Raw genomic sequence first — 63329 nt, forward strand, 5'->3', positions numbered from 1 at the left:
TCCTTCCTCCATCTTCCCTATATGGAACCTCAGAACACCTGTTCCCAGCCAATCCAGACACAGTGAGACATGTAGCTCCTCCCACTGCAGCTGATGGCGTTACCATGGGTTACAGGGTGGTGGCCAGCTCTGTCTCCATCCCTCTGGTGAAGAGACGTTCCTCCTCACCTCCTCAGGATTTAGCAGCACTAAGCTACACTGCAGTAGCTCTCACTGCCAGATAAAGACACACTGTGAAGTGAAGTGACAGGAAGAAATCTGAAGATTGACAGTCTGTCCATCAGTAATAATTCACTGTAGTCAGAGTGGACATGTGCCAGATTTTCTTCTTTAGATGCTGTGTCTGCAAATCAAGACAGCTACTGTGTGTAGTCAGTGTGAAATATTGGCTGTGCTCATTCCTTATTTATGAAGTCAAATAACAGCTGATCAATCAGCTTTAATATCTAAAGTGGTATAAAGAAAAAGAAAGCAGGCTCAGTCAACCTACCCACTGGTAGTTGTAGTTTTCAAGTCAAGAACAGACAGTGTTTTCTTAGCAGTGGAACTGAATTGTAAAGATCATAAGTTTTAGTATCTAAACTTATCAGTGTTCATATTTGCAGGCACATTTTTAAGCTCTTCAGTTATCGGTCTGGTTAGTAATATAGCCTGCAAACGGATGTGAGCAGTGGACTTGAAGAATTAGACTGGACTCTACAGCCACGCTAGCAGCTCTGTTACGCATAGTGGTACTCTTAACTAAATACTAACATCAGCATGCTAACATGCGCACAGTAGCAATGCTAACAAGCCAACTTTTGCATGTTTAGCAGGCTTAGCGTCTTAGCATGGGGACATATCTTTGTTCCCACAGTCCTGTGTTCCCCAGTTCAATATTATGTTAACTCAAATTAGCCCTCCTATTGTGTCTGTGTCAAATTTGACTTGTTTCAAGTTATAACATTTAATAAATCTGTTAGTAGATCAAGGTTTCAAAACAGCTATATACTGTAAACCCAACAACCATAACCCATTTGATAGGTTCTGTTAAGTGTAGGCCTATTACAGTGTGAACCATGTAGCAATGCTAGGGATCAGAAAACCTCTTTGTGTGCCATAGAAATCTGGGGAACAAAGGACCCTGGGAGCATAGGAATGACTCTGTTAGCATGCAAAAATTTGCTAATCACTACTGAACACAAGCACAGCTGAGTCTGATGGGAACATCATTAATTCTGCAGGTATTTAGTCACAAAGCAAAGGCGAGAAGTGAAAGAAACATTTCAGTCTGGATCAAACTGGTCGAGCGACTGATCACCTGAACAACATTAATACACTGGACTTAAAGGGACAAGTCTGGATACTGTGCAAAGTGGGCCACTGCACCAGGGCCCTCAGAGTCTCAACCTTTCTGTGTCAGTTATTGTTTTTTTTTATTTAACTTTTGTTTAACCCGGTAAATAGTCCCATTGAGTTTGGAAACCCCCTTGCCTGCAAGGCATACCTGGCTGACATAACAGCATTCAAAGTTGCAGACAGTTCAGTGGGGTCCACAGCTCATGTTTGTCCCAGGGTCTCTAAGCAGGTTAATCTGTCTGTGTTCAGGGAGAAACACTGAAGCAATAGCACCACCTTCATGATGCATGCTGATTTATTGCAGATTCTTTCATATTTGGGTCTGTTTTCCTGCAGTATCCACCAAATGTTAATCAATTAGTGATATAATATTAATTGATTTTAAATTTACTTCCCTCAGAAAAACAACTGTGTAAACTGAACTGCACAGAGCTAATAATCTAATAAAACGTTCCAGTACGTTTTCAAGAGGGGCAGCAGATTAGAGAATGCACTCATAATGCTGATCTCACTACTTGTCCTACATCTGTTCCTGGATGCCAGGACCGTGCCCTTCCTGTCCAGAGACCAGACTCCCCCTCTCCGCCTCCTCCAACTGTTTATCGGGAAAGCTGCCAACTTTCCCCTCTAATTATCTAACACTCCCCCCTATCTCTGCTCTCAGCGGGGGATGTTTGTTTTGTTGTGTGGAATGACAGTTCAGCAAGAAGCAGGGGTGGGAGGGGTCTTTCAGTCGCTCTTTGGGCGTGGCTGCCCCTCCGACATTTTCACTTCTCAGAATCCACCTTTGACATTCAGACAACAGACTTTGTCGGCCTCTCCTGCAGACATGACCACCCACCCACATGCACACACACACACACACACACACATGCAGCGGCCCTCACAGCCCTCTGGGAGAGGAAATAGTAGCAGCAAAGCCATTTGCTGCCCACCATGTTGTTATGGAAACTGGGCTGACATGGACTCAGTGCTAAAATGTTTTCCATGGCCACTTGTGCAGCAGAGCTTTTGTCTGTTATAATGTGAGTCAGGAATTAACGGTGTGTGTTAGAGTAAGCTGTTGCTGTCTGTTGTTATTGATCACCATGCAGCACTAATTTATTTATACCTCACAACAATCTATTCTTTGTAAAGCTCAACTTAAAATGGAAACATGTCCATTACAAATGTGCATTTAAGTAGATGCCTATTGCTTAAGATTACAGTAACTTTACTCTGAACCACATGGTGAGCTCATGAAGGTCAATTTGAAGAGGAAAGAGGATTTTACTCGTTGTCATATCTCTTTTAAATCAATCTGTCCATGTGACTTTACATTGTGAGTGTATTTATTACTTGAATTACGGCAGATTTTCCACAACTTATAATTCAGAAAATTCCTAATGTGATAATATCAGTGGTTGAAAGACTTAAAACATCTCAATGACCTCATTACATGCTGTATGCAGGATGATATTCGTGGCCTGTTTCTATGTTTATTGTGCTATTTTTATGTTGCCTTCTTGCCCAGGAGACTTTTTTGGTTTGTTTTTGTTGAATAAAAGTTAACTTAAAACAAAAGATACATTACATTATATTATTAGATTTTCTGATCTTCTTTCTTAGGATATTTAAAAGCAAATAAATACAGTACTCCAGTAACAGTCACACAACATTTTCATACCAGATTAATGATGCATGTTAATATGTTATTCACACATTTTTTGATGTGGCTATAATGCATTAATAATGTGCTTATGAAGTGTACTTGATGATTTGAAAGGCATTAGAAAACAATAATTCAGTACGAACGACAAGCTTTAAGAATGCTTTAAGGATGGATTTGTAGTTGAAAACACAGAGATGTGTGCAGAAAAAAGCCATAAAGAAAACACTGCATACTGAATATACAGCACATTCAGCATTTACTATCCTGTAACTGTGAATAGGACTGTGGCTGCTGATGTTATATAGGTGCATTCTCTGCTACACAACAGCATGGAGTAAAATGCATTAAATGAATTATAACCTTGTGGGAGGAGACATTCCAAGGCTGGAAAGTGTCAAGTTTGCAAACTGTAAAAATACTAGTCTAAACAGAAGTTTGCAGTGCAGGATTTTGCAGGGGTAGAAATCAATATCAGGACAAAACTACAGGGATGGTTGATTCATATTATACATCCGTCCTCTGTGTGCTATATGGCCGCTGAGACATTTGAGTTTCCAAGTGAGAATCAATATAAAATCATCTTGTACAGTAAACTGCTCTGATACTGACATATCAACTTACTGTGTGTATTTTGAGTATTAATACAGCAGATATCTTTCAAAATAAAACAATTCTACTGTTACAGTTTACAGTGGGTTTATAAGCTGTAACTAATGGTTTTGTTAACATTTAATAAACCATATCTGTTGCCTTATAACCATGCCATTACGTTATGGTTTGCTTTACATTCTTCTGCAGGATAACTTGCTTTGTCTTCTGTCAAAGGACAGGTCAGCCACTTACCTTCCAGGGAGGGGCTGTAGAGCATCTACAACAAAATCAGTTCCACAGCTTATATGCATTTGTATATTAACAGAGGGAATGTCTAGTTAGAAAGTAATAAATACATCATTACTTTTTACTAAACAGCCTGAAAACATACTTTCTCAATCATAGTTTTTCTATGCAAAAGTTAGAACAATTTTGTATAGTGGAAAATGGAAATGGGCGTGGCTCTGTTGGAAAAATGTGTTGTCACACTTTATCAAACCACACCCACCCAGTCTTGATCAAGATTATCTGAGTTTCTGAGTGTTAAAGGAGGTATTTGTAAGTTTTTCTATCACTACTTTGCAATGTTAGCATTAACAGCTGTTTACTTACCAGTCAAGAAGACAGGTTGCAAGTTTGGCATTAAACTTCATTCCTTTACTTGCCGAGAGCTGTCTCAAGCAGCGGAAAGCAATATCATTGTTTTACCTGTAGTTGTACCACTTCTTCTCTTCTACTGAGGCTAGCATGCTAACCAGCTAGCCCCAGCACAGTTGGCTTGTCTCATCACTTTTCGATAGCAACTCAGTGGAGCATCTAGCCTGTCCTGAAGAAGTAGCACTGCCCAGAGGTCGTCTTCTAACCTCTTGTATTATGAACACAATGATGGCTGAAGTTCATCACCATCACCTGCTCCAAGCAAGAAAGCACATTCTGCTGAGAGAAAACCTACATATAGCCCCTTTAATGACTAATCACACTTTTTGACTGCAGCCATGTTGGCTTAGCCTATTAAAAAGTGATGGAAATAAACAAAAAATCTATAAGATAAATACATAAATAAATGATAAACACAAAAATGATTTTGTATATAAATAATTAACCATTCAAATTAGAGAACAGAAACAGGTCCCCATGTCTTTTCTCACTATGTAACTGACTAGACCTTGTGATTTCACCTTCTGGTAGATATTTGAGATAGCTGTTAGTAAGCCAAACTAAACTAAATGTAAAGCATTAACAGGTATGTGAGTGTGGGAGCATTGGGTGTGGTGCTGAAGGGACAGCGCCCTTCATTGTTGGACTGGGTGTGACTTTGGGGAACTCTCCATGGTGCTGATCGCCTCTTGACCTCAAACCTCTGCCAGAAACGCCCTGCAGAGACACACACACTCACAACATGTTTAAGTTATTAGATGACACAGCTTTTAAACTCATTGGCAGGCATATCACTGTACCCTGATGCATTAGAGCTCTAGAGAACAAGTCTCTACTTTGGACAAGAAAGGACCGATCATTTCCGGACAGTCAGATCTGATACGCTCCTGGCACCGCCAGTCTCTGAACGGGTTCACACAGGCTACAGGTAATCCCCTCATTGGGAAACAGCCTATTGGATCTTTATTTTGACAGAGCTAGGCTGTAGGTCTCTTCCTCCTATGCTCACTTATAACTCGCACCAGGATATTGGCTGTAGGCTAGAAGCTAATTTAGACTCATGAGTAAGCAATTCAAAACTGTTTGCTCATCATAGACTACAGGGAAACAGGATTTTCTCATATCTTAGACCTGATATCAGACAATATCACGTAGATTTATTGTGCATTCTCTCTCTCTACGGTGGGAGTGTTTTCATGCAGCATTAGCCTCACAGATTTTTGTTGCGCTTTTGTCACAGTGCGACCACCTGCGCTTGAAAACCGGCAAAGGCGGTGGCTGTCCAGGCGTGCGGAGCTGAAAAAAAGAAAAAAACAAAACAAGGAGCTGAGACTCTGAGCATCTGTGCAGCTACACCCCGAGAAACCTCACAGCTCCCCCGCCTGCTATAGGCATGTCGACCACCGGGGAAGTGCCAGCCTTCTTCAAGAGCATGGGCTCTGACAGCCCCGCCAGGCCGAGGCAGAAATTCTGTGGCATGTTCTGCCCGGTGGAAGGCTCCTCGGACAGCAAGACGCTGGACTTTGATGCGCTCTCGGCGTGCAGGGGCAGGAGCGACCGGCGAGTCATTGACCGGCAGACCGACATCTCCCAGCCGAGGAAGGTGGAGATAAGGGAGAGCACGGGGAAGGAAGCTCTACAGAACCTGGATGATAAAAGGGTAATTTTCGTGTATTTTTGCATGCTTATTGCGTATGTTTTCTACATCTCTTCCTCGTTCTCTCTGTGTGTGTCTTTCTGTCAGTCTCTCCATCTCTAATTTCTGTCATCTAACATTCAGATCTTTGCACAAACCTGCGCCATTTTCATCTAAAAATGTTTCAATTGCAGCCTCGGCCACTCATTTGAGTTTGTTTAAGCTTACAGCCTGTGTATGCCAGCCAACTTGCTCTGACTACATTTCCCAGAAAGCTCTGTGATGTAACAGAGTGGATGGAGGGCCCACCATGCAGAGCTGCCAGAGGGAGTGGCTCCTGTTAGTTAGAGCTTATAGTGTTGATTTTTCCCTCTTTCTGCTGCACTGTACAGTTGGCTATGTGCTGCATATGTGACCATGAACTGCTGAATTGTCCTTGAGCAAAGCAGTAAACACCTGCTAACTCTGCTTTAATGAGAAAAATCTGCAAAATGGTGAATGTGTGATCCACCCCTGCCTGGTTATTAATGACAAACATGTGAACACACAGGGTTGGAAGCTTACATGATGTGATTCATGGCTGCAGCATTGTCGTGCTTTTGCATTTATGAACTGAGGGTGTGGAGCTGATGCACAGGAGATGGCAGCTCTGACTTGCATGACTTGCAGGAAAATCTTTCAACTTTTCTCCTGCTGGTTCACGTTATTATCCAGGTTTTACGATTGGGTGGTGAACCGTGGCACTAAACAGTATTAGCACTTCCTTTACTTAATATTGAAGCACTCAGGATGCTGTTAAAAGCTTTGGGTAGTGGTGTTGGGCCCTGCTATCATGTTACATATTGATTGGAAGCATTAGCCACACAATCCACTCCTTACTCTCTTATCTCCTTTGTCTATTTAAGTTTTACATGTATACGAGTTCACTCTCCTATTCTCTGATACATAAGGAATTAACCGATCTGTTCCTGCATATCAATAATAAAAGAGATAGAATTAAATGATGGGATGTTTAAATGCTAGCTGACATCTCAGGACCATGCTTGATAAATTAGCTTGATTAGCAGACTGCAGTGGTGGAAAGTAACTAAGTACATTTACTCAAGTACTGTACAATTTTCAACTATTTGTAATTAAACATCTGCTCCACTACAATAAAAAACATTGCAGATTCATGTTAATAAAACAAAATACAGTCAGCAATAAATTAGGATGTTTTAAGATAAGACTTATTGCATTATTAGTTACACTTCAACTCATTAATGAATCAGTTATTAGAATACAGTAACACAGCATACTTAACTCTGCACAATTAATACTTTTATTTTTGGTACTTTAAGTATATTTTCATGCTAAAACTTTTGTACTCTTATGCAAGTAAAATATTCAGTGCATGACATTTTAGTTTTTTTACTCCAATCTCTTGCCCTATACAAACCTGTACAGCATTTCTAAAGGTCCCTTAAAGCCAGACTTTGTCTTTTCCAAAAAAGGAGAGAAAATTCAGGTATTTTAAAAGAAGACATAAGAAATAAAATGCAGCCTTTGTCAAGCCAGGGTTTAATTTTCAGGGTTTTGCAGTTGCAGCTATGACCAAGTAACCAGGCCACTGTTATGCAATGTTTTAGCATATCACAGATAAACATTTCAATGTTTTTTAATCACAGAAGTAAAAGAAAAGTAAGTAAAAGAGACTAGACTCACAATTGCAGTTGCATAATCTGCTATTGGAGCAAAGATCGAGCCCATTAAGCATTAGGATATTGAACTTCATTCACTCTGCAGTTAACTCCTCTCAGTCTGATTTCATTCTGTCTCTTGTGAGCAGAACTGGGGCATCCATCTTGTTATTTAACAAAAACTAAATATCAAAAAGGCTTCTTATATCTGGCCTCTGCAGCATTTATAGAACCGTTTCCATCATAGCAACTCAGTTTGATTTAATATTCATTTAAAAAATCTTGAAACTGTGGTCTTCTCCATATACTGTCTTCCCTGATCCCAGCAAGTGTCACTTATTGTTTCTTTGGGACACTTTAACTCACCAGTATCCGAAGTGAATCAAGGAAATGGATGAAACAAGTTAAGAGAGTTGGACACAGATGAGATGATCTCAGCCTGTGCTCTGATTAGCTCTGGTAAAATTCAGATTTTGAGAGACAGCAGATATTAAAGTGACTACAGAGTTAAGATGGCTGCTGGGTGTTTCTCGGTTTGTTCAGCCGGTGCGCTCCTGCCTTCACTAATCCAAGGAGAGCAATTGATGGCATTAGTGGCTCTCTCCTGTCAATGGAGCAGGGCGAGGCTCTGCGCATGCTCCGTGAGGTTCTTTTATGGGGAAGAGGCTCACGAGTGGTCCCTCCCTCCCCTCTTGTCTGACTCCGTCTGGGAAGGAAAGGTTTGGTGCATCGGCGGAGACCGGGAGGCTGCCAGGACGCGATCCGGAGTTGAGAGATAGTTTGATTCTTTACGTTTGTGGCCTCCCAAAGATCAGCTGCGACCTTCATCATCATCATCACCACCCTCGTCGTTTCAACCAGCAGTAATCCGCACATCCCGTTGCATTGATAGCGGTCCACGGCGCAGCGCGAGACGAACCACCGGTGAAGATGTCTGGCTATCAGGGCAAGAAGAACATCCCCCGCATCACAGTGAGTGTTGGGATGTTTTAATGTTGAAGTAACTGAGAGTTAAACCCGGTCTGGTGTCCGGTGTCGGCTCGTGTGGGCCTGTGGGTGTGGGTGCAGGATGTCACCGGGGCGGCATGGTTCCCTGCGCCGCTGCCGCTCCTCGAACAAATCTGAGCCGGAGGATATGACCGCACGAGTTGCTTTCTTAAATGCATTTTGCAGATGCACAGCGGTTTTATTGTGAAATCCGCTTCACGGGGACTGAATGCACGTTAGGATCGATAAATCACTGAGGCCCCTCGATGGTGTGGTGGGGCTGAAAAATGTGATTTTTTTGCAGCATCTTTGCGACAAGTGCTCATCTCCAAATAAACCGAGCTACTAGTTCAGCTTTTTGTTTGCTGTTGCAGATTCCCATTCAGTCCACCATTCCTTTGTCCGTAGTATGCATGACTGTAGAGATTTCACGCCGGTGGTCTTTGTTAGGCGGTGTGTCTAGTGGCCGGGTATCACTGCACACCAACTGGTGGGGGCAAATACCTCCCCGCATCCGCTCTAACGCTCAGTACCCGGCTGGATTTCCTTTTTCCAAGCTCTCCTTTTACTTTGAAAAAAAAACAAGCTTCGATTTATTGGATTTTATTTTTAGAGGTGCAGAAGCATTTCAGGTCACTTAAACTGTGTCAGTGTGGGGCAGATTGTTTCCCTGAATTCATAGCGGAGCTGCAGGGATGGTGGTGGTGGTGGTGGTGGTTCAATGGAAAGTAGAGAATAGGGAGGGGAAGGGAGGGGAAGGGAGCCAGGGAAAGGGAGGGGACAGTGGGTCCCATTTCCTTCCATGTCTCTCTCTCAGCTGTGTAATGAAGGGAAGATGCATGTAGGCAGAGCTGATGAGGAAGGAGGTCACTGTCTTGTCAGTAAAGTGAAATAATTGGGTTGAGATGTCCAGAGTGGCTCTGACTGCAGATAGATACATGAGGTGGAGCTGTGTGGTGCTTTCTGCAGATCTCAAACATTTGTTTTATGTCTTACTTTAGGCTTTCAATGTGACATGATAAATGCTCGGTCCAGATAAAAATATACATTGTTAAATTAATCATTGGCTTATACTCATCATATAAAGGGGTCTGCTGAAGACTGGCCCAGGGACCCAAAGGGTCAGGTCACTCTTAGGCCAGAACCTCATGTGTGAAGTGACTGATGTTAACATTTGAGTCAGCTCAGTCAAACTGGCTTCTGAGAAACATCTTCACTGTGATGAGGTCATGACAAAGAAGCTGTCACCAGGACATTAGTGTGGTGTGGGTGGGGTTGGCTGGTAGGTGTACAGGATGGAGGGCCTTTTAGGCATCTGTGCCCCGGGCCCATCAGGGAGGACCTAAACCTCCATCCATCCTGCACTGAGGTGACCCACACACACGTCTTTACTGTGCATTAGTGCTGAAAGAATTGGTCGATTAATTGATTAGTAGATTGATAAAAAATTAACTGACAACAATTTTGATAACTGGTTAATTGTTTAAGATGCTTGCTTACGTGAAAATTCCAAACATTTTAGTTGCAGCTTTTCAAATGTGCTGCTTTTCTCAGTTTTATATCTCAGTAATCTGAATATTTTTAGATTTAAGGTGTGTTGGTTAAACACAACAAGTAATGTGCAGTTGTTACTCTGGGCTCAGAGAACCTGTCCACTTTTTTGGCACATCAAAGACCGAACAACTAATTAGCTGGTCAGAACATAATCAACAGATGAATCAATAGTGGAAATAGTCATTAGCTGCAGCCTTATTATGTATGTTGCTATAGGAGAGGAAATGCTGAAATACAGCACTGAGATTTGTGTCTTGTTTCTGGCAGAAGGAAACTAAACAGAAACAGTGCAGTTTCATGTTATGTTAAATTAAGGTTTTAATACAACACACTCTGTTGCATATTTCACATGTTTATAAGGACAAAGGATGATAAAGTCATATGATAATTGCATACTCATTTGAAACATATTTTGGACTGTGCTGATATCATGGTGTCACTGGTGACAACAGGCAGCGTCTCAGGTGAATTATTTCCCTCTGAACTCTCGAGAGAGCTCGAGATGCAGCAGCCAGTTGGTGGAGAGATCAGAGGATTAGTAGGAGTTGTAGTCCCAACAGTGATTAAGACCTAAATGGATAGACTGCCTATTCTTGAACAAGTGCATGGAAGAAAAAGCAGGTCAGAGACACAATTTAGCTCTCTTGAAAACTGATTTTCTTCCTTAAGAGTTCTATATACTGTCTATATACTGTTTTCTCACAGAATCTCAGTCGTGCAGTCGTGCACAATCATACCAGAGAGGAGCGTGATCAATGTGTTGCATGAGACTGTAGCTGCTGAGTGTTTTTTTGGTCAGAATTTCATTTCAGCTGGTCCAGGGTCTTGACCCTGTGAGCTTCAGGTTGCAAATCTACTTCAGTCCCTGCTGGGCTGCTTCACAGAGCAGGAGTCAGTGTGAGGAGTGAATGTGTTTGTTAAACCAAACAGAAGGTGGAGAGGAAATGAATGAGGTCAAATTGAATAAAAACTAATTAGCACTGACAAAGGAACTCTTTGTGTTCCGTGCCTTCCTACTGTATATGGACCAAATTGCGAGTTTAGATTTAATGTAATGCAGAAACAACCCATCCTAATCTCTCCCCATTTGACAAGGGTGGACTGTGATGTCCAATACAACATTAGGGCCAACTTGGTTTGTCTTGGCCAGATGGAGTCGGGTCAGCTGCACAGGCAGGGACGTACTTAAGGCAGCTCTCATCAAATATGAATGAACCTCCCTGAGTTCACCACCTGGGATCAGAGCTTCACTGTGACTCATAGAATTTCTCAAAATTTCTGATTCATACAACTAAATCAGAGCAGAGATCAAAGAAGTGGGCAAGTAGGCCTGCAACTAATTTAACTTACAGTTTAATTAATTATTTTACATGAAACTGATTCATGGTTTAATGTCAAAAACAGTCCATCTCAATCTTTTAGACTTGTCATCTTCAAGTTGCTTATTTTGTCTGACAAACAGTCCAAAACCCCAAAATATTCAATTTGCAGTTTAAGAGCTAAAATAATTACTCAAATAATCATTTAACTGATCAACAATTTCGATCACTGATTAGTCATTTCAGCCTTTCATCAAGTAAAAAGCCAAATGTTCTCTGGCTCTAGCTTTTCAAATGCAAATGTGCTGTTTCAATTTGTTTTCTATCATTGTAAATTGAATCTCTTTGTTTTTTGGCCTTATGAGTGAACAAAATAAGCAATTTGAAGGCTTCATGTTAGACTCCAGAAACATGTGATTGGGATTTGGAACCAGCGAATGTTTGGGTTTTTTGCTGGATGAAAATGCCAAATATTTAATGGATTGTCAAAATTGTTGTCAAATAAGTTTCTCTCCATCAGTGAATTAGGGAGCCATGTTATTTATCCTCCTACCAAAAGCAGTTTGTCTTCACTTTGTTTGCAACAAGAACAAAACTGATTTTTTAGTAAAACAAAGGCAGAGTGTTCAAAGTTAAAGGAAGGTAAAAATAGACAGAGGCTATAATAAGACTGTCCTGGATTAAAGTCTATGTGACTACAATCCTCAGAGGATGAGAGATCATTAGGTAGTCTGCTAGTATACCTGTAGTACAGTAGTTGTCCCCAGTGGCAGCTCAGTGTGTGTACTTACTGTTAAGGTCACTTCTGCCTGTTCATGCTGTTATCTCACAGTGCACAGCGGCCCGGCGTGCTGTCTGTTCACACATCACACACAGCGTGCTAGTGTCCAAATCACCCACCCACCGACTCAGCCTTGTGTTTTTTTCACGCTTCGGTATCATCCCGAATTCCCAGACTCATAAAGCCAGAAGACAGAGGAAATATGCAGTGTGTGTGTGTTTGTAGAGAAAGTGAACTTTACTCATTAATCAGCACCTAAACAAAAGGGAATACTGTTGAGTAAAGTCTGTAACAGGAGCGTAGTGCCTCCAGCTGCACTGTGTCCTCCACAGTCTGCAGGGGGAGGTCAGTGAGTCTCAGACAGTATTAAAATTAATATTCAAAAGTCAGACAGAGAAGTTAAGTGATTTTTTTTATAGTCAGAGAGAGAGAGAGAGTTTAATGGATTTTTCCCAGTAAATGACAGAGTTAAAGGGAATGTTTCAGTTGTAGAGAACAGAGAATTACAGAAGTTTAAATTAAAGTAGTCAGGTAAGGAATGTAAGAGCAGTTTTAATAATCAAAAAGAATTGGGTAGGGAAAAAACATTTAGAAAAAGAACATTTTAGACAATTACTCAGTCAAAGAGAGAATTGATATCAAATGGTCTGATACAGAAACTTAATCTCTCAGCTTATACTATGCAGACAAACAAAGGTTTGTGTTCACACACACCACAAACTTTTATCTAATGCTGTGGAAGAGATGCCAAAATTTCCAAAGACCCCAAAAATATCAGGCTGACCTTTGGGGGAAATGATGCTCATTTAGAAAATTTGCAGCCATAAAAATGCGTGATCTTGAGGTTGAATATTTCACTCTGTAAACCTTGTTAAGTTTGATGAAGAGCTGGAACAAGCTGACATAGTATATATATGTACCAAACAGCCAAATAGTGTGAATTAAGATACTCTGTTCAGATCATTAAGGGGAAGTATGTGGGAAAAAAACAGTGTTTTAAGGGGTTGAGGGAATTTTTAACTGTCAACAAGATCATTTAAGGGACTTTTAAAGAGGAAATTTGGGTGAAATTTAAATGATTATTTAAGTCAGTATTTCAGTCAAAGAGAGTAAGTCTTTCATTGCTAAAGAGAGAATATTTTTGTTTCCAGTTTGTTCTGTATTTTTCCAACCAGGGTGTTAAGTTAGATATTATCTCTGTGGGAATCTGCTTAATTCCTGTTTGGCTAGTTATTTTGTTTTGAAAGTGCAAGTGTACCGTTTTATATCTTAAAAAAAGAAAAAAAAGGGAACATGTGTTTTTACAGCAGCTGTCTGAACATGTACGGAGATGATTTTGGTAGCAGGCTGGTTTTTGAATAATCCAGGACCCACATAAATCATAGTGCTGAATGTCTGACCTGGCAGCATTCTCCACCTGACTTCACAAATGTTCCCAGGATATTTTCCATTTGGACAACAACACACTGCGTTGCTGAGTTACGTCTAACACTGGCAGACGTTTTCATAGCACCCGAGCTGATTTTGTTCTGATTTCATGAAACTGTCTGAGTCACCAGGCGTCTCTTTTCTTCTGAGTGTTTTAGTTTTCACCTGTAGCTCTGTGGCTTTGTTTATACATGTTTTTAACAATGATAGTTTACAGGAGTCATTTGATACAACAGATTGATCTGACTGACTGTAACAGAGGAATAATCAGTATCCCCAGGCTCCATTATCAGCAGTATCTTTCTTTCATGCTAAGCAACCTTCAGCATTAGCACTAATGCTATAAAGAGATTTATTTAAAATTGCTATAATCAATATTCTTATACTAACAATGGGTCAAATGACTGTGTATAATGTGAAAGGCATTGCTCGTTATGATGTTCCCACAGAAAATTAGTCTGAAGTTCTATGTAGTATTTTAGTGTTTTTTAGCTCGTTGTTTTGACTTGTTGTTTTGGTTTAGTTTTAGAGCCCAGGAGGAGACCTACCCAGCACCAAACAACAGAAAATTAGCAACTAGGTAGTGAACATGGTGGTGCACTTAGCAACTTTGTCACACCAAACCAGGGCTTAAAGGAGAATAGACTACGGTTGCTTCATATTTGCTGGATGTGTAAATGTGTGTGGATGTGTGTTTACAGTTTATTGTGCTGCCCCCAGGTGGCCAAAAAAATCTGTTCATTCATTTTAAGGACTAAACTGAAACTGACATTATTTCATTAAAAAACAGATCTGAGATGCAAGTTAAGCCAGTTAGCTTGCTAACCCGGCTAGCATTGGAGCACACTTTATTCTATTGCTCTGATATGAAACCAATTCATTCAACATTTTTCCTCGAGGTCATGCAGACTTCCCCACAGTTTTAGAAGAACCAGAATGATGAGGGAGGTTGAGATTGAGCATTGAGCAGAGTTATTCTTCCAACAGAATAATTAATGAAGGAACCACTGAGCAAGTTGTTTGAAAACATTACGCTCACCAAACTGCACTCTACTGCCACAACATATACGGTACATTAGCACAGTCAAGCTTAGTACTCTGGAATGAAAACACTGCTCTATAGCAACGGTGATCCCATTGAGCTTTGTCCACGTCCTGTTTGTGAGGCTGTAAGAGGTTCCCATGATGAAAAGGTCACTGTCATGTTTGGCAGTGATCCAGTACAATCAGACACACTCTCCAACCCCTGTGAGCTCCAAAACAATTAGATGATTATACTGTACAAGTCTGGATCTGAGGCAAGTAATTGTTCTAATTTTCCAAATTTTTTAAAGTGCTCTGCAGCTGAAACGAAGAAACTGAACCTTTTAAGACAAAAAGCACCTTTTCAGTGGGATTTTTCAAAATAATCTGCCTCTCCCTCACTGATTAACTCCCAGATCCAGCCTTACTTTAGGGATAAAAAATGAGTAATTGTTTCTGAAAAGATAATTTTGCCTCTCAGTCTTGGCCCACACGACTTTGAGTCTGTGTGAAAATATGAGTGTCGACTTGAGAACCATAGTCTGTTGGCGAACTCCAGCAAGTAATGTGATAATGACAGTCATGATGAGGCACATGATGTAACGGCATATTTCAAAGCAGTTGTTGGGATGAAAGCAGGCCAGCAGTGGGCTGGAGCGAGGCCAGTCGCTCCACCAGAGCAGTCTGCGCCGCATAGATCGAAGATTACCACATGATCTATTTGCATTAGTTCCATCAGCGCTGTCAGAGCATCGCCACACCTTGCAGATGACAACTGCAAAGCATTTTCCAGACCGGCTGCAGTCAGCTGAAGTCCTCAAGTGTGTGTGTGTGTGTGCGTGTGTGTGTACTGCAAGATTGTCTACAGCATGCATATATAAAGAGCAGTTTCTCTCCAAACACAAGAAGGACAAGGCTTTATGAGATACATATGTCCTGAATGTATTCTCTGCAGCTGTTGTAAGTTAAGATTGAAAATATAAAAAAATCTCGGGATCTGTAAAGTTAGAAAGAAGTGAACTTACCAGTTCTCTGTAGCCCCCTCCTCATCTGGTTGAGGCTAGCAGGCTAAGGCTCCGTTAGCCGCTACTAGCATAACACACCTGAATCTCTGACTGGACTATTGGCAGTTGAATTGGGTTGTGGGTAATGTAGGCACTAGATTTTGACAAGGAAGAAGAAAAGAAAAAGACAATTACTCCTGACAGAAAAAGCAGGGCATCCTTACATATGAAAAGGTGGCACCAGCAGACCACAAGGAGCATGTTTTAGAAAAATCTGATAAATGAAACAGATGTCATATGTTGGCCTTCTTATATACATCATGTACCAAAAAATAAATTCCACCTGCTCCTGGTTGTCCAGCAATAAAAATGTATTTTGTTCTACATCAGCGCCCAAATTATTGAAACAGGAGTCTTGAAATCTAAAGAAGTAATATTTTAAAGAGCTGAGTCCTGCAATGCAGAGTTGTATATGAGCTGGTTCAGATGCAGGGCGGGGCTCTGACTGGGAGACTTTGCAGAGCGGCAGTTGTGCTCTGGGCCAGAGCTGCTGGCCGGGCAGCGGCTCAAACAGAGCAGCCTTTGTTAGCCGGGGATGCTGGAGTCCTTGTGACCAGAGCTGCCACTCCCTTTTTGGACAGAGGTCCCAAGCTGCTGGGGTGACTCGAGGGAGGGACAGGGGGTTGAGGGGCTCAGGGTGGGAGGCTGTTGAGGTGGTAGACCCCCCACCCGCTTCCCCTCTTTCTCCCCTGCTCAGAGACAAGTGGCACAGCAGCAGCAGGCATTGATGATTGATTACACAGTCTGCGCTCTGGTTGGTCGTCTCTTATGTCCGTTACTGCTACGGCTCAGACACATGAAGAGGACAGAGGGGTGTGTGTGGAGGCGGGCTGCTGTCTTTATTGTTGTACCACTGAATTCCTCCCCTAATTTTGTTAAAGCTCATGGTTATTTACATTTTAATAGCAACTGCTGAACTGCACTGCTAAACCGAACTGCTATGGTTACTAACAAAAACACTCCACAACCATTTTCTCAGTATTTAATTATAGGTAACTCATTTTTTGTAACTTTGTTTTTAGAGGGTCATCCTCTTTAGACGAGTAAAAGATTTAAAATGAAAAGACATTTCCTTTATAAATCACTCAAAGATGTTGCTCCCCAAACACAGACCCAATATCAGAAACAAGTGTGGGAAAAATATCTAAAAACACAGTGTGGGAAAAATATCTACAGACAGAAAATTACTGAGTCAGTTTGTCTTTATAGTGTTGCCAAGGGTATGTGAAAAAGTTCAATATGAGATATATTCAGTCTGATAAAGTCAGTGCTGTTAACTTCACATGAATTGTGTGTAAAGTGTTATATAAAGTTGAGTTGAATTGAATTAGTAAATGTAATTTCAAATAGGTCAAAATACAAAAGATGCTTTATTAGTGACATTTTTATTCATGTATAAAATGTATTATCATAGGAAGAAGAGAAAATAAATCCCTTTTCAGTTGTGGTAACCTAAGTCAAAGTCAAGTACATGCTTTTTGTGTTTGCTTCCTTGACCCACTACTACCACCTCCTCTTATTTCACATACAGTATTGTTTGTCACAGAGAATTTAAGCAGGCAACAAAGGGTATGAATGCAGTGAAAAATGGGGGAGAGATGCTTTAATTTGTTCTAACCATAGTCAGTTGTTATTGAAATGCTTCACAGTTTGCATTTTTCTAAGTTTTTGTAAACTTGTTAAGTGTATCCTAGTGTACATTTGTAACTGGTTTGCTTCATCCTTGCCTTGTATGTTTTGGCACTGCCCTAAATTAACCAGTTTTCTGACATTTTCCATGAAGCTACCTCCATCAGCACGCTAACTTAGCTTAGCACAAAGACTGGAAACAGTGAGAAACACATGTGTAAAAAATCTCCTCTTGTCTGTAGGCAGATTTTGTAATCATAAGAAAGAGCCAGGCTCGCTGTTTCACCCTGTTTCCAGTCTTTATGCTAAGCTACATTAGCCAGCTTCTGGCATTAGCTTCATACTTTGTGAACAAATACGAGAGTGCGATCAATCATTTATGCTTCAACTAAGACTTAAACTCTGATGCCTGTTCAGTGAATTTAAAAAGGAGATGATTTTTAAGAAGGCCACGGGTGGATGGCGGGGTCAATCAGACACTGTGGCTGTATAAGAATGTGTGTGATTACACTGTCCACCTCTATCTTAATGCACTCAGACTGTTTTCATTCCAGACTCCTCCTCAGATCAACCCGTGTTTCTACTGTATCTCCTCTTACTCCTTTCCTCTCCTCTCGCTGCATTTCTAAATCCCTCTCTCTAATTCCCTCATGACATTATAAACAGAGTCATTGTTAAAACATCCACACACAAATCTGGTACTCATCCAAATATCACAGCTCTCTGTGTCATTGCCTGACCCCCACCCCCCACCCCACCCCACAAGTATCATTGAGTAGTCTGTCTTAAGTGTGTGTACAGTGTGTTTATGGATATCTGTATGTGTGCAGAAGAAGAAAGCCAGTATCAGTTGAAAGACATTGCACAGCCATGTGTTCCTTATCAGAATGCATCCTAAAAAGGCCAAGCAGAGACTGCTGTGTAAATTGGACAAGTTTTGGATATTTATGTTTCATTGGGAGCAACAATCCACTCCTTTATGTGACATTTCCCAAAATGTCTCTCATCAAATGCACTTAATCCCACATCCAATCGAGCCAAATCGGATACTCACCCTCATAAGCGTATTTTTACAGGCGTCTATAAAATCCCAGGGCAGTCTGTATGTGTTCAGATGTGCTGCGTCTGGTTCCCACAGCTTTTCCTGATGAAATATTTGCTATGTTAAAATGTGGTCAAATGTGCAGCGACTCATCATCTTTATTGTCTTCCAGAGTGACCGTCTCCTGATCAAAGGAGCGAAGATCGTCAATGATGACCAGTCCTTCTGTGCTGACATCTATATGGAGGATGGAGTCATCAAGTGAGTTTACTAGTTTTTCTTTAAGCTGCTAACAACTGAATAAAAACCCTTCTTTTATTGTGTTTATAAAGTTATAATTTGTCCATGTGTCTCAGTACAGTACAAAGTACTGTAAATAATTACACAAGCAATCAGGCGAAGAAGACCACAAAATATGGAGGTGGACAATCTCACTTCAGGCTCTGTTTAGTAGCTCTTGTGGCACTTTTAGTCTTATGAGATAGTCTCTCTGAGTGGAATAAGTTTGTCCAGAGATGTAAATGTCTGAATTTCCATTTTCTGGCCACTTTAATGCCACATTTGCTCACTAAATGGGCCTTGAGATTCGTTTTGGAGAGGTGGTTCTTCATACATCTTTCAGCAGAGTGCAGCTGAATAAGGAGCTGCACAGAACAAGGACAGTGAATGTCCAAGGGGAAAAAAAGGGGCTGGAGCACATTTGATTTGCAGCCTTTAATGGGGCAAGCAGAGCAACGTTTTTGACACTACTGTGTCTTCATCAGAGTCAAAATGGACGCAAGGCAAGCACATATATTGTCAGCCTAGAGTAGTACACATTTGTCATTGGTTAAACAGGATTTAAAATCTGTTGTATAATGGATCCAAGATTGGGAGTTGCCTTAATCGGTGTCCAAGTGCCCCACCCCAGTGTCTCAACAGAAACAAAAGAACACACATATATCTTAAACTGCATCGATCAAGTCCAGTCAGTTAGAGGAAACATAATAAATTCTGTTCCTCGTTCAAGCCAAAAGGCTCAGTGAAGACACAGTAGTGTCAGAGCATTGGCCTGTTTGAACTATCAAAGGCTGCAAATCAGTCAACAAAATGTGAAAAAACTCTCAACAAAACACTGCTGTAGCAATCAGTACAACCCAATTATACATTACGCCTACCCTTCTTAAAATACACAACCAGTAATCTTTGGCATCCAAAGTATCATCGGCCAGAAAATTACAAGTTCCCTCCCATACTAATGCACTAATAAACACACCTCTCTGAACACACATTTTAATATTTGTTCATTAACAAACAAACAAACAAACAAAAACATACCCATTCCTCTCTGGTTTTGGATACATTCATTTTATTATATTTTTAACTGCCTGAAATGGGGAGCTTTTTCTAGTTGTTTTAATGGATCATAATACAAATGTACAGCTCAGGGCAGTGAAATATAAAAGCTAATTTCTTTGCCATTTTGGCATTTAATTAAGCACTGCACAGCCTCTGGTTTTCTATTCAATTCAATTTACTTTATATTAGTATATTATTTTATTTTCATTATTGCTTGTGTTGTCATGTCTGGATGATAATGATTTGTTAACTTAAATTCGATTTTGAGTTGTATTTTGTGTGACTTACAGTGTGTCGATTTTGTTTGTTTCATTTATTTTGTGACTGTAGATTTAACTTGGCAAATTCATACATTCTTTTTCTCAGACAAATTGGGGAAAACCTCATCGTGCCCGGCGGGGTGAAAACCATTGACGCCCATGGCCGCATGTTGATGCCGGGCGGCATCGATGTGCACACACGTTTCCAGATGCCCGATCGAGGCATGACGTCTGCAGATGACTTCTACCAGGGGACCAAGGCCGCACTGGCTGGAGGCACCACCATGATCAGTAAGTCTCGCTTGTCTGTGATTATAAGTTTGTGTCCTCTTCTGTCAGAGAATCAGAGCTGAGCGCGACGTCTGCAGAGCATCCTTCCCCACAGTGATGCTTCATTCACTGATTGGTTTTAATTGAAAATATCTTAATGAGAACAGGAGGGGTGCCAGGCCTCTTCGTGACCGAGCCAAAATATAAAACCACCCATCTGCTCTGAGGACTCAGAGCCACGAGGTGCTGACTGCTGTTCAGACTGAGCCAGGAAGTGAATTACTTTCCCTTTGGACGCACACATACTGCAGACTGGTCGCTGTTGCTTTACAAACCTTACATGGCTGCTGCTGTTCATGTATTTTTAGGCATCTTAATCTTATAGTTCTTAAGTTTGTTCAGGTTTCCTCTTATGTCCTGACACAGGCGTCACTGCTGAGTATTAGTTCTGCTATAAAAAGATAACAAAGTTAGATGAAAAGTCACAGAGGCCCTCCCTCTGACTCAGCAGCTACATCCTCGCATCCATCCTCTCCCCTCTGCAGAACAAACACTCCCAGTCTGTCATGTCACCTCAGGCTGAATGCTGACTGCTGCAGACTCAGACAGGTCTGGAATTGGGACCTCATGGCAGCCTGGTGACCAGAATGTCAGTGGTGGACAAAGAGACAGTTTGAAAATGTGATTTAAGAGCTCAGGAATTTGATTTAAATCAGATTTCAAATCACAGATAAAAACCATAGAAACCAACCATGTTCCATGTGGTCCAGACTCAATAAAATGCATCTGATGAGACACTTGTGACCACATGAATTAGTGCTGAAATTACTAACTGATCTGTCAGCCGATAGAAGACTACACAATAAAAGCTCCGAGAAACATTTTCTCAACTATTTTCTGTCAGTTTACATACTAAAAGATTAATCTGTTGTTTTCAAAATTACAGTTGACAGATTGATTTGACTGAAATAATAGTTAGTTGCAGTTGCAATATGAACACACATGCTTTCCTGACTCTGCTGAAGGGCGATCTAATGATCTGGGTCCTCTGCTTAAGTAGATATGAGCCATTATATTCAGTCACATGTGTCTGAAAAGTAACATCTCCAGATGTAACATCTTGAGTCCATATAAGTTATCTTTGGGTGGTGGAAACCATAAACAGATGATGTTTGTACTTTGAGCCCAGGCTCTGGTTTGAATCGAGGCAGGAGTCATGTGTGTGGTTATTTTCAAAGATCAATTCACAAGTAGTCACCTGAGACAAATTTGGAACAAACCAGGCTGGTGTGAACTGTGATCAAGTGTCTCATTTGGGTCTAGACTCAACATCAGAGGATCTGGATATTATCAAATATAAGATCAGAGGGTCTGAGTCGCTGTGTTTGTGTTTGTGTCCAGTTGACCATGTGGTGCCTGAGCCCGGCATCAGCCTCATCTCAGCCTTCGAGCAGTGGCGCGAATGGGCTGACAGCAAGTCCTGCTGCGACTACTCGCTGCACGTGGACATCACTGAGTGGCACAAGGGCATCCAGGAGGAGATGGAGACTCTCGTGAAGGATCACGGTGCGACCATCACCTGACGCAAAGTCACATTTAGAGTTTCTCAGATTGTTGTGTTCTACCAGTTTCACCTGGACTCATTATTTTTAAAAGATAAAATATTTATTCCCACATTTATTCCTATCAGTCATTTAAACATTTTCAGAAAATTGCATATGCACACTTAGTGTTTAAGAACCTATTTTGATATAAAATATTCTCATTTTGTTTTTAGCAGGAAGAACAGCAGCAATATAGAAACATGACTAAAAATCCCACTAGTGGCCTCTAGAGGCTGAAATGTTCATTACACCCCAGAATACAAAGACAACAAGTAGCCAAGTTACACCATACACCAGGTTTTTTTGTACAAAATTGGCAAATTTACAGTATTTTATTCAGGGGAGATGGGGTACTTCTCTGTCTCAGCTCCACTTTGGGATTTTGTCAATATGAAGTGGTTTGAAGCAATTAAAACAGTATATTTGGAGATCATCATATCATCATATCATCATACCTGACTCATTTTTTATACCTCACTCAATTTTTTGTAAAAAATTTTGACGTTTTTCTCAGTCACAACTTTATAGTCAGGTTGTTAAAAAAACCCTCTTCACTTTCTGCTTTAAACCTACCTTTCCCTTGTGGTTTTAACATTGACATCTTTTATGTTTTTTAGGTGTCAACTCTTTCCTGGTCTACCTGGCTTACAAAGATGTTTTCCAGCTCACTGATGCTCAGGTGGGGCCTCCCTTCTTCTCGCTGTCATTTCTTTCTGTCATATAATGTGCTACTGAGAAACAGAAGAGACCCCAGATTTACAACAATTTTAAAAACATAAATCTTACACTAAAGATCAAAGCAGATCTCTTTATCCATTTTGGCTGAAACTCTCCTTCATTAAATCTAATTAAGCTGGAATTATTCTTTCACATGAAAGTTGTGCTACTCTACATGAATCATTGATATGAGACGTGACAGCACATAAATGACTCCACAGACAAAGATGAAACTGTTTATTGAAGCAGCATTTGTTGGATTAGCCAACATAATATCTGAATCATAACTTGTTTATAATTCCAGATTGAGAGCTCAGCCAGAGGAATAACAGTGCTAAAACAAAAGAAAGTATTGTAGATATTTTTGTCATCCTGCCAAGATGTTCAAAACATTAATATTTGCATTTGTTTTAACTGGCAACGCACTGCACAGTGGCATGAAGAAATAACTTGAAGAAGCACAGACAGAGATTAGTAGCCTACAATAAGTCTGATAAAAGTCATATCTCATATCATAAAAGTCATATCTCAGTCTTGGTTCTGGCTCTTGCACTCGTCCTACAGTGTGAGTTACAGTTGCAATCTGTTTGTGTTGGCGAGGTGTCATTTCACACTGATTATCTGCGTGTTTCTCTTGGGAGAGTGATTGGATAATGAAAGCCACATATCCATCCGAGTATCTTTCTGACTCATGGTCAGAATGAATTAATCCCACTTGAAAGCTGTTTTGAAAACAGATCCGTGTTGGTCTTTGCACCTGTGTGAGGAATGCTCGCAAGGCCGGTGCAGCCAGAGTTTATCATTTTCTCTCCTATGTCAAACTTTGATGGCTCTTTATTGCCGCATGTTTGGCAGCTGGGAGATGATGACTCATTCAACACGTCAGTTTTCCTCTCAGTCTGTGAGGTCATCTTAAACAATCAGTGTGGGAGACTCACATACTGTTTGTAATTCTGGGCCAATGTGTCATTTCATCACAAAAGTATTTGGAATCATTAAGGTTATTACTATTGTCTGGTTGATTTTACATCATTTTTAACACTGCAGTGTAATTAGAGAATTAGTGTAAATACAGTAGGTCTGATTGTTACTGCAGTGTCCATTATTCAATATTAATACTGGAAAAAGAACATGTTTTTGCAAAAACAATCAGTTGATTACTTAATGGTGAAATAACAAGATTTATTGACTTTTCACTGATCTATAAAGTCATTTTTCAAGGAAATTAGCCAAACCTTTTCTGGCTTCACCTTCTCACATGTGAGAATTTTGCTGCTTTTCTCTGTTTTATATGATTGTAAATTGATTGTCTTCAGGGTTTGGACTGCTGCTTGCACAAGACAAGCAAACATCACCTTGGCTCTTAGACTTTAATTATTCATGAAAAAGTTATTAGGTGCAGCCTTAGTTCATAAAATTGTGTAACTGTTCAGAATGACATATCTGAGAGAGTTGAGAACAACTACATCAGAGACATGCTAGTTTTAATAGAAATGAGTAAGAAAGTCTGTTTAACTCGGCTTGCTGATTGACTTTGTAAAAATGCAAATATTAAGATAAAGTAGCATTTCATCAGTATAGTTATGCTAGAGCACAACAAATAGCTACATCCATGTTAGCAGCTCTGTGCGGATCTTCTGACCACTTTTCCTTGATCTGGATCTATCCAGATCTATCTGACCAAAAGTGGTCAGAAAGGACATAGGATGTTATTTTAGTGACTATATGACTGCAGCCACTGGGTTAACCATGCACCCAATCTTTGTTTATCCTGTTAGCGTGCTAAGATTTGCTAATTAGCACTAAACACAAAGTATGGTTAAGGTTGTATGTCATAAGTTTTGTAGATATTTAGTGATTAACTTACTGGATATTGGACAAATTTTTAATTTTGACTTGATCATGGCACTACATGAAATGTCAAGGGACATAAAGATTCATTCAGTACATTCAACAGTCATCTAGACATTTTATACTCAGAACAACACATGCCAAACTCATGGTAGCACTAGAGGTACTGTCAGGTGACCACTAAAGTCATTAGAATTCATCTTCTGAGGACCGTGAATTTGTGTATGTAATTTCACAGCAGTCCATCCCGTAGTTTTGAGATATGTCGGTGCCATACCTACAGCCATGTTGCTAGCATGGCTAACATAAAGAAAGAGAAAGACAGCATCTTCTCACAGTGGAACTGTAACAATACACGCAGGAGTCTTTCTTTTTTAAATTATAAACTAGTCTACAGCTTAAACATTCTGCCGTGATGTTTTTATCAAAACTTTATTGAAAACTTTGCCAGCAAAAAAGTTGGTGCATCAAAAATTATAACTGTGTCTCTTTGCTGCAGGTGTACGAGGTGTTCAGTGTGATCCGTGATCTGGGAGCCATCGCCCAGGTGCACGCTGAGAATGGAGACATTGTAGCTGAGGTACGACACTTCAATCCATAATGAGCTGGGATCTGCAGATGAAAAGACATGTGACTTTCTGCTCGGTGTTGCCCTCAAGATTGGCAGCAAAAGAGAAAATATAGCCCTAAGCCTCAAGACTCAAGGCTTTGCTCAACACCAGCACAAAGGCTGACAGCTTCTCTGTGTTTTATAAAACCCTGTTAAAGCTGTGACACATCATTTTCTCCACAGTCATGATGAAATGTTCAATCCTGAGCTCTTAATAGCCAACAGATGAGGATGAATATTCAAGGAGGTCATGGCCATGCTTCATTTTTCACTGCCAAGGCTGGTCCTGAGGAACATGCGTGCACCTGCACATGACTCAACATCTTGAATTTCCACGGTGGTTTGTTTTGTGTGTGATCATCTGTGTGTGTGTGTGTGTGTGCATGTATTTATGTAGGAGCAGCGCAGGATTCTGGAGCAGGGCATCACTGGGCCTGAAGGACATGTGCTGAGCCATCCTGAGGAGGTGAGACAGAGTTTCAGCACTGTGGATACTGACTGACCTGTTGTAGGGTGAAAAGCTGGTTTGATTTTGGGAAGTGACAGATCAGTTCATCTCTGAGTTGTATTTGTAAAAGTCTCGCACATTAGGATGTGACCTTACTATTCAGGTGTGGAATCTGAATAGAGAGTGACATATTACAGCTGTGTTTTTTGCTAAAATTTCTTAGGAATTTCCTTATTTTCCTAATAGTAGATAATTATTTTTAGTGATTTATAGAAAGGTGATTTAAAACCTCTGGCAAAAATCTGAGAAAGGGATACCCTGAAATGGCAAAAACAAAAAGTAGAAAAATAATCCCAAACAGACAAGATGGGGAATCCAGTGTTCTTTCTGCTTGGAACATTTTGGTGGTGTTTTAGTGAAATCATTTGTCAAAATAAGTTGCCAAGGTTCTTCTAAGTGTTTCACCTTATTTTTGGTTCTGTGGATGGGAAATCCATGTCCTGGCTTTCTTGCCAAGAGTTAGATGAGAACACCGAAACCACTCTCATGTCTGTATGATGAATATGAAGGTACAACCTGCAGCTGGTTAACTTAGCTTAGCACAAAGCCTGGAAACAGGGAAAACACCAAATCTAGTTATGTCTGAAAGTAGCAAAAATCCACCTACCAGCATCTCTAAGATCACCAACATGTTACATAGTGTTTGTTTAATCCTTACATAAACTGACAAGACACGGTCACTTCCTTGAGCTAGCAATGAGCTGTTTGTTTATGCTAACTTAAGCTAAGGTGCTTCCAGTAGCTTCCTGTTCAGCTACTGAGATATGTGAGTGGGATCAACCTTCTCCCTAACCTTTGGTAAGAAAATGAAAAAGTTTGTCACCAAAAATAATAAAGTATTCTGTTCACTTTAAGGATAGTTCTTTAAGATTTATGCAATTATTTTCTTTATAGGAAAACTTGGGATAGTTGATTTTATAAAGTTGATTTATCTTATCGAAAATCTTTAATACATTCTGAGAGACCACTAGCTGCGACGTCATCAAACATCTCCCCTACTCAATGTTTTGCATCTTCACATGATCCCATGAAATTCTGAAAAAATGATTATAAACACAGGACTGTGAGACACATGTGGTGATCATTAGTAAGATAAGGATGAAGCAGGGCTCCTCAGTGAGTGAGGATGAAGAAAAGGACTCAAGCTACTGTTTTTCCACTACTTCTCTCTCTCCTTCAGGTGGAGGCGGAGGCTGTAAACCGCTCTGTGACTGTGGCCAATCAGACCAACTGCCCTCTGTACGTCACCAAGGTGATGAGCAAAAGCGCTGCTGATGTCATCGCTCAGGCCAGGAAGAAGGGTGAGACACTAAAACCCTGTGCTAATTAAATCAACATTTCCTGCTGGGTTTGTCATTATTTTAATGTCTCCTTTGCAAAACTATAAAACCACAGAGATGAGACTTAAAACAAAACCTCAGTCTATTCCACTAACACTGACATTAGAACTTAATTTGTGGATTTCCACAATTAAATTTAGGGTTTGGACTAGAAAACGCCTGCTCAGATAAAATTGCTCAATGCTCAATTCCAATCAAGTGTATTCACAAAAGGGATTTTACAGAAAACAGACACAAACAAGTACAGACAGTGGTTAGAGCATGTATATGTATGTGCACCACTGGAAACATTCAGTGGTCTACATGACATGAATGTAACAAACTAGGAGCATAGCATGTGGTGTTATAGTGGGACTGAACTTTCAGGCACTGTGGTCTATGGAGAGCCAATCACGGCAAGCCTGGGAACAGACGGTTCACACTATTGGAGCAAGAACTGGGCCAAAGCTGCGGCCTACGTCACCTCCCCTCCCCTGAGCCCCGACCCAACCACACCAGACTATCTCAACTCTCTGCTGTCCTGGTAAGAGGATGATTCAAACATTCAAACTGGAGATACAGCAAGAAATGTCAGAATGACAATATGTCAACTTTGTGAAAGGCATTTTCTCCTAGAATTATAATGTCCTCTCTTCTCTTTTTCTATCTCTTGACCTTCTATATAGTGGTGACCTGCAGGTGACAGGAAGTGCACACTGTCCCTTCAACACTGCCCAGCGTGCTGTGGGCAAAGATGACTTCAGCTTGATTCCTGAGGGTGTCAATGGCACTGAGGAGAGGATGTCCATCATCTGGGACAAGTGTGTGGTATGTATTTCTATACTTTTCCAACCAGGAGTGAGGCATAATGTGAGCTGGGGTGAGCAATACAGATAAAATCACGTTATATGTAACTTTATATCATGATATCTGTATCACAATATAGAAAATCAATTGAGAACCTGTTTGTGGATAAAATAACCAGGCTGTTTTTGGTTTGTCTAGCGAATTAAAGACCTCACAAATCGAGGTACTTCATCACATTGATGCAAAAGACTCACAGGACAATACACATGCAAAGAGACAGGCAAGAAGAGGGGCAAAAGTGTGTGGGTATAACAACACACATAAGCAAAATCATGGAACAGTGAAACACACAGTAGTTCACACTATGCAAGATTGATTGACTAAACATGGAAGAAAATGAATGACAGGAAGAAGATCAACACAAGACCTAATGTAAAAGGCTGTGATTCCTGTACCGCTCTCACTCTCAGCTCTGATTCATTTCAGGTGACAGGTAAGATGGATGAGAACCAGTTTGTGGCAGTGACCAGCACCAACGCCGCCAAGATCTTCAACCTGTACCCCCGCAAGGGTCGTATCGCCGTGGGTTCTGATGCTGATCTGGTGCTGTGGGACCCAGACGTCACGAAGATTATCTCCGCCAAGAGCCACAACTCGGTACGATCTTTGCTCATAAACACATAACTGATAACAATAATTACACCTCAATACAAGTGAGGCCTCTTGTCTTTGAACATTAAAGCCACAATTCACCACGGTGTCTTTTTGGTATCACCAGTGGGGGGTGCTAAAGTGAGAAAGTACCCCAAAAGTATACACCTACTTTTAGCCATATAGTGTAAATATGGAGGTAACGTTGCTTCAAATTAAAAGTTTATCTTCTTTTTAGAAATCCAGAGCGAGGTAGTGATTCTGCAAACTATTCTACTGCGTGATAGATATTAATGATAACAGTTCAGTTAATGTAATTGATGGCAGCCAGAGCTGGTTTATTAGTCCACTTTTTATGCTGTAAGGGACGACTCTGGTTTTATGGCCGTCCGACTGCTGAACAGGGTGTGGGCCTCACACAGCGTCAAGGGAGTGATGTCATCCTTAAAATCTGCCAGAGAACTGGAACACATCATTTCTGATTGTTAGCAGGCACATCACTGTGTATCCTTGTGTGTGTGTGTGTATAAGAGAGACAGAGAGACTATTGCTGCGTATGTTCTTCTAATCCTGTCATGTTCTTTGGTTTCTTTTTATTCCACACTTGGTCAGAAAATGACGGACTGATGTTCATGGGAGAAACTGCTCATTTGGAGTGTTTATGTATGAAACTTTGAGAGTCTCTGAGTTGTGTGTGTGTGTGTGTGTGTGTGTGTGTCACAGGATAGCCCGGCCTACTGGTGATCTCATTTCAGGCTTTCAGAGTCCACCAGATTACCATGACCTCAGCTTTAGCTCCAGTAGCTTTTTGGAGAGAGGAGTCACATAGTACAGCTTCCAAATTGGTCACACAGCAACCTCCCCACCCTCCTGGTCAACACACACACACACACACAGACACAAACACACACACACACACAAACACATACACACACACACACCCAAACACCTAAACCACTAAAACAGCCCATGTTTCTTCTTCTTCTTCTTCTTCTTCTTCTTCTCTCTGGAAGTACTGAAGCCTCTGTGCCACATCAGTTGTTTTCTCCTCCAACGATTAGCTTTGCTTTCTCTGTTAGCATTAGAAGTCCGAGGGAACACTTCTAACTCCGTGCAAGTTAAATCAGTTAAGCTCCTTTCACAAGTGCACTTTAATCCGTCTGCATTCTGGCAATTTTACATGGTGGCATCATGTGTGAACACAAATCAACATTGCTCTGGCAATTTTTCAGATAAAGACTGAGTGAGATTTTCATAAATCTGGGAACTAAAGCAACAACATTCCCAGTTACAGCATGTGCCACAGGGAGGTTACATCATCATCTGGAGAAGATGAATCATTTTATCTCTGCTTTGAAGGTATTTCTGTGATGATTTGTTGTATCGACTTTCATGATATGAAGCACAAGCAGCTGTAATAAAACATAGCAGGAACACAGCTGTTGGCCAGACAAGAACTTCACCATGCTTCAAATCTAAAAATCACCACAGTTCTACCTGGTATAGTCCTGATGCAGTGTACAAAAGGTAGACTTGTCACCTACTCTAACATTATCATTCCTCTCTACAGACTGTGGAGTACAACATCTTTGAAGGCACAGAGGTGCGCGGCGGGCCTCTGGTGGTGATCAGCCAGGGCAAGATCGTCTTGGAGGAGGGGAACCTTCACACCACTGAGGGCTCAGGACGCTATGTGGCCCGTAAACCTTTCTCTGACTATGTCTACAAGAGGATAAAGGCTCGCAGCAGGGTACAATACAGTGTTTTTCCTGCTAGTATCTGTGTTTAGTCTTTGATTGTTAGTGATGTCCATTCAGCAGAATTTCCATTGTTAAGAGGCCACTTTAACATAAATGTTGCTCTGCACACCCAGCAATTTTTATAATGATTTATGATTGTTCTGTGGCAAGCTGGAGGATGTGATACAGCTTGTTAGGGATTAGCTGTAAATGTGCATGCATCCTTCTTGGAATGGATGGATGGAATATTTCCTTGTTAGTTTTCACTGCCATGACTGTTGCGTCTTGTTTCCCAAAATGCAGCTGGCCGAGCTGAGGGGTGTCCCCAGAGGACTGTATGACGGTCCGGTCTGCGAGGTGTCAGTCACCCCTAAAACCATGACTCCTGCCTCCTCTGCTAAGACCTCACCTGCCAAGCAGCCTAACCAGCCTGTCCGTAACCTGCACCAGTCTGGATTCAGTCTATCTGGTTAGTGACATGTTGAAGGAATGGTTCAATTGTGTGTGCCTAAAGTCAACCAAGCTCACTCAGGCCCATTAGTTTCTATGCATGCTGTGTAAAAGTCTGATAAACATTGAGTTCTATTATTGTTGTTTGATTGAATAATTTATGGAATCAATTAGCAGTTCCACTCAAAAACAGAGATACACAGAAATAGAGTTGGAAAAGGACAGAATAACAAAACTCCATTTTACTTTGTTGACAGCAGTTTCAAGGAAAAATGAAATGGTGCTGCTACGTGATGCTATAAACAGTGATGAATTGAACTAAGCTATGCTAAGTTTACCGCACAGCATTTTGTCAAACTGTAAACAGATACATAAAGAGCAGCATTCAGCATTTATGGGAATAATTTTACACCAGATTCATTCCATCTGAACAGAGTCACAGTGAAAAAATAGATTCTTTTACGACATGCTAATGTGAAATTCATGCAGAGTTCAACGCAGGTGAACGTTGATTAGAAAGCAAGCTAGTTTGTGTCACAGGCACGCTAACTAGCTTGTCATGCAGAAGATTTTTTCTCCGTTGCTTTCTGGTATGACCAGGCCCACTGAGAAAAATGTATAGAAAATGACCTCCAAAAAACTCAGTTTACTTTAATGTGAACACAACCTTGAACTTTCCCTTTTACCACACAGGTGCTCAGATTGACGACAACGTTCCTCGCCGGAACACCCAGCGCATCGTGGCGCCCCCAGGTGGCAGGGCCAACATCACCAGCCTGGGTTAGAGTGCCAAACCTCGGGCCGCTGAGGAGGAAACAAAGATTTGAGGGAGGCCGGCCAACAGGAGCTGATGGGTCGAGAAACAACATCACGACACCGGGAGCCTCTCCCCTTCACAGTGCCTGATTGGGCCGTCTGTCAGCCTCAATCTGTCACTTCCTCCTCTGCCGCTTTTTCACATACCCACTCTCCTCTTCCCTGAAACCTGATCCTAGAGGACACAGCTAGAAACAAAAAAACAAAAAAAAAAGGTCTGCCTCATGATGGAAAAAAGAGAAAAAAATGAAAACACTCTTTATTTGACACTTTTGACAGCATTATTTCATTTTTTTTATACTGTACTTTCTCCCTGCCGTGTATCCTTTTGTTGTTTTAATAGAGAGGGTCGAGCGAGACTAAACTGAATTAATACAGTTAGGAAAAGACGATCATTTTCATGCAGGATGTCCATTGTATTTCCATTCTTTCTTCTCATTTTGGGAGTAGTATAAATGGAGCATGGGTACAAAACCAGTATTGTTATTTTCTTATTTTGGTTTTAAATAGGCCACACAGTAGGTTGCTTGAAATTTAACAGTCTCATAGTTTATTCAGCTGACAAGAATCTAATACTTCCCTCAAGCTGTCGACTATCTGTGATTTGTATTATGTCGCATCTCAATCGCTTCGCTTACCAGTGTACTGCCATCTGTCACACACTGCTACGATCGATATCTAATTGATTATTTGCTACGAGGATGGCCTTAAGATTTGAAAAATTGAGAAACACAGCAATCTTTTATTAGGATTATAGGCACTCACTGCTCTGGCTCTCATCTCATGTTTTCCCACCTGTGGCTTAGCTAAGGTACAGAAGTAAAAAAACATATTCTGTATTTGGCAGCTGCCTTAGAGCTTATGAGTTGGCGGGAGAAAAGTCTTGTGGAGCAGAGGAAGCTTTTGGCAGGTAGTAAATAGAGCTTTATGCCTCATCTCTGAGCGTTAGGCCATCGTTAAGTGGGAGGATTGAAGGAAAGATTTTGGGGAGGAAGGAGAAAGTTGTATTCGCTGTCACGTCAAACTCAACCTTTCCTTTGCCTTACTGCTTCTTAATGCCGTCCTTTTAGAGAACTTTTAGAAGTGCGGGGGGAAGGTGCCATTCACTACGCAGCTACATATTTCCCAGTTTGTTTGCATTCCTGTGAATCATAAAGGTCCAAATTTTTTGCGATTGACAAATGTCGAAGCATCTGATAACCGTCCATCACCAACCAGTGCATTTACATACAGAATGTTTCTCCTCCTCCAAATGTGACTGTTTTATACTCATCAAAATCCCTCTTTCCTTTCTACTCTTTATGTGCCTGAACCCACAGAAGTTGTACTGATAGTTTGATTTTTTTCTTCTTGTTTTGTTATTCTTATTGAAGTAAGTGAAGGATGTAAGATAAAAAGATGTAAAATAGCCAGGATTAACCGATTCAAAGGTGCCAGATTTTGCGCTTTCATAGGGCCTATTCTGCCGGTAGAGCCCCTGTAAAGACAAAAAATGCTCGATATCTTGAAATGTTCTAATGTTTTAGAGTTTTTAACTTGTTGTCAAACTGCTTTTTAGTGTCATTCTGTATTTAGGTGCCTAAGGGCTGAGCACTATTGATTTACGCTTGAAAGTAGACATGAGCTAATGTACTTCTGACTAGTGTGCAGTGTTGATGTGCGAGGGATGGGACACGCACAGCAGGCTCCTGTACAGCACTCTTTACTGTTGTGGACTTGATGTCGCTACGGGCTATGCTGAGCACTCATACGTTCTTGTTCCATTTTTTTTTTCCTTTTTTTCTTTTTTTTTTGCATGATCTGGCTTTCATTAAGCCAAGCAACTGATTTCCTGTGTTCCCGCTTATGTCAACAAGGTCTTGGCCACCAGTCACCATCTTTCTGCAGCTTTTTTCTTCCCCATGACTCAACACGGAGCAACACGCTCAGCCTGGACACAACCAGGGGCCAGTTACGTAAATATAGATTAAGACTAGTCTAAGCTTTAGACTGGGCTTAAATTCCTCAGTTAGACGTCTGATTAAGGCATTAATACCAACTTATTTTCAGTGACCAGTTAACCAGCTGGTCAAAAGTTGTTGCTGTTGCAGCTTTAGCTTTAGTTAGCAATTGGCCACATCAAATAGTGTGACGAGTCTTTGTGTTGTCCTTTGCTTTTTTTTTTTAACATTTAGAGGTGACTCACTTGTATAAACATGTTTGTACCCGTGTGTGAATGATGTAACACACTAATGAAAGGTTGATCTAAAAAAATTCAATGTTTAAAGACCTTTGGGGACTTTTAAAAACAGTAACTGTCAATTACATGAGATGAACCACACGTCAAAAGTCAAATCTCCAAAGAAATACTGAGGACGTGACTTCAGTGTCCTCAGGAGCTACAGCCCTGCCCACAACACATTGTGCACTTGGCTATTTGCTGTAAATCAGTCTTAGCTCTCAGTGTCAAAGCTGGTCTGACTTAATATGAGATTCAAGTCTGTCTTTATGCAACTGGCCCCTAACTCACACTCTTACATACATATATATACAAACTTACACCATATCTGTTTGTGCTTTCAACCCCACTTATCCAGGCCTCCATTCTGATCTAACTGGAAGCCTATAGAAGGCAAAGTCCGTCAGCGTTACGAATGGTATACGTATTTAAAGAATCCAAAGCAGGGGGAGATTGTGACAAATGCATGTCTCTGAAGCATTCAAAGATGAGACAAGATAGGAGTGGGAAATGGAAACTCGATCTCCTCGGCAACTCACACATCACGCGACAAGGTTTCTGTAAGTCAGGAGTTGGGAATTTTACCCCGTCTGACTAGGCTTTACTTCATCCACTGTGGTCTGCTTTGTAGATGCCATATTACTCACTGCATCTACACTATTTAGGCGGGAGTGTGAATTGGTGAGGTGGGGTGAAGCCCTCAAACAAGGCAGCAAGCATTGCTCAACTGAGAGTAAAACTATGCCTCTTGTACTTGTGTATTTTCCATGTAACTCCTTCCTTTCAGTTTGTCTTTATCTGTACTTCGCTTCCTTTCATTCTCCCTTTTTTTTCCTCTCCCTCCCTCCCGCCCTCCCTCTCTCTCTCCCTGGCCCTTTTGTTGTTTCTGGCTGTTGCCGTGGTGACAGACCCCTCCACTCTCTCGGGGTTCTGCTTTTTGTTTGTCATGGCAACGCTTGTCAGATTGGAGGTTGCCATTAGCAACCCGCACTGACCTGGTGCTATTAGTACAGCTTACACACACATACATACACACACATTTTTATAATTAGTCTGTGACAGCACTGCACCATTTCTACATAATCCTGTGCTGAGTTGCGTGGAACCTAGAATCCTCTACTGCTTAAAAAGAATCTATTAGAGTTGAAAGCACACTGCAGACTATGGTAGTAACACACTCAACACACACAGTACACTAAGTCGCACACACACTCTAAACGGCAAACAGCCGTTGCTGTGATGCAGCACCCATGCCTGAAGAATTGACTTGGATATTAAACACCAGCTGTCAACGCTGGCATCCTCGCCGTGTCCCATGCCTCCTCAGTTTACACACATACACAAACACTAAAACACACACTTATACTCCTGTAATGCTCTGTCAGCTTGGATGCTTTTTCTATGCCATATTATGCTAATGATATATGAGTGATATGTATGTACACTATGTGCTGCAGACTGAGAGGAGCTTCCGTCCGTTCTGAGGTTGTTGATGCTGTTGAAACACCTTCTTGCCCCCTCCCCGAACCCATTCATCCCCCCTCTGTAAGCCTTTCCCCTTTGTGAAAGTGAAACTGTGTGATGGTATTCGTCTTGGTGGCTGTGGGGTTCCTGGGATGCTTGCTCACTATGGAAAAAGTGTCAAATCCCATGGATGGTGATGTAAAAAAAGAAAAAAAAGAAAAAACAAGGACTTCAAAGAATTAAAAAATAAGAAAAAAAGGAGTCAAATCTCTCTTTCCTCTGTTTCTGACTTTTATGTTTTAGTCTATACAAGCAAGACTACATTACCCCAGTCCCAGTTAGTTGATACTAGGTTTGAACCACTTCTTTTTTAAAGGTAGTGCAGCATAGTTTAGTGGTGTTGTAGTGCACCTACAAGTTAGTCTTTTAACCTAAGCTGAACTGAGTGCACTGGGTCACTATTGTCACTGACCACATCAGCAGCTAATTCCTGAAGATGCCAATGTCTGCTCAAGTTGAGGCTGTACCTGATCCTTGTTTGGCTGAAAGCATAGGTGTTGCCAGACCCCTTTTACTGGGGTGTGTGCCCCACTATAAATGAGCTGTGCCCCAGTATTGATTCACCAATTAATTTTCAACAACAATAAAAGTTTATCATTGCATTAATTCAGCAGAATAGATGTATTTCCACTCAAATGTGTAGCAAGAGTCTTAACTCCAAATAGAAACTATAGCTTTACACGTGCACATTCTGTGCATCACACACACAAAGCGTCCCCATGTGTCAGTGCGTAACACTTGTGCACAGTTTGCATGGTGGGGGGCCTGTGACCCAGTAGCGCTTTATGCCAAGCAACGCTCCTGGCTGAAAGCTTACTGAGAGGCTGTGAAGGCCATAGGGACAATGATGAGCTCTATTGCACACTTGAAGTCTACCTTTAAGATGCTTTCACACTGAAAGGACAGGGAGGGTGGAGACAGCTCTTGAATGCAGATGGCTCTTTGCCACAGCATTCAGAGTCGATGACAGTTCAACTTGGCCCCAGGGCCTGTCGTGTGACCATGGGAACCACAGGAACTACACTAAATGAAGTAATTCAGTAGCATATTTTACTGTATTTGAGCTCCCTGAATGAGACATCTCTTAGAGATGGAACACTGGTGATGTACGACTGCCAGTAACACTGAGCACAGTCTCTGAATGCATTCTTGATGTACTCAGTTGTACACACAAAGAGTGACAAGATAGTTGTGTTTACTTTCACATCTTTGCAGTTGCTAGGCAAAGCATGCTGCAGTCAGAGAGGGATTTAAAACACTGCCTGACAATCCAAGGAGCACTTTGTTTGAAGCATACTGAAATGAACGAAATAATTGAACCAGCAACAGAGAACTGCATGGTCTAGGACTATGTATCTTGAAAGTAGAGTGAGAAGGTCCTGCCTGGAGCCCAGACTGACCAGCTGAGACCTTTCTGTGTGCAGTTTGTTTTCTCAGTGTTTGAGCGTGTTGCCCTCCATAGTCTCAGATATGTAAGTTAGGTGAAAGGCTGAGTTGTGTGTAGATGTGAATATGTTTGTCTCTCTTTCTGTGAGCCCTGTGTAAAAATGTCCAGGTTGAACCCTGCCCTGTAGCCCAGCACAGGATAGTCTCTTGCCCCTGCAACCCAGGACATGACAGTTATAGAACAATAAATATATAATACTTAGTTGATCCTTGATGTACAGACATTGAACCAATACAGTTTCTATTTCTATCTAAAAAGGGTGGGTGGTAACATTTTTGTAACTGCATGCCGCATGCAGTAAATCACTACCATGAGGTTGCATTAAATATTTTGACACTAGGTGGCAGTGCTGTTATCCTCTTCACTCACCACTCCTTGCTTCCCCTGTCACTGTCTGCTGGGATTTCCTCTTCTTCACTTGGTAAGTGAAAAATGATTTCAGTAGTTTAGATGGTCTGTGGCACGTCCTCTGCTGTTCTTATTGTAAATCATTCATGTAAGCAAAATGAAACCGTCATCAGTTACAGTAATAATCACACAAAATTAGCCAGAATTAAAATGTGGAATCATAAGTGGTAAGCAACTATCAAACTGCCAGGCCTGTTCCCATGAGCATTTAAGTGAAAATCCACCATTTCTGCATCGTAATGAGTTAAAACTATTTTCAACATAAAAGCATTCCTTGACTTCAGAGGCACTTTCATGTGCCGTCCTCAGAGGCACAAGAAAATGGTAGAAAAGTTGACAAAAATATGCACAGGATGAATGAACTGATTAAGATTTAAATGAAATGCAAAATTTGTGTCTTCTTATTCAGGGTAGATTTTCTCCTCAGGTTTAATCCTAGCTAGCATTTTTAAAGGGAAATTGTTGAAAGGCTAAACTCCAAATGACCTGGATGGAAGATACTGTCACAATATGATGATATTTCTTCTCGTGTGTGTGCTATGCCCAGAGCTAGAGTTTCATAAAGAGGATCCTTAGTATGTTGTGTTGAATTGAAATCTGAGCGCACGCTGTCCCCCTCGTGTGCAGTAATACCACACAGAGCCCTCTAGTGGCCAGACAGGACAAGTCTATGATAGCTGACACATATTGCCAATCATTCACAGTCACTACTACGGACAATTTAAAGTCTATATTTCACCTGAGCCACATGTCTTTGCACTGTAGGAAAAAAAAAAATGGAGCACCCAGGGGAAACCCAAAAAGATTCAGTGGAAACTCCATGGCCCCTGACCAGCCATATCTCTCCTACAAATTACATTCAATTTATGAGGAAAGGTAAACACTGATGCATGTGGCAACTAAGGAATTGAGTTACTTTGGTCAGTTTACATCTTGCTCCCTTGCATAGCTGTTGTGATCTTAGATTCATGGTCAATACAATGGATTCTATACTGATAAAGTCCACAGAAAAATGTCCTTTGTAAGTCGTTTACTACTTAGGAGCACCCATGTTTCACACAATCAAAAACTGAAACGTCTCATTCTCAACAGTGTAGTACAGGTGCATCGTGTTTGCTTTGATTATTGAGCTGTTTCTAGAACCTAACTGAAGTCCACCTGTGGCAAATTAAACTGATTGGTTCGGAAAGGTACGTAAGTCCCACAATTCACACTGCATGTCAGGAAAAAAACCAAGCCATGAAGTCCAAGGAGCCCCCTGAAGACCTCTGTGGTAACATTCTTGCTAAACAGGCATCATAGGCATGTTTTCACTCTGTCATCATGGGTTATTGAGTGTAGATGGCAAAAAAGAAGGGGAATGGGTCTGAATTCTCCCTGCAGCCACAGTAAATAAACAAACTGTGAAGTCAATTACAGCTACTTGACTTTGCATGCCACCATTTATCAAACTGCTTGTCAGTGTTGACAAAATTAATTAGATTTTCTAATCTTAAAAAACAACAAAAAACAGATTAAGCTTTTAATCATTCAAACATCTGATAACATTTGTACCTGAGAAATGTTGTAATTGACTCAGACTTCCCACACTGTTCTTTACACCTAACCTTATGTATTTTTATTTCTGAGAAATGAAAAGGTCCTCATGAAGTGCTGATTATTTTCCATCACTATAAAGGCTGAGAGTTTTTTTTTTTTTTTTTTTTTTTAAACACAAACCTGCTCATGAACCGTCAGCTCAGTGTTTATTTTAAAGGGGCACTTAAGCTGTCCCTATTGTTAGTGCTGCATAAGGTGAGATGGGCCCACTGACCTGACAAGTGTACTGACCTTTTCGGTTTCAGTGTGGCTTTCAGAAATGAGTCTGAACATGGCTTGTGCTTGTTTGCTGCCTGAAGTCAAACTATGGCTATTATACAGACCACAAATGTCTGTTTTATGATGGGACACATCACTTTGCCTCTGAAGGATCTCGAGACCTTTAAGTCCATCACCCTGCTCAGTTACTGTGAAATCATGTTATTTAAAATTTGACAGCTGCAAATTTTCAGGCAAAATAAAAAAAAAAGATTTTCTGTCCAGGCATCATGCGAATATTCCATCGTAACCCTGAAATATGTTGGTCTTGAGGCATGTTTGTGTTCCTGTTTAGTCCCTGTTTGCATCCTGGCATTGAGCCTGCAGATGCAGTTTTTGTTTCGCTATAAATGGAACAGCTGCAGGATTTGTTCTTCTTCTAAGATCTCCAAGCCCACATGCCCACGCAGGCTTTAAGTTATTCTGGCTGATTAAACCTCTGCTCAGGTTGAAGTTTGAAAGGGCTGTGCCAGTAACAATGTGAAGTCACCAAGCTCAATGTACCGATAAGAACAATAAAGATGCATATATAGAGTCTGTGGACTACTCAGAGGAAATAAGTGAAAACAACTGTAGTTTTTGCTCACATAGTAGTTAGTCAATCCAAGTTATTCCTTATTTACATCCTGTAAATTATGACTTCTGTTTTATTTCCTTTTGGGAAATAAATGATCAGGGAACAGCCTGTCACTTCTTAAGCAGGATAATGTTATCAGACAGCAAAATGATGAACAATCTGAAAAGCTCTGAGGCCAACCAGTGTTGTATGTATCTGAGCAGTTAAGAGGTTTTCACACACAGAAAACAAAAGCTATCAATCTCTTAACTGGAGCTCCAACCACATTGTCCCACTAGCTGAACTGAAAGGTATACATTACCCATGATCCCCAGCTTCTGGAGAAGGAAATACTGCCATTTAAACAAACACACCAAACTCTGTTGACAGTTCTTGATATTATGAAAGTTTCCTGGCTGGATATCAGAGATGAACACTGGTTTTTAGTGGCTTCTATGTCTTTCTAACTGATCTAGAGTTCAGCATTACTCTTAAACTTGCTGGGCCTGATTAAGCCACAGGCTAGCACTGAGTTAATGGGATGTTGTACCTGCTCATCAAAGTTACATAGTGCAAGAACAGGCATTCGGGGAGAGGAAGTTAGAATACCATCAAAATGATTCTCAGTCATATGCATTTTGCCTGTTCCACACACATTTACAAGCTGTCAATGCAGTGGCAATGTGATAATTCTTCTGCAAGTGTCCATTAAATTTCAAACTTACGTTAAGCCGCTTGGAAGAACTGTGAGGAGAGAAGTCTCTCAGTAGAAGTTTCAGGGAAGTCTCCCAGTTTGACACAACACAAACCTTATTTTCCTCATCACAAATAATGAGGCCTCTTTGACTCCCAGATGCAGTTGCAATCCTTGTCATCCACTTTACTTCCTGTTCAGGATCATTATCAATCATGATCGCCATTTGTAATGACACGTCATTTTGCCAAGTCAACTGATTAGGTTAAACAGCACAGGCTTGTCTCTCCAGTAATGGGAGCCTGGATCCATTTATCACAAGTGTCTGCCTTAATGTGACAGCTGCCGCAACACTATTTGAATCCTGTGCTGCTTTTTGAAAATGACAGCTGCATGTTTAATAGGAATCTGATGCATTTATTTCCATAAATAAACTGATGGAAGCAGGCACAACACTGCCTTACTGCTCTTCACAAACACATTAAACCAAGCTGCACTGCACTCTAACAAATACACACACACACACACACAGAAAACAAACAGTGGTTTGATGATTCTGCCTCTACTAGTGTCCCTCCAGCGTTGATATTGTGTTATGACCCATTAGTTCTCAAGATTTCTCTTTTCTCTTTAAAAGCTAACAGAAGGTAGCAGCTGCAGTGTAAAGCTGTGAATTCTACCAGGAAATTGCAAGGATGGATTGTGTATGTTGGTTTGACATTTAAACTTGATAGTCAGCGGAGATGAAAAAAAAGTTCTATTCTTACCTGACGGTCTACAAAAAACAAGGATTTATACCTTGAAAAAACATGCAATTCATATGCCTCAGTCAAATTTTGTGTTCAGTTGATCACGTCCTGCTAATCAGGAAAAGTCACACAGACATTTTGAAGGTGTAAAGTTGTGTTATTTGTACGCAGATTAAAAGGAATGGGCTGAAATTTTGATACAAGTCTAGGTGTGAAATGTCACAGCATTTACTGATATGTGTATTTTTTACATTCAGTCATGCCCCTTTAATGAAATTTCAGCTTATTTCCTTCTGGTATTTGTTGCCTAATGAAGCGTAACACTGAGTCCTTGGCTATGTAATCTCCAAAACTGAGAGCTGCATATTTATTAGTTATCTGAGACACTTAAAGTTGCTACATGAATATAAACTGTGGGAGGGTACAGAGTTTAGACTTTAAACAGAGACATTATCCTCCTGAGCAGTTACTGTACATAATGCCACTGTTAATCCCAAACAGCAATACAGAACGGACTTCTTTTTGTACCCTAACCTTAGGTGACTGTCAAGTGACAAAACGTTTGTCTTCTAGAAACTCTTTCAACATCCTGCATTTCACAGATAAGCATTCTCAGGTATTCATCACCGTTATGATGTCTGTTGGGTAAAAAAAGTGCCTTTAATCCTGTTCGTAACAGGGGAAAGCAAAGGATTAATAGCTACGAAAAAATGTGTGACAACTTCTTAGGAAAGATAAAACACCTGAAACATGTTTTTAATGTTCATGTTGTTAATCAATGTTCATGACATGTTTTTTAATGAAACACTCACATTATATTGACATTGGATGAACAGTGTATTTTTATTTTTTAAGTTTTGTGTAATATGTTGGCCTTTGTTTTGCAAATTAATTAAACCAGCTCATTTCAATAAAGACACAGAGTGGGTTGGCACACTGTAGGATATAATGATGCCCAATATAACCAACCTGCAATGAAATCTACCCTTTGTAAAGTGTTCAGTTTTTACTGTGAATGCTGAGACAGAGATTAATTCATTGAATCTCCGGGTCAATATTGATTGTTCCTCTTTGCTGGGAGCAAATTCTCTGTCGACATACGTTATGATAATCTTTCACCCTTTTTAAAGGTTGCAGTAATATATTTTTATAGCTTCTACCATAGCAGTTTAGTTTCTTCAGAATTGATATTCCTTTTACAATGTCACCTTTTATATCCAGACCACCTCCTGTACATCACAAGGGTGGTCATAGTGGGATTTTGTGAACAGAATACCAACTAGCCTGACAATATTGTCTTTTGAATTAATGTTCAGCTTAGAGCACTATAGCAAGTAAGATTTTAAACTGCATTAACCAACATTCCATTAAGACCTGCATCTGAACAGCTTCTTGGAAAATAACCGCTTTTCTTGGTACAAATATGGCAGCAGAGAAGTTGTCCTTCACTTATGGATAAATAATGATAAATAAATTAACCAGTGATATTGCATACTCCCACACACCTTTCTGTCAGTTATGTTTCATATTGCATTTCAAAGTAAGAGCCTGAAAATAGACCCTGTATACTTATTCAGTCTAGAATCTGCTTCTAATCTAGAGTTCTCTCCTCTTAACCCAAACTGGTTGAGGCAGATGGCTGCCCACCTTGAGTCTGGTTCTGTCAGAGGTTTCTTTAGTAAAAGGGAAGTTGAAAAAGAAGTTCTTCCTCTCCAGTGTGTCACCAGCTACTTATCTATGGAGGCTCCAACAGAAAAATTAAGTAACTAGCTTGAGAAGAAAGTGGAACATCTGGCTGAAGCTCTTTTTTGGGGGGCCTTTTTGCCTTTATTAAACAGGACACTGAAGAGAGACAGGAAACAGGGAAAGAGAGTGACATGCATTATGGATCCGGCCAGGGTGGGAGTCGAAAAGGGGAGTTACTGCTCAGAGCGCTATGGGCCATGTGGTACGCACCCTTACCATTTGGCTATTGGGTTTCCCCCTGATTTGGAGTTTTTCTGCCCCCTACTGGCCAAAAAAAAAAAAAAAAAAAAAAAAAATCAACAAATGCAGCTTTAAAGACAGCACACAGACATGAGTTACAAGAGATCAAACACAACAAATTATTTGATTGAATTTTCATGCATCAGTTTCAAACAACCAGAGAGTGATATTATTTTCCAGTCTTTGCATGAGGATAACACAGCTCTGGAGAACTGTACAGGAATAAGACCTGCAGTAACAACCAGTCCATCACCAAGACTAAGAGAAAAGCATCTGACACCTTTGTATGTATGCAACAACACAAGCAATAATGTCAGACATTAAAAGCTGATTCAATACATCTTTGATGCAGCCTCAAAGATGAACTGGAATGAGGGTCTTTTATTAAAATGCACTATATTGTCTATGTTATAAGGTTTTACTGCCATTTCTCTGTGACAGATTTTAGTGTTTAGTCCCTTTAAAACAGAGGTAACACATGCAATACACACTCCTACAGCCAGTTTCCACTTTCCCAGTCAGTGAATGCCAATTATTCTGGACTTCAGTATCTCACCCTTAAGGGATATTGCGCAATCTGCAGAAATACTACTAATGTTTGAAGAAATCATGTCTCCCGAGTCCTTTTACAATGTCATCTCAAAAAGATGCAATTATCTTTTATCCTTTGCCAAACACAGACTGTGCATTCCTTACTAACCTTGTGTCCATACCTGCAAAAAATGATTTTGCAACTGCAATTTTCTTTTAACCAAAAATGTTTTTACATTTTTTTAATTTTTTTTTTTTTTTTAACCAAAAGTCTTTTCACAGTCTTCTATTTGCTGGCCACTGAGCAGCTCCTCTTGAACATTTGACATTAAGTGTTCTCTATGTGAGCAGCTCAGTAGTGGTTTTTGAGTGTCAACAAAATATTATTCAGTCTCTTTCCCAAATTATATTTTATTTGACACTCACAGGCGTTTAAATGGACACGAAGCATTAAGGCTTGAGTTATCTTCTGCTTGCTTTGTAGGAAAGTCACTTTCCCTGCACTCTGGTGCCTCAGAGGAATGGACATACTGTATATATACATGTAAAAACTGTTCATTTGTACAAAAGTTGGATGTTAAGAATTCGTACATTGCTTAAACATGCCAATCAAACAGCCTCTCCCTTAACGCCAAGAGAAAGATGTAAGACCTTAGCTGACCTGTGAGTGGAGGAGTTCTGTGGTACGGGAGTTCGACTTGCTGAGAAACACCATGCCTTCAGCAGACTCTTACTCTGGATTTGTGCACTTTGAGCCTGGTCTGAGCCACCAACAGTTGATGAGGAGGTCGACAGTGCCCTGCAGCAACACCACGAAGAAACAGTGACACTGTTTTGGGTTGAGGGATCAGAAGCATTAGACGTGGGGCCTGAACTGGAGGAATGGGTGGTGATGTGTGCTTGTGGTTTGGCGGTTCTCAGGCAGCGACTGTGGAGCACGTTGTGGAAAGCCTTCTTGAACTCCTGACTGAAGCACGGGTAGATAATGGGGTTAATGCAACTGTTGAGGTAACCCAGCCAGAAGGTTATTTTAAAGATGGTTTCAGAGGGCTTACAGGATGGGAAGATGGATCCTAGAGAACACACACAAACAGACACAAATCAAAATATGACTGAAAAGAGACGCTAATACAGCACTAATGCTTCATGTTCCAGAAAGAACCAGAAAACACTTAAGAGAGGTCATACATCTGCCAAGACTGAACAATCCTCTGAATTTATTTTAATACATTAATAATATTAAAAGAAAAAAGTTAAGGTCTGGATCATGTTTGTTTTTAGAGAATATCTAAAAACGGTATGTGAAAGTTATGAATTATATAAAGATACAGCATTTCAGACTGACCACTGATTCACAGTATTGCCAAAAATATGCTGATACCTCTGTCTACATATTTTTATCTGCTTTTGGTCTGTATCTGTGTGTTTTTCCTGGTTTGTGCCTCTTAGTTGCAGTTAGGGAGAAATTTTAAACAACAGTTTGGGGAGGACTCCTTTTCTGTTTTAGCTCCTGTTTACAGAATTAGGTTTTCCCAGTTTGGTGTGGAAGAACTGGACTAGTCTGTGCAGAGCTCCTGACCTCATCATCATCCAACACCTTTGAAATGAACTTGAACGCTGACTGTGAGCCATGTGGTGTAGTAAGCGCATGCTGGTGACCACATTCCTGTCAGTGATTTCACACTATTTCATTCATCTACAGGGGGCGATAGCATGCCAAGAAACATGGCAATGTGCCAGCAAAGACTGGGAAAGAAGAAGACTGCTGGCAAAGTCAAGCTGTTGACAACACACTTAATCCTGCAAACAAGGTTGGTAAACTCTCTAATATGTTTTTCCTTAATCCATGGAGGTTTAATATTTGTAAAACTTTCCCAGAGCCTAGAAGTGAGTTTTAGTTTGGTGTTTTCATCCTAATGTATGATTGCTACCACCTGAAATGATGACCAAAACTTTATTCAAATCTGAGGAGCAGGTTTCTAGATAGCATGCCAACAAGCACATAGTAAAACTTGATAAAAACAGTGATTTTGATAAAAGCCGTGCTTCACAGCAAGTTTAAATACTGTATGGTGCTACTGATAAGTCAACTCATTGTTGTATGTGCTTGGTAAATATACAGTACAAGTGATGCCAGCATGGTTGCAGCTGCAGTTAAAGGTGGGTGGCCATTAAATGCTTTAGCACAAAACAAGCGTTCCATCTGAAGGTCTGACAAGAACACAAAAAATAAAATATTCAGTGGTTTTTCAAACTCTCAGTCTGGGAATCGCAGACTATCATTGCCTCAGAGCTCGAATGAGCGCTGTGCTGTGAGCCATGAAGGTCTGTCTCAATTGAAATGCATAACTATTCTCTGGTGACTGGCTGCCTTGGGAGGCTACAGGGTGACTGAAGATGCCTCCTGGCATTACAGCCCATTAAGCTCCATGCTTGTTATCTGTAATAGCTTTCATAGGAGGGAGCAATAGTTTGGTTCATTCCATTTCATCTCACAGTCGAAGGCTATTCTGCTCCGATGTGGTGTCTTATTTGGACTGTTTAGTTGCTTGTAATTGAATTTCTTCATGTCCCCGCTGAGAAACTCGAGCAGTACAGTCAAGGCACAGTGGGGAAGGAGAAAGGCCCTGCCTGATGTTGCGTTTAAAGTAAAACATATCATCAAGTAATGTTATACAAATGATTCAAGCTTCAACAGCTTTTGTATCACAATAGCTGTAGCTAAAAGGGCTGCTCTAAGGTCTACACATTAGAGGTTCAGTCTATATTTTTAGCTGTAATAGCAGTGTGGCTCCAGATTGAAATATCTCAACAACCATCAGATGGATTGCCATGAAATTTGACACAGACATTCATGATTGCTAGAAGCTGTATGGTAGTCATTTTGATGATTCCCCGACCTTCCCTGTAGTACCACCAATAAGTCAAAGTTTTCATTTATTGAGTGAAATATCTCAATATCTACTGGATGGATCGACACAGAATTTGTGACAATGAATCCTATGACTTTGGCAATCCCCTGACTTTTCCTCTGGTGCTACCATGAGGTTGATTTGTTATTCTCAATTAAGTATCTTGACATGGATTGCCAAGTTGTGTATTAGAAATAGCAGTTTGACAAAACAAATCCCTGTTAAAAATCTGCTTTCTACCTTTTTCTGGTGCTTTTTGTTTTATCAGTTCATATTGACGCAATCATAAATGCTATGAATCTCACATCAACAGATCCAGCTCCATGATATCTGAACAAACTCCAAACTCCAATGATCAAGACCATTTGATACAGCTGGAAGCTTTGGAAAAAGCTGGTAAGTTGACCTTGAGTTGGTTGTGTTTCATCACAGTATAAAAATAGTTTATATTTAGTTATTGTGTAGTGTTAATCCTTGTATTAAAAGACCTGTAAATCAGTTTAGGAGAGACAACAGCATCCAGTCTTTGGTACCACAAGCCTTCCGTTTACATTTGGATTACGCGTTGGTGTTTTCCTAGGACCAGTTATGAATGTAAACACTGGACAAAAAAGAGAGAAAGATAACACGTATTATTTGTCCAGATGATTTGTTTCACCCACGTCTCCTCCATCTCGTGTAATACATAGTTCCCTTCATCAGTGAGATTACAGTTTGTGTAAGTGAATACATGTTTCAGCAATAATCTCACCATCTGTGACCTGGGAGGTAAGTGCTGACAGACTATCTACCCTTAAACACACACTGGCCCGCTCTGACAATCACTTATCTTAGTCAAGCCATGAGAGTTATTTCAGAAGCAATTAAGATTTTAGATTTGGCTTCATAATGGTTGGCTTCTGTCCTCACTTACATCTATGATAACATCACTGTTATCATCTGCTTTGACAGAGTTTGACAAAACATAGGTATAATTTATGAAAGATAAACTGAGACTGTCTGGCTTAGTGGGCATTTACCTTTTTCCTGTGCTCCTGAAGCTCATATCTACAGTAAGATTTTACTACAACAGCAGAATCAAACGTTTTGCCTCTGCTAAAACTCTCTAAACTAATTAATATTTTATATATTTTTTAAAGTAAAGTAGGCCTCTATTAAGAAAAAATGGATCAAAGTAATAATTAAAGTTCTCATTATGACATTAATTAAATTTTGAATCATTTAAATCTCCTTTTTAGAAAGCGAATATATTATTTTCTCAATGTTTCAACATCAGATGAATCATTTTAAGGCCCCAGTGTGCGTCGTCATGCTTTCTTGTCACATTCAAACGATAAATCCTCCAAAAACCCAGATTGTTTTACAATACCTACTGCTGTTTTTCAAAAACATGTCTGAATCATCTCCTACATTGTAACACTTTTTCTTCAGCCAAACAAAGACATTTATTATTATTATTACTTGGTACATTTATCAATACCTGACCTGAGGGAAGTAGGACTTCACTGCAGCAAGGTTAAATAACTGTTATTTTATATTTTCATACACAGTAGCACATTTATATTTCTTCTGACATTTCTTGCGTGTGGAATTGTAAAATAATGGAAAGTAGCAGTTAACATTGATAAATGCATCTAATAATGACGCTGTCAGCTGCAAATTATTCGCATGAGGAAACAAGTTAAAGAGTCATTGCAGACGGATTATTTATATACAGCAATAAGTGTTGTTAAATGAGTTTCTGGGGTTTTGAAGGATTGCCAGTGAGTTATCTTTCAGAAAAATAGACACTTAACTTTGTGACTTGACTGTAAAAAGAATACATGAGAGATACAAGCTGGGGCTGTGTCATGTTCAGAGCAGAAGAGGTTAGGAGGCACCTACCGATGGGTAAAACCAGGAAAAAAGGGAGCCAGCACAGAATGAAGCACCCGACAACAATGCCAAGAGTCTTGGCTGCCTTCTCTTCTCTTGAGAACTTCAGCAGCCTCTGCATGGCAAAGGTGGAGCGTTTATGCCCCTCGGTCCCTTCATCATCCTCTTGTTTGCCCGCCTGAGCAGCATTCCCTCTGTGTATCCTCAGCATCACCCCCTCCGTCTCAACCCCCTCTCCCTTACTGCCTTTCCTGATGGTATTTGTCTCTCTCTTAGCCACAGTATACACGCGGCAGTACATGGCCAGGATGATGGCTAGAGGTATGTAGAAAGATCCTAATGCAGAGAACAAGGCATAGCCGGGCTCCTCTGTAATCCGGCACTCTGTCTCATCCTCTGGGTCGGGCTCCCTCCAGCCAAACAGAGGGCCCACTGATATAGCTGCAGAGAGTCCCCAGAGAGCAGCCACTGCAGTCAGGCCTCGCCGCCCAGTAGCTATAGCCGGGTAGCGCAGAGGGTAGCTGACAGCCAGATAGCGGTCGATAGAGATCACACAGAGGCTGAGGATGGAGGCAGTGCAGCAGAGCACGTCCAGGGCGGCCCAGACACTACAAAAGGACCGGCCAAACACCCATCTTCCGAGAGCCTCCGAGATAGCGGAGAAGGGCAGAACAGCGGAGCTGAGCAGCAGGTCTGCTGCCGCCAGGTTGGCGATGAAGTAGTGGGTTACAGAGCGCCACTGGCGGTGGAACAGCACAGACAGGATGACCAGGATGTTGCCGAGGACCCCGAACACCGCAAACACCACCAGCACCATCCCTAAAGCCACCACCTTGGTTACATCCACCTCTGGGTGGGTGGAGGAGCTACAGTTGGGGCAGCGATCTGCAGCAGAGACAACACTCGTGTTCTCAGCAGGAACCATGATAATCTGTTGGATGTATTTCAGTTAATGGTCTCGCAGACTGATAACACTCATGTCCCATCTGTTCCTCTGTTATTTCAGGCTCAACCCTCTGCCTCTTCCTGCTCCTCCTAACGCAGGAGATAAAAGCTGTTTCTGCTGCATAAACTGCTCTTCCAGTTAATTGTAGATGCTGTGGTTCTTGCCAACACTCCACTGATCATGTGGCCTTGGCCAGGGTTCCTTGGCAGAATGTCATATTTAGAAAGAGAAACACTGCCACAGTTTGTCATATTAAGTTCAGAAAAAAAAAAAAAAAACTTAATAGAAATGACAAATATTCATGTTTTAAGTGGCAGTCACTGATGGACTCGGGATGTCATGTTCAGCCATGCTGAGGAGCTTTAGTGCAGGACACCTGTGAAAACAAGAAAAGAGATAAACTTATATTTAACAATTCATTCATAATCTGAGGCTTTTAAAAATACCTAAAACAGGCTCGTTACCACTTAACTGCTGCTCTGTCATTGGCAGCGTAGGAACAACTGAAAACTTCACACATAAAATAGAGCACATTAAAGGTAAATTGCTACAGCACCCAGCTATGATTAAAGGGTAAAAATATCACACACTCTCTATTTTGCAAATTCTTCTCACTTCATTACAGCTGTATTAGAGAAGAGGGGTTATGCTCGAGTGAACTAAGATGCATTCACAATTTCCTTTTCATCAAAAACGTATTACAGTCTGTTCATCTTTTTGCCTCTGCAAGCAAACAACTGACATCCATGTAACATCAAGTTATTAATAGGATATGTTTTTGCTTCACCTTTATTTGAGCAGGCAGATCGATTAAGGGCAAACATCTCTTTACAGAGACAGTGTTCTCCAGCAGCAGGGGTGGCGAAGATTATGCTTGAAAAGAATGGTCCTTGGGGGCAAAAAGAAAATCATCTGTGGCATTAAAAAAAAAGCAGCCAGTCATGCAGGGAATACAAAGATAAATGGAAGCAAAGACATTCAGCAGGAGCCTGTGATGACTTCCTTGAAGGTCTTGTGTCTGCAAACTGAGCTCTAACTCAACCGCTGGATGACAGGTCAGCAATTGAGCCTTGAGGAGGGCACTATATTACTATGGCAGAAGCTTTGGCTGCTGATAGACCCACTCAGTGCCACTCAGTGTACGTGTTGGAGATCTGGGATGTCACTGAATGAGATAAACGCCGGCGAGGCAAAAAAGAGAATGAAACAGCAGGCGAGATAAAGCCTACAGAGGGCAGAGTCATGCTTGTCACATGTTTGCACAGGATCAAAGGCTTTCGCTCACTGCACATCCCACCACGAGGCGGAACGAAATTCACCCAAACTACCACTTGATGCTGGGATTTCCACGTCAGTGGCCAGAGGGGGAACTGAAATGAAATAGGCAGTGAATGGGTATCGGATTGTTTCAGCAGAATGGCTCAACGCAGTGATATTTGGGGTACATTTTCAGTTGTAATGAGATTTCTCAGTGTAGTGAAGTGGCAGCGGAAAGAGATTTACTGCATCTAAAAAGTTTTTCTCCTCAGCCCACCTGTGTTTGAGGACTACTGTCACACAGCACTTAGATTTAATCAGACCTGAGGAGAAACATTTCAACAATCATCAAACAACATTATTCGAAATACAAAAGATGCCATGCAGTGTTCCTAACTTCTGCAGCACTGTACTGTATGTCTTAGGGCAATGCAATCTGTATTTTAAAGGCTAGTAAGTCTTTCTTGAAGTCAAAAACCAGAGCAGAAAGTCTGGGACAGTGACACATTTACATTCTGAAGCTAAAGATGAAATGAAAAATGAAATCATTTGCATGTGCTGTGTTGGTGCGTGCTGCAAGATGAGAAAAACAACTTACAAGTAAAAACTCCCCTACATGTATTTCCACTTCATGTTTCATTCATGCATGTGTTAGTATGGCAGAGGGCAGCAGGGTGACACCAGTGCTGTGATGAAGTGGTGTAAGATGTGGTAAATGACCTTTTCAGTCTGTTCCACTATTGACTACCCTCCCACCCTTCTCCAGCTCCATCCTATGTGTTTTTAGTGTCTTTTATTCATAATCTTTTTTCCTCCAGGAGAGCACAGAGAAAATGCAAATGCTGTTGAGCTGCTTGTGTTTTGACAAAAGGGCAGGAGACACAAAGACAAGTGCAAAAAACAAAAATGGCATGTTTTCCATTGAAACAGTAGAGGAATTATCATGCTTGTACATTTCTCACATTAATCATTCATCCAGTAAAAATGCCATATTTGACATTTAGATATTTTTATATCTGCCTTTCTGGCTTCTCAAATGTGAGGATTAGCTGTTTTTCTCTGCTTTACGACACATTATAAACTGAACATCTTTGGGTTTGGTCAGACAACAAGCTGAAGATGCCAACTTGTGACTATCCTCTGACCTTTTGTAAATGAAAAAAACAACATAGATATAAATACATAATGCAGCTATTAGGGCCTTTTCCCCCAGCTGACACCCAGAACATACACATCCCTCATTCTCTGAGGATCATACTTGATTAAAAGCTATCAGTGAACGTCATTACTCTCCCATTTACATCTGGAAACCAAAGGTGTACCACTCAGGTTATTGCATTAGTGAATCTGATAAACTTTCCTCTCCTCAGTCTGAGTGGCTTTTACAGAACTGAAACAAGTCAGACAATTAAATCTGTGATTGGAATTATAATTAGGTTTTTGTTTTAAGAAAGAGAATATTAGTGAGCATATTAAATGACTTAATGTAGCCTGACCATGGGCATATTCAGTCAGAGCAGCAGTTCAAGGGCAAAGCACAACATTATTATTAGTGTGACTGTGACATTTACAATATTAACATAAGCCTTTGTGGCACTGTTGTGTCTGCTTTGTCTTGTCAGCAGATCAGTCATGTTCCTCTTAAAACGTGTACTATCACTCTGTAACCTATGGAAATGTCTGCATTGTGTTGCACAGATTCCTGCATGTTCATTATATCTTGTGATGTTTTCATCATCAGGGTGGTAGAAAAAAAAGAAGATTTAAGCTGGAGCACTTTGTCTAACTTGTTCACCTGTAACACATCTGAATCATTACTGTCCTCTTAATTACTTCTGAAATGTGTTGATTATTCATTTGATTAATGGGAAGAAAAATCCTCATAACAAACTTTCCAGAGGCCATGGAGACATCTTTTTATTTTTACAGTGATAAAAAACAGAGGGAAGCAGCAAATCCTCACATTTGAGAAGCTGGACCCAGAAAGTGTAGCTGAATCAAACAATGAATCATTAACTAAAATTGTTTAAATCCCTCCTTGTTTTAAGATATTAAAAATATTTCTCCACAACACCTCCCACTAAGACAGATTTCTGTGTCAGTGTCACGCCGAACAGATTAAATCCAACATCCTCTTCAAATACACACATGAATCTCCTCAACATGGTAATCTATTCTGCTGTCAGTGCGGAGGCCACTGGAGAGTTCATCTATCATTTGGTTCTACAAACACTGTAATATAACAGTTTGTGTCAGGTCTCTGGAGCAGTGCACTACCATGATGAATTGGAGTCCATTTCTGAAATGCTGTATACGCTCTTGGGGGAACAGTCATTGCCTGAAGATCATAACCCAATACCTTCATGACATTAATCATTATGTGTTATCAACCTTGAACATTAGCTATACACTGCCCTTCAGAGAGGACAAGAAGCCTTCTGTTTTGTGCTTTCAACCATCTGGTTGAAATGTATTGGCTGTGTTGTTATTGTTTGTTCTCAAGTGACAAATAGATCCCAGAGGGTGACAGCGTTTAATTTGCCTAATCTGAAAACCACCAGCTTTTGCCATCTAAACACAAACAAATAAACAAAAACTATAATCCATCATCATTTTCCTCCATTAAATATTTAGATTTACTTCCCTTTCCCCATTTGAGCTTTTTAGATTAACATGGCCTACCTGTTGAGGGGAATTTTTCTTGATGTAAATGAAGCTGCAAAGGGCGACAGACTATAAATTTCATTCTTTATAAATATGGAACGTGCTATTAACTTTTATCATGTTTGAATACTTTTAAGGAATAAACAATCACTAAACACTAAATTGCATAAATTAGCATAAGCAACTGATGGTGAAAATAAAGCTCTTTTCAGAATGTGCTCATCAGTGGCCTAAACAATCAACATATCATCCATCTGATTAAAAATAATCAAAACAATTACAATGATCCATTATGGAAATTAGAAGTCACTTATCCAGAGAAAAAAGGAGTTAGATGAAGGGAAGGGAAAAGAGGAAGAGTCTTACCGTCTTCATATCTCCCTGCACCGAGTTTCAAAAGAGGTGGGGGCGGAAAAAAAATCTCCTAATTTTCTCTGAAAGTAGTCGTGCGTTGTTGTGTCCGCCGCAGACAGTACGGAGAGCAAAGTCAAGCGCTCTCTCCCTCCTGCTGCCATCTCCTCCTGCCTCCTCTGGCGAGAATTAAAGTCACAGTGGACCACCCCACCTGATCCTCTCAGGCCCCGCCCCCATGCCCGAGCGACTCGTACCTTTTAATTAACGGGTGGGCACGTGCCCTGCTCATTAATTTACTGTGAATGACCCCCTAACCTCAGAGCCCAATGACGACGCTGTTACCACGCTCTTACTGCTTATTATTAATGGACAATAACTAAAGCAAATCTTTATGTTTCTATATGTTTATTGCAAGTAACATGAAAGGAGGTGATCTGAGAAAAAAAGGAAATTAAAATAGTCTAATAAATCTCTATGTAGCTTCATTGTTGTTCACAAAGTATTAAAGACACATAGGTGAGCCACACTTACACTGTGTGACATGTTCCTTCATCTCCATAAACACATTCTGTACACTGTAGTTTATTTTGAGTCAATATATAAATATGCATATGCCCTCCTGCTGCTGAAATGTATTCACTGAAGCACTAAATGTGTATTAATCTATGGCCAAAATAGGCCTTAACAAGTAGACTGTTTCTTCATTGTGCTTTACCAGAAACTACAGTGTCCAACTGTAAATTTCCCCATTGTGGGATTAATAAAGGATTATCTTATCTTAAGGAAATTATTTTGGTATTTTTGAAAGACGTACTGCAGATTTGTGACATAGTTTTTAAAGAGACACGTCGTCAGTAGTAGCTAATAGGCTTGTGCCACAGGCAGGACAGAGGTCAGTCAGAAAGTACAGAAAAACCAACTCACACTGTTAGTTGGCGACCCCTAGATCTTTTTTCAGCTGAGTTTTCAAGTAGCTTATCTTCAGACACTTAAAGCAACCCGTGTATGTCTTCTTTGTATCTACCTCTCACAGCCAAAGTTGGTGCATCAATAAAAGCAAAACCTGACAAAGTGCAATTGAAATACACTTAATCATAACACACATGAAGCATATGACCTTATCATTCATTGAAGCTTCCACTTCACTTGAGACATTTAACAGATGAAAACATCAGATCGGTGCAGATCGATAAGAATACTGTAACCTTCTCCTATTTAATACATGAAACAAACTTCAATGCCTTATTTCCATCGTATTTTCTAAGGTGCTTTTATTCGTTTGAAGTTTTATTGGTGCTCAATTAATTACTGCATTTTGTTGCAACCTCTCCTTCTCCAGTGGTTTAATGGCACCTGACTCGGAGAATCGGCACCACCAGCTGTTTATCTCAATGCGCCCAGCTTCTTATATTTACATAATAGCAGTGGAAATGCACATTAATTTGCATTTTGTTCTGCAGATTTTCTGGACCTAGAAAATGCTGGTTTCTTTTAGCCATGACCACAATCTTTGACAAGGTAGTTCAGGTTCCTAAAGCTGGTGGTTTTGGAAGGCAATGATAAAAAAACCTATGGAATTTGATCTTTTATTTTAGAGGACGTGTTGGACAACATACATAAAAACTAATGGCTTGATTTCTGCATATTTTCTTTTTGCATTGTATTTATTCACAGTCCCCAGAGGATAAATCATGTTTTTGGTGACCCCTGACTTATATTAGTGTCTCCATCGGCCCAAAATATTATGGGTGCACCAGAAATATCCAAAGTGGTTCTCCTCAACTTTGTCAAAATGATGACCTTTCAGCTTGAATTTCATTTTGCAGAAGAGGAAGAAATTGCATGGACCCAAGTAGGGCTGGTGGGGAGCAATTATTGTTTTGGTGTGGCCAAAAAACATATATTTCTATAAATTTATTTAAAAAATGTTTATATAAAAAGTGCTACAAGCATGCACATTGTCATAATGGAGCACCCAGTTGCCTTCGCACCACAGTTCAGGTCGTTTGCGTTGAATCTCACCTCGTCCACTCACGTCCTCTACATTTTAACCCCACTAGTAGAATTTTGTAGTTACTTTTTCTTGACTGTGCACTCTCACCTCAATAACATGTTCAACCGTAGCTGTTGCCACAAAGTAAGGAAGGAAGTGCACTATTGTCTAAAATATCATTGTATGCTGTAAAATTAAGATTTCTCTTCACTGGAACTAAGAGACTCAAACCATGAAAAACAGGCCAAGCACATAGAAGTATGACTGAGGTGTTCAGATAGCTCTGTGGCTATCTGACAGTTAAGTTTAAGGAAGTGTTTTGGAGGACTTTTGGAAGACTAAGTCAGAACATAACAGATATGTGCCGCTCCAGGGGCTGAAGGCACCACCTCAGTCCCTGTCTTTTAATTTGCAGCAGGACACCAGTTGTACTGAGGCAGACCCTGCACTAGGCTGGGAGGGTTCCAGTACATCAATAATATCTCAAAGATGACAAATAGGCTATTTCCTCTCTCAGGTTATTGTTTCAGGTTGAGTTATTTATGACTTTTGCGACAGCTCACTGACCTGACCACAGGTGTCTCAGATACCACTGAGGATCCAGGCAGCAGTGTTCACTTTGTTTTTTCCCCCTCTTGCTTCTGTCTCGAATGCCAGGGTGATGCATTCATCTTTAAAAGATAGAGTTGTCCCATATGTCTGCCGCCACTGGGTGTATTGATCTAGCATATGGATCTTTCTAGTGTTTATATTGCAACTTTCAGTGTTCGTTTGGGGCTGTCCTTTTATTGTCCTTAGACTTACCTCCTTGAATTCTTGTTCATATCTCAGAGACAAATTATTGTGAAGAGTCTGTAGAATTTATGATGGTAGAGCAAATCAGAAAAGGCTTTCGAAAACAATTATTTAAGCCTAGAAAGAGAGTATTTGGTTTTGGCAGGTGACACAAAGTACTGAACTCATCAATGTTTAGATCATTATGCTGAGACCGTTGGCTTCAGTCTGTAAACTCATCCTCACCTTGAGCACAGTGAATAGAATCCACCCTGTAGTTAGATTCACCTCACGGATAGCAAACAGATCGCACTGCCTCAGAGCGTAGAGGGGAACACAACAGTTTGTAGAATATTTGGTGATGTGCCTGGTAGATTAAGATTCCTTGCATGAGTGTAGAGTTTGATTATGTGTGAAGTCTAGCTGACTGCATGGTGTAAAAGCATGCACTCCATGGAAAGTCTGTTGGTCCTCCACTGAATGGACGGAACTGGCAAATAAGTCCAGGGTCTACTCCCAAACACTTTCATAATGTCTCTGAACTGAGAAAAAGTCAATAAGTTGTGAATATTTGATGCACCTGCAGATTTTGACTGATGAAGTGCAGCTAAACATGAAAACCACATGCCTGATCTCAGGACAGATATTTTCAAGGTATGTGTCAAGTTGCTCTGAGTGAAGATCTAAGAGGTTTAAACACTGAAAACACTGAAAAGCCAGAGGCTGTTTTTTGGGAAGAAACATTCATCTTAAATCCTCTTTCTGAACTTGGTTACTCATTTGCATAGGTCATGAGGTTCCATCAGATGTAGACCATGAGGGATTGTGTTAAAAACCCTGTGTTCCTGCCCTGAAATGACAGCTTGACAGTTTTTTTTGTAAAGTTTAGAGAATGACTCAGGTACTCAGACTGAACTTTGGACTTCAATCAGAGAAATGTTTTTTCTTCATCTTGTCTTCTCCCACTCTCCCTTTCCTTGATCTGAGTGATTATCAAAGGTAAGCCAGGCTGCTAACCTGTGATTTGCTGTTTGCAAAAAGAAACACACTCTGGTGCTTATGCAATATCATTTTTCACAGCAGCAAAGGCTTTGCTGCCGTGAAAAATGATCTGACTTTCTGGTCAATCATTTATCCCATGGGCAGAGATATTCTTTGTGGTATATATATATATATATACATGAATAAAATCTTTCACTTTAAAGGTCAGGTCCCCGGCCCTGAGCACACAGGCATCTCAGAGAACATTACTGCACTGCAGCGCTCACGGCTTCCTCTCATACCTGATGTTCTTTCACATTCGCTGACTTCCGACATTAAACTGATTACATTTTGGGAAAAACCTACTCTCTCCGTTCATTGCCAGGGGAATGCAAACACGCGTGGCTCCAGCCTCCGCTTGGCAGAGGGAAATACATTTCGTTGTTATCAGCTTCAGTTGGTTAAATGCTAAATTATTCATAGGGAGGTAAAGGCTTGCCCTCATGAGATTAGTACGCCTAATTGTTCATCCAGTTTGCTGCTTGAATGCAGGAGTGAGGCTGGCTGAACACCAGCATCCTGGATGATTTCTTAAATGAGAAAAAGAGACATGACATCCAGAAACTATTTACAGAACTTCAACTTTTAATATACGCTAAGCAATAATGGCTACTTCCAACTTTGCTGGTTGGTAAAAGTAAGGGGAAATTAGACATAAAGTTGGGAGAAGGCAGCCGATGTTTATGTTGGAAAGGCTTAGTTTTACCATAAAAGAATCTAGAGTATGTTCACGCTCGTAACATTTTACTGACATTCAGGAAAATAATGTTTATCTTATTCTCAGCGTAATATAAACATCACAGCCCAGAAGACCTTTCAAATGATCTTATAGCCATTGTATCTCTTTATTTTAATGACGATCTCCTGCATATTCAATCAGTATTTGATGCATTACTTTGAAAATCTTCATTCCCTAATCGTGTCCTCCAGATCTTATTCCTTTATTCTGTCTTATTATACTGCATATTGAACTGTTGTCAAGCTCTAGCAGATACACTGAGATTCTATTATTCTCCCCTACATTATGCAGATTTGTTGCCATCTCAGTGCATTTTATACAAATGTCCTTGGGCTCATCACTGTCTAAAACGTTTCACAATTTCTAAATATCTGACAGTTAAGTTCCAGTGTGTTTATATAAACATAAGTTTGGTGTCCTAGCTGTAGCTGACGGCAAGCACATACATGGAACTCTTGGTTAACTGCTCTGAGGCGTATTTATTTTCTCTTTCTCTGTGAGTCAGTCCTGAAAAGCTCAGTGCACAAGGCTGTGAAAGTGGTGAGTGATGCTGCAGCTGCACTATGTCCGCAGGGGGTGGATATTTGTTTGCCACACTCAACTCAAAAAGTTTGCTGAATTATATTCTGATTCTGTTTTGATGCCAAACAAAGACTCGCCTACAAGAAGAAGACGTAACAGCATCCAAGTGTTTTTGTTAAAACTGCCTTAGTCAATAATGGTGCATTAGTACTGAATCAATCGTCAGTCAATCAAAGCTTTGAACTATGACTCCACTCTGCTTTCTCGCATCTTTTAACTCACTCTTGTGATCTTTATGGCAGATAAAGTTAGCAACTAGCTGGTGAGTAAAGATAAAGACATTTACCCATTAAAGAGACATAAATTTTCCTCAAGAGCTGATGGAGACCAAAGTGGAGCTAAAAATAGATGATAACATATCAGTACTGTGTGTTTTTCATCTTATTTTAAAGTTCTTCTGCCCCCTAGTGGCCAAAACCCAACTAATGCAACTTCCATGTCTCAGGCACAGACTAGCAAGAAATAAGGCTTTATAAGACAATCTGTAGTTTTGAGAATAATCTCATTCAAACATCATACACCTGTTACAATGTCTCTAATAGGCACATATTTGCATTTTCCCAGCATGCTCAGCTGCTTGTGTGACAGCAGGTCACGACACTAGGCAGAAGCTTGAGCTCTGATAACTGAAGAACTGACACACATTTCTGTGCAGCCTCCTCAGACCACAGTACATTTTTAAAGAGAGACTTTTGTTGCACTTACATCCATCAAATGTATGACACACTGTTTTTCCTCCCTGTGTAGACGCAGCAAGGTAGGCGTTTCAAAGAAATGATGTCAATGTTAATTTGATTTTCTGTGCAGGGCAGAGCTCTGCAGAGGATGCTGGAGGATGCCTGAGATACTAGGGGCTTGTTTGGGAAAAAAGATATGGTGGGTCCAATTAATCATGGAGTGCACTTAGAGATGGGCAAATGGAATTTGAAATGAGCACTTTTGTTTCATTAACTTATAAAGCCCATGGGGTTGACAGAAAACCAGGATGGATACATCAGCAGTCGGGGGCAAGGAGAGGAAAAAACACATGGAAATGAAATGAAAAGACAGCCCGCGGCATGCAATTAATGACAGGGACTTGGCTAAGCCAACCTGAGGAATGTCCTATTGATTGCTGCAAATACTGGGGTTGCTACATTTATCTGAGTGAGCAAACAGGTAACTGGTTCTTTCAGTTCATACAACTTTGGACCATCAAATAAATCTGTTTTCCCAGGGTAAATATTATTCACTTTGTTGGTGGTTTTGTCAGAAGTTTATATTTGAGATGTGGTGATGATTGAGATATTTTAGTGATTCAAACAGTGGATTATTTCTTTATATTTTTAATTTCTTTAATAATTCCTTTCAATATGTCTGTGAATATATACATGACCCACATACATACTCTAGACCTTTTTGCTCGTATGGAAGGTTTTTGCATACACACCACACTAGATGCGTAAATCTGCAGTATAAGCACATCCACTCAAAATTGAGACCAATGTCTAATGTCTGCAGTTACTTCTATCTTTATAATGGCTGCTATGTTCACTTTTTTGGTTCAGATTAGTGTCAATTTAACTTTACTGTCATATTGGAGGCTTTGAATATTATTGTCTTATACTGAAAGAGGTCTCTAGTGGCAACTTGTCTCCCAGAAATGTTTGTATACAGCCAATTTGCCAACAGCAAATATGTTTTGAAGGAAATATAACTTCAACTGGATTATGTAGACAACATATTTCTAAGATATCTGGTCTTGCAGCACAATATCCACTTGTGCTGGCAGACTCCTGCATTATTAAACTGATTTATAGTTCTGTTTAGGCACTCACATCACTTAGTTAAGGATAGGGAAAGTTCATGGTCTGGTTTAATACAAAAAGTCCATAGTGACCTTTGTCACTATGGACAGTTTGTTTGCATTTAACCATCCTGCCAGGGATTATGTTGTCACTACAACGTAATTGGGAAAACAGTTTTGCAGTATATATGTATGTAATTTCTGGGAGACAGGGTTGCTGATGGAAGGGTTGGTGAGGTCACTGGAGACATACTGTATTGTAGGAGCTGCTCCCTGGTGGTACCCAGAACAGGTTTTTCTAATTGAAAGGAAATGAGGCGTGTTGCTTGCAGACAGTCCATGCTTTTCTCCTTTAGCTGAGTTTATCAAGGTAGTGCCACAATAGGAGGCCAGCCACAAGTCAAGGCTGAAAAATAATCTGAACTACAAAAAGGATGTGTTTTGACTGAACTACCTTTGCTTGTTTTAACTAATTATTGTATTTAATTTAATCACCTTGATAACTTAGATTTTTTATGAAAAACTAATTTTTAAAAACAACAGTACTGCTTGTAGTGATACACAATAGTAATTCTTTTTCTTTTTGTTTCTCCTCGGAGCAGGGGCATAGAGATGTGGGGAATAGGCCAGGCTCTCTTCACGTCATGCTGGGTGGTTAGAATTATGAAGTATTCACCATAATCACCAGGGCTTTTGTAGATTTACAGCGTAAATTTAAGTTTGTAGTATTGTACTGTCTTGAGCATGAGTGGTCTGTCCCTTTTGACCCACGTCACTAAGGTACAACAAGGGCTCCCTTACTTTCACCACATCATAGCTATTTCATCAATAGTTTCTGCATTTTGTGCACCTTTGCAGTGCAAGAAAAAATGAACAGAACAAAACCATACAATGCAACAGTTGATTCATTATGGGCCTGCCAAGATGAACAGGATGGCCTGCCAGCTCTGCCACAGCGGGTGAGGCACAGTGCACATCTCAGGAGTTTTTCTTTATGACTGCTGGAGCAGCAGCAGGAGCTAACATCTTGTGAATATAAAGAATAGGATGGTGCAGGCCATGTAATATTTTCCATTGGTAGCGGGAACACCCTGGCATCGATTCTGGCATTAATTTTCAGCAGCAACTTTTCAGCACTTTCTGATGACCAGAGACTGAAACAGGTTTTTGTGTTATTAAAGTGCCATGAAGTCTGTGATAGATGGTTCACTGCATGTACGCTATGTGCCTCAAGACGTTTTGTTCATTTGATCGTATCTATTTTATTAAATATATCAGTACAGCCATTAAATAATGGAGAAAGTTTGGGACTGTCAGAGATTTTTTTTTTAAAATACTGGCAGCATAGTTGACCCGAGGACTTTTTTTAAAAATCTATGGGAAACCACAAGTTCTAAGAAAAGTGTTTTCCTGAGTTTCTCTGGTGAGTGGTGAGGAGTTGCTTGAATTTTGGTTTGCTCCCACACTTTAATATAGTTAATAAATTTCTCAGTGGCAGAAGGTTTTAGTATTTGATTTAATATAAAAAGAAAGGAATGTTGCTGATATGTCATTTAGAGTGTGCATTATATTTTATTTCATTAGTAATGGATTGGATGATGGTAATGATGTAAAGCTTTTTCCAGCAGTTACTTACTTGACTTGCCAAGTTCTATTTGTGTTTTTAGTAATGTTCAAAGCAGTCTCAGCTGTGTTGACTTATTTATGCTATAGAGAGAGTATAGAATTTTTTTCATATTTGAGCACAGTAAGTTCTCAGTGAAGGTCCCTGGTTTCCTGCCATCAGTAGAAAAAGACTGACTGTTCGTGGTCCCCGGAGGATGACTCCATCTGAATTTTGTGATCCCTGACTCGTCCTCTCCTCTGCCAGCAGTACAAAGTTTTCATTCATCCAATGACATGCCTCAAAATCTACTGAATGGATTGCCACAAAATTTTGTACAGACATTTGTGGTCCTCAGACGATGAATCCTAATCATTTTGGTGATCCCAGGACTTTTCCACTAGTACCACTATGAGATTGACATTAGTGGTTTTAGGTGAAATCGTTGGCAATTGAATGGATGTCATGAAGTTTGGAACACAGTAATGTCCCTTGTATTAATTGTAATAACTCTGGTTATCTGTTAACTCTTAGACTCTTAGTCTTGTTATAACATTTAAACTTTATATTCTATCACCTAAATGTTATTATATGTTAACATAAGTACATAGTGAATGAGCTAAACTGCTGCACATGAAGCTTTTAGATCTGTGAGTTTTGCATGCAGCTTCATGGTTTGTGTGAGGGATGAATTCGTGATAATTGTATCAGGACTTCCTGAACTGTGTGAACTCTCTTCTTTTTCCTATCTGATTCTGACTCCCACTGATAGAAGGGATGCTGCCTGAGGGAGAGTGGCTGATGCTACTGCATGGGCTGTTAAGATTATTTTAGCAGTGAAGCAGTCATTAGTGATGTTTGTCCTTGGGTGATTTGATACTACATCAGTGGCACTTTCAATCTAAATGTCTGTGTCTAACAAAGCTGATTGATTCTTTGTCGACATAGTTGACATTCTAACATGCACCCACTTTCAAATGGAGATTATTGCTTTATGGAAATTTAACACAGGAATCTTCACATACACCAAATGATACTGATGCACAGTCATCTACCTCTTTGCTGGTTCATTCAAATAGGATGTAGCTTGCATGAGAGGTTTCCACCCAGAGGAGGAAAGTTTAGACAGTTTCTTGAAGACTGCACTATATTAATTTTCTATCACATACTTTTTTAATACAAAATAGTTTGTATGGGTTTAGAGAGATGTGAAGTGAAGCTACCAATTAAAGAAGGTGTTATGGAGATTTACGAAATAGAAAAATAGCATTGAGAAACCCAAGGATGATATGTTTTTTTTAGGACTGTTGGTCTGAAATTTTGAATGGAGGTATTCAGTTACAGGTGCTGTATCTGTTTTAAATGCCTGCACATGTTTGTGGGCTTACATAACTAAAGAACTAAAAAGGAATAAAGAATTGATCAAAACTAAACAATCAGAAATAAATATATTGCAGTACAGTTTTGAAGTACTTTACCGGAGTGTTAACATTTTATTCTAAGATACACTTCTA

The 63329-nt window shown here is 40.4% G+C and overlaps 2 protein-coding genes across 6 annotated transcripts; one reads left to right on the forward strand and one right to left on the reverse strand.

The window, feature by feature from the left end:
- The first annotated feature begins 5046 nt into the window (after positions 1-5046).
- Positions 5047-35262, forward strand: dpysl2b (dihydropyrimidinase like 2b). Of its 2 annotated transcripts, XM_018677749.2 has the most exons (15): positions 5047-5165; positions 5478-5897; positions 18552-18640; positions 20084-20268; positions 21649-21813; positions 22469-22530; positions 24919-24999; positions 25427-25495; positions 26718-26838; positions 27244-27400; positions 27543-27684; positions 28150-28320; positions 29885-30064; positions 30357-30522; positions 31197-35262. In XM_018677749.2, the coding sequence occupies exons 2-15, from the start codon at positions 5631-5633 to the stop codon at positions 31286-31288; spliced, it is 1947 nt and encodes a 648-aa protein (XP_018533265.1). In that variant the 5' UTR covers positions 5047-5165; positions 5478-5630; the 3' UTR covers positions 31289-35262. The 2 variants fall into 2 exon arrangements, with proteins under 2 accessions (XP_018533265.1, XP_018533267.1); XM_018677751.2 differs by lacking the exons at positions 5047-5165; positions 5478-5897 and adding an exon at positions 7404-8524.
- A 7312-nt stretch (positions 35263-42574) lies between these two features.
- Positions 42575-53492, reverse strand: adra1ab (adrenoceptor alpha 1Ab). 4 transcript variants are annotated; one of them, XM_051072789.1, is made up of 5 exons: positions 53310-53492; positions 49810-49934; positions 48086-49398; positions 43951-44362; positions 42575-42779 (listed from the first exon to the last, which is right to left on the reverse strand). In XM_051072789.1, exons 3-5 carry the CDS (start codon positions 48999-49001, stop codon positions 42731-42733), a joined length of 1377 nt encoding a protein of 458 aa, XP_050928746.1. In that variant the 5' UTR covers positions 49002-49398; positions 49810-49934; positions 53310-53492; the 3' UTR covers positions 42575-42730. The 4 variants fall into 4 exon arrangements, with proteins under 4 accessions (XP_050928746.1, XP_018533269.2, XP_018533268.2 ...); XM_018677753.2 differs by having other exon boundaries at positions 42575-42782; XM_018677752.2 differs by lacking the exon at positions 42575-42779 and having other exon boundaries at positions 43683-44362; positions 49810-49911.
- Between the last annotated feature and the right edge of the window lie 9837 nt (positions 53493-63329).

The sequence above is a fragment of the Lates calcarifer genome, linkage group LG9 (genome assembly GCF_001640805.2).
Source record: "Lates calcarifer isolate ASB-BC8 linkage group LG9, TLL_Latcal_v3, whole genome shotgun sequence".
Classification (NCBI taxonomy): domain Eukaryota; kingdom Metazoa; phylum Chordata; class Actinopteri; family Centropomidae; genus Lates; species Lates calcarifer.

Excerpts from the sequence above, each read along its gene's own strand:
- dpysl2b (XM_018677749.2), top strand. The coding sequence starts at position 5,631 with ATGTCGACCACCGGGGAAGTGCCAGCCTTCTTCAAGAGCATGGGCTCT. Across the intron at positions 21,814-22,468 it reads GACTCTCGTGAAGGATCACG|GTGTCAACTCTTTCCTGGTC; the intron begins GTGCGACCATCA and ends TATGTTTTTTAG. Across the intron at positions 30,523-31,196 it reads GTCTGGATTCAGTCTATCTG|GTGCTCAGATTGACGACAAC; the intron begins GTTAGTGACATG and ends TTTACCACACAG.
- adra1ab (XM_018677753.2), bottom strand. The coding sequence starts at position 49,001 with ATGGTTCCTGCTGAGAACACGAGTGTTGTCTCTGCTGCAGATCGCTGC. Across the intron at positions 44,363-48,085 it reads TTTCCTGGTTTTACCCATCG|GATCCATCTTCCCATCCTGT; the intron begins GTAGGTGCCTCC and ends TGTGTTCTCTAG. Across the intron at positions 42,783-43,950 it reads CAGAACTCCTCCACTCACAG|TAGGGGGCAGAAAAACTCCA; the intron begins GTCAGCTAAGGT and ends TTTTTTGGCCAG.